We start from the raw sequence: 70,278 nt of genomic DNA, 5'->3' as shown, positions 1-70,278 counted from the left end.
CTTCTTTAAATACTCAACTTGACTTTTTTATTTTAACCAGGCTTAGGGATTAAGAGGTAGTGCTCAGGGCCCTGGGAGTCCCGAAGGACTGCAGAGCTCATCTCTGCTGTTTCCCTCTTGTTTTATTGGTTTTAATTAGGTCAGCTGATGGCTCTGTGATTTCACTTCAGCTAAAGCCTCTGACCCTTTCTGAGGGTGAACGTTGGAGTGCTAAACTATTTCCCTGCCACGTGAGCTCTCATTGGTCTGAGTTAACCTACATGTCCCCTTTTACTTGCAAACCAAGGCAAACAGGAGAGTCTGGAAGAACCTGTTTGGAAGGTGGCCTCTCATTTTGTCACAGCTATGTGGTATTGGTCTCGTAACCTACCCAACCCTTCACACTTTGAACTCTGAGTTTCCCTGACGTTGGGATAATAGATAGTTGTTTCTTAGCCAGACTCAGGAGGGGTGGAGACGCAGAGACCAAGGATGGGTGTAGATGCTCGGTGTAGATGGTAGGTGTAGATGGTGAAGACGAGCCGCTGGATCAGCTTGCTGTGTGGTCACGGGGAAGTCATGGGGTGGGGGAAGGGGGAGGATGACCCCAGGGCCCCTGCTGGGCAAACACGGCTCTCTTTCTGCCTCCCTCCGGTCTCCAGGGAGACCTGGCCTCTGAAACTTGGTTGGACTTCAAAATTACTTTGATGCTGGACAAATAAGCCTTTTCTCTGCTTCCGCTCACTTCAGAACAGACGATCCATGTGAGAAGACTCACTTCAAAACAAGAAAGCAGTCCCTCTAACCTTGGTAGCACAGTTTTCCAAATAATTCAACTTTACTTAAACAGTTTTCTCCGCGGGTTCATTCTCTCAGCCTCTTTTCCTGACGAGCAGAGATGCTCAGGATGACCGGCACCAGCTGACCGGACCAGACCCTCAGAGTTCGGAGTAGACTGAGATTTCTCCCTCCCAAGTTCTCACTTTGAAAACAAACCCATCCGTTAAACAGTCTTTTGTATCTGTAGCCTTCCTTTCTTTAACCTACCCTCCCTACTGCGTGGTTCAGGCACACCCAGCTTAACCCAGGGGCCCCCGAACAATAAGCCTCTCCCCCTCCTCTCCTGCACTTTCCCACCTGGTCCTTCTACACTTGATCGGAAGCCAAAGGAGTCACCATAACTCAGAAGCTCACAATCACGGGACCTGTTAATCAGGCAGAGATGTGCAGACGGATGACCACAGAGGAGCTTGTGTGTTACCCGGAGCTGGGCGGTGAGCTTCTCGGTGGCAGGGATCACAGCCCACACTCACTGAGCGCATCACGAAATAGGGGGTCTAGATGGCTACAGATCTCCCCAAGGCTGCCTAGCTTGGGCAGGTTCCACATTACGGAGCCCATCTGGGTGAAGGGCTGTAGGGCTACCTCTTGGCCCACTGACCTCCTGTACTAACGAGGCATCCCAGTTGGGGCCTTTGATGTCCAGCTCCTCTTCCAAAGCCCTACTTCCCTTCCCACGCACAGCTCAGGCCTCAGCCTGCAGGAAGCGCTCCACTTGATTCACAGATTAAACCCAGGCTCCGAGTGACCCCCGGACAGCATCCCAATACAGGGGTTTCTGGTGCTTGCAGACACACTCTGCCGGGGCTCGGACAGCACGCACGGCACATCGCCGGCCTCTGGAAGTCGGGCGCGTTCCCAACAAGCAGACAGGTGAGTGATGCTAGTGCACCTCTGGGGAGAGGTGCTGGCTGTGGGCAGGAGATGCCCAGGGCGCTGTCTGGGGAAAGGTTAATTCTACCAGCTGTGGGCACTTTTAGAGCAAATTCTCCATGCAGATGTCGGCCAGATGACTTGGCAATTAACTCACTTAATAAAAGCCCTTTTCATACTGTTCCTGGGGTTCTCAAGGCAAGAATGCTGAAGTGGTTTGCCATCCCCTTCTCCAGTGGGTCACGTTTTGTCAGAATTCTCCTCCATGACCTGTCCATCTTGGGTGGCCCTACACGGCATGGCTCACAGTTTCATTGATTTAGGCAAGGCTGTGGTCCATGTGGTCAGTTTGGTTAGTTTTCTGTGATTGTGGTTTTCATTCTGTTTTCCCTCTGATGGATAAGCATCAGAGCTTGCGGAAGCTTCCTGATGGGAGGGACTGGCTGTGGGGTGAACTGGGTCTTACTCTGGTGAGTAAGACCAGGCTCAGTAAACCTTTATTCAATTTTCTGCTTTTGGGTGGGGCTGTGTTCCTTCCCTGTAGTTTGGCCTGAGGTCAAACTATGGTGGGGTAGTGGCATCACAGACTCAGTGGACATGAGTTTGAGGAAGCTCTGGGAGGGAGACGATGATGGACAGAGAAGCCTGGCATGCTGCATTCCATGGGGTCACAAAGAGTCAGACACGACTGAGCGACTGAACAACAATAATAACAATGAAAACTGCCCCTTTCCTTATTCTTATCAGATGACTGTGAGCCCGCCTCTCCAGCCTGGCCCCTGGAGAGACGCCTCTGGACCTCAGTCAGTGGGCTTGCAGTCAGCTTTTCCGCCTGGTCCTGTCAAGCATCAGGGGCAAAGTCATCAGCCACAGGGCCTGACGCTTAGCTTTGCACCTTCATTCTCTTAAAAGGTCAAATTCTTTTCCCAAGTTTACATGGATTCTGGAATGCAAAGCTCGGGTTAAAACCTGAGAAATCTGGGCTGTGAATTTGTTTCATCTATGATCAAATTTTATCGGTCATTATTTTGAATCCCTATATTTTGTGTATTAAAGATTTGAATATCCTCAGAGGACCTGGCTCTCTAAATGGTACGAGCTAGTGGACAAACCTCCCATTTAGCATCATCTCCACCATCCGCAAGCTCCGGGAGATGGTAAAGGACAGGGAAGTCTGGCATGCTGCAGTCCACGAGGTCACAGAACGGGACGTGACTGAGTGATTAAGCAAATGCCATCAGCATTACAGCCAGAACTTTGATAATTTTGCCTCTGGAGTGGATTTTTAAGAGAGTACAGATTTCATCCCCAAGGTCTTTCTTGCCGCCTATAGCTACTGAGGCTCTGTGTGAGATGGGCATTTCCATCTTTTTGAGTTGCTGCTCTTGCTGTTGAAACTAACAAAGTCCTGATCCTGCACTGAGCTTTGTAGATTTCCAAAAGATTGTGCCTGGGATGGCTTTACTGCAGCCGGTTAGCCTCCACCCCATTATGGGGCTGACTGTCTCCAGAGCCGTCATAGAAGGAGGGTCAGACTTGTGGTCACCATCTTGGCTTCTTTGCACAGAGTCACTTCCTGATCTGGGACCGATTTGAAAATAGATCCCCTTCTGGGTTGGACACTTCCCTTGTGCCATCATTTGATATCCTTCCTGACCACTGTACATGGTTTCACAGCTGTCCTGAGAGGGTGGAATTATAACATGCTCTCTGTGGTCACCAGGACCGTAGGTCCAATTTGTGAACACACACCAACGTCTGCATTGAAGGACCAGGGTCCCTGATGAATGAACCAGTGGCGGCTTACCTGTTCAATTCAAGAGGTTCATTGCTTTGTCTTTATATTTTCCAACCAAAAAGTTATTTCCTATTTGTCAAGTGTTTCAAATCCTGTTGTTCCTTGCACATAATTGGAGGTGGGTTAGTACTGCCCTCTGCTTTTCAAAACAAAGATGCTGAAATGATACCAAACCAAGGCGTCCTTCCCTCACTAAGACAGGAAACTCATCTCTCTGAGTTTGTAACCTACAAAACCAAAACCACCCTCAATCTAGGCTCGCTGACCATCATTCAAACCACCCTAGTGCATTCCCTTGTCTAGTTCTCTCTCACATTTAGGTGGTCACTCTTTTTCTCTCTATGAAATGTGACTAATCACCCCAGAAGGGTGTGTCAAGGACAGCTGGTTATAGGTATGACTGGGGTCAGAGAACCTCGTGTTTCATTGAGGGTAGTAAGATAGGACAAAATATTTCTATCGGGTGTGTGTGATCCTGGACATGAATCTCAGTCTGAGACTTTTCCCTCTATTCTAACTTTGCTGATTTAATTTTCTTTATAGGGGTATGACTTGTATGTATGACTCCTTTCTTCCATACGACTCCAATTTAAATGTCCTGATTCTGTGTGAGCTTGAGAGGAATGTGAACTATGTTGGGCACTGCATTCTGTATTTATCCGTTAGAGCAAACTCTTTAACTGTTACCCAGCTCCTTTATTTTTTGTTTGCCCTAAATTAAAATATATATATTTATTTTAATGTAAGTTTCCTATATGCTCTTTACCCAGATTCACCAAGTTTTAACCTGTTGCCACATCTGCTGTATCATTCTCTGTGTGCGTGTATGTATACATGCAAACATACACATCCATTGTTTATAGTTTCCGTTCCCCTTGGGGATAAGCTGCATATGTGAAGATCAGTGCCCCTCTGACCATGAAGACTTCCATTCCTATGAGCAGTCCTGTTGGGTCAGGGCTCACCCTGCTCTGGCATGACGTCGTCTTGACTAATTTTATGTCCTAGTAAGGCCACGCTCTGAGGCGCTGGGGCCAGGACATCAATACAGGAACTCTGGGGTGGGGGACAGGTCAAGCCATAGCATGCCCCTCCGATTTCTTTTGTTCTGCTTGGAATAAGCTGGGCCTCTTAGATCTGTGAAGCCACATTTTTGCATCCAGTCTGGGAAATTCAGTCATTATCTTTGATCATATCTGCATTCCTCCACATTCTTTCATTCTTCTTCTGGAATTCCAGTCCAAAGCTTTTCCACATCTTCTCTCTCCTCTCGAACATTCACCATCTGGCCTGACCCCTCAAGAGAACAGGAAACAGTGACAGTGAATTCTACCCTACTGAGGGTCCAAGGCCTTCAAAGGCCCACCTGCTGTGGGGTGAGTGATGACCTTGGGTCTTGAAAGGCAGGATTTAGGGAGCCAAAGGGCATATGGGAGGAAAGAAAAATTTTAATTAGGGAGATAATTTGAGTGAAGTTGGGAGAATATAAATTATGTATTTTAATGAGGCCAGGGGGATGGGCCTGCCTGGAGCAAGATATGCAAATATAAATAAAATATGAGAGAGTAGGATACAAGAATGTCTTGAATACTAGTCTGCTTGGAGCGGATCACTGTAAAATATGTTTGTACAGCTAAATAATGCAACAAGTATTCTAGTTATGAAGATCTGTTGACTTAACCTGTATTCTTCAGAAAAAGTCTGCCCTGACGGCTCAAAGGAAATCGTGTTTCCAGATGGGACGGTGTGGTGTCTGAATGATGGACGCGAGGAGACTGTATTCCCAGACGGGACCATTGTGAGTGTGGAGAGGTTGGTACCGGGAGAGGCGGTGTCAATCTGAAGTCTCCGCAATTTGTGGTTTGTGCAGTTGTCAAGTCTCTGGATTAATTTAATTTTTGTAAAAGTTTCCATATTTGTATAAATATAATAGAAAACGTCATTGACCCTAGAGGTTTGGTCTTATGACCTTGATCTGATTGATTTCATAGCGAACATGGATCTAAAAACTCATTTTTTAAAAATATTACTTTTCAATTGGAGGATAGTTGCTTTACAACACTGTGTATGTTTCTGCCAGACATCAACGTGAATCAGGCATATATATACCCTGTCCCCTGCCTCTTGAAGCTCCTCCCACCCCCCACTCCATAAACACTCGTTTTTAAGTGTTTCCTTCACTGACATTGGTCATGACTGAATTGCAGCCATAAAAATAGTCTCCGGTGTCTGGTGTGTGCCCGCTGAGACCGTGTTGTGTGGCAGCCCGAGCCTGCAGCAGCTCCCACGTCAACAACTAAGATGCACGGGGAAGCGCCGTCCTGACCCTGCGCCCCCTCCCCTGTGCCGACTCAGACCCTCGAGCTCCCCCCTCCCCACAGGGCAGGGGCCCTGGCTTTGGTGGGCTGCTGCCTCCGTGGGTCCCCTCTCCTGTCACGGAACCCACAAGTGTCGCCATCGCTGCCAGAGTCACTGTGCTCCAGTGACTACACCAGGCTCCTGCGACTCCCGAGTGATTCCACGTCAGGTCCCCGCTCCCCGGGTGATTCCACCTCAGGTCCCCGCTCCCCGGGTGATTCCACCTCAGGTCCCTGCCGCTCCCCGGGTGACTCCACCTCGGGTCCCCGCTCCCCGGGTGGAGCCCTGCAGCCTCTCCTTCCTCCCTCAGAACTACCTTCGGGCGCCCCACGAGCGACTCTGTCCAAACAGGCCCACGAGCCCGGCCTCTCTCCTGAGCTCTCCCCAGGGCCGCCCTGAGCCCTGCTCAGCTCCTGTCTATACCCTGACTCAGCAGGTGCCTTCGCTGCTCCTGCCCTGACGGGATCTGTACCCTCATCTACCAAGATCTGGGGTTCAGGTGTGCAGACCTGGATGGTCACATCCCTCGGCCCCCACGGGTTCCCCATGGGGTGTGCTGGCCACTGACAAGGTTGCTCTCTCCACCAGGAATGGTGACAAGACCATCATGCTCAGCAACGGTCAGCGGGAGATCCACACGGCCCAGTTCAAGAGGAGGGAGTACCCCGACGGCACCACCAAGACCGTGTACCGTGACGGCCACCAGGAGACCAAGGACGCGTCTGGGAGGGTCAAGGTCAGGGATGAGGCTGGAAACATCATCCTGGACAGGAAGTAGCCTCTCCCTCAAAACTAGCCTTACCTGTGACCTTCCAGTATCACCTTGACTTTCCAACCTTATCTGTGCCCTTCCAATAATACCTGTGAACTTCCAACATTACCTGTGACCTTCCAACAATACCTGTGAACTTCCAACATTACCCGTGACCTTCCAACATTACCTGCGAACTTCCAACATTACTTGTGACCTTCCAACTTATGTGTAACCTTCCAACTACATTATTTGCTAAAACAAGAAATGACTAATATTTGTGGCCCTATATGATGAAAAATCATGTAAAACTTGAGGACTACCCAAGTCATCCAGACTTTATAAAAGAAGAGACAGCCTGGTCCCCAGGGCTGCTGGTTAGGAAAGGTGGCTGCATCAACACTAGACCAGCCAGAGAACAGGAAGCTCCCAGACAATGACACCAGGGCCCCCGGCCAGACCCCTTCCTCTCTGCCCATCACAAGAACCAGCTCTACACGTGACAGGCAGCCTTCCCTGGGCCCTGGGCGCCTCTACCTCTGCCTGCAGCTGGCCCCTGGCCCTCTCCTCCTGAATTACACCAGCTTAGCTGACCGTCCTGTCCATTATCCTCAGGGCACCAGTGCCCATGACCTTGCCGGGCCAGATAAGAAGACAGTTCACCCCACTACAGGAGCACCCACAGGGAGCCTGTCCCAGGGTCCAAGTGACCTGGCCTCATGCCCATCACTGTGCGGGTGGTAAGCCACTGCCTGAAACTCTGCATTGTTAAATCTCGCAGTCAAGGCGATGACAGTTGCCTCTTTTATTGTTTTGTAGGCAGCCTAGAAAATAAGACACAAACTGGCATTTAATTGATTTTTATACTAAAATAGCCCCAAAATACAAGAAAGGAATAATTTCCTGAAAAATCTTATGGCAAGATGTTTGTATGTGCTCATGTCTTCATGCGACAGAAGTGAAGTATCATCTGTTAGTGAGTGTGATCATTTCAGTCCTAAAGTCTATGGTACACACAGCCCGGTTGACTCCGTGGTTGGGTCAGGCTTTTTGAAGTAACTCAAGAGTAATGTGTGGTCTTGGCTTTGACTTGAAAATCGAAGCATTCTATTGCAATCACACTGGATGGGGCCTTTTCTGCCCAGGAGGCAGCTACCACAGGGTGAGGTCATTTGTCAGATGTAACAGACAAAACCAACCCACTGCTGAAAAGCCAAAAATAGAAAGAAGTGAAAGGTGAAAGTGTAAGTTGTTCAGTCGTGTCCTACTCTTTGTGACCCCATGGACAGGCCCCCCAGGCTCCTCTGTCCATGGGATTCTCCAGGCAAGAATACTGAAGTGAGCTGCCATTCCCAGGGGATCGTCCCAACCCAGGGACTGAACCCAGGTCTCCTGCACTCAGGCAGATTCTTTACCTTCTGACCACCACCAGGGGAAAGCCAGAAATGGACTCGCTCATTGCTTTGACTATTTTGAGTTGGCTTATCCTGGAAATTTTCATTAAAGCAAACAAAGCAAAATACCTCTCTACCAAGTTAAAGGACTTCTAGCTGTTTGGGGAGATCAGGGGAAGAAAGTAACACATGATTTTGTGGGTAAACTGTGTTCAAACAGCAGATAATCTGCCTGACGGGCAGTCTGCATGAACTCTAGCCTACAGAACGCTCCTCAACAGCCACACACGTGAGGTCATGGGTCAGAATAAGACAGGTCACCCGAAAGGCCCGTGTGTGCTGTATGTTCCGGTAGGCTGCATATCAGAACAAGCTTATAAAAACATTTCATTCTGATTCCCAAAATCTAGAACGTACTTTTAAATCTGGGCTTCCCTAATGGCTCAATGTCTGCCTGTTGAGGCAGGAGACTCGGGTTCCATTCCTGGGTCAGGAAGATCCCCTGGAGAAGGAAATGACTACCCACTCCAGTATTCTTGCCTAGAGAATTCCATGCACAGAGGAGTCCGGTGGGTCATAGCGTCACAAAGAGTCGAACGTGACTGAAGCGACTTAGCATGCATGCATGCGTAGCTCCATGTACCTGCGGCAGTCTGCAGCGCGCTGAGTTCGTTGGAAGGGCCTCGACAGCCTCAGAGGACAGGGAAGACGGGCATATGGGGAAAACAGGAGGAGCCAGCCACGGGCTCCAGAGGTGGGGCTTGAAGGAGGAGCCGGGCTTCCCCGCCCAGGCGGTCCTCTGTGGTCCTGGGAAAGGCAGCCCACTAGTCTCCTGCTCATCCTGCCTGAACGTGTGGCCTGCACGTCTAGGAGTGTGGTGAGGGTGGGGACAAGGGTCAGCAGCAGGCCCGCCCCCTCCGCGGGTAACCAGGGAGGGGGCTGCCTCAGGAATGCAGGCTTCCCCAAGTCCCGCCTGCCATGTGGAGCCCCCAGAGGCTCCACGTGTCCCTCAAGGAAAAGATGCTTGTTCAGAGCAAGGCCCTGGGCTTCCCGAGACCCTGGACCAGCTGCTCCTCCTGGCTCCTCCCTCCTCGCTCACCGCAGCCCACTCTGAGCACCCCGCACGCCACCCAGGGACAGTCCGCTCCCTCGGGACCTGCCGCATCTTCACCCGGGTCACCTCTGCTGTCCTTCCAGGCGGCCGCCCTGGGCCTGGAAGGACTCCTGGGGCCGCCCTCCACGTCCGCGGAGGGCGGAGTCGTGCCGGGAACACAGAGCCCGGCCCCTCTGCCCGAGGCCTCTCCCCGCACTGATGAGAACCCACAGGTGTCCCTGCCCTGAGCCCAGCTGAGTCTGCGTCACTTACACGGCCCAATACACTGTCCTGCTGCGGTCCCCCGATGGATTCCAGGGAAGGGTGGAGGGCTGATGACAGGCACTTCAACTGTTTCCTGTTCGGGCGTGACATCAGCTTCTCCTATCTCAGGAGGGGGGCGCGGGGCGGGGTGGCCCAACTAACACCTCCTGGACTGGTCCTCCCCTCGGGGAGCTGAGAAGCCCAGTCCAGCATCCTTCCCCGCCTCCATGGCCGCTGTGTCAGCAGCCAACCTGCAGGTGGACCGTGGGCTAGGAACAAGGAAGAGGTGAGGCGTGAGGAGACGGGCTGGCAAAGGGCGCCGCGTGGTCTTGGGGACAGCAGTGGTTAACTGTCCACGCCCCTGACCCCTGGGCCCCCACGGCCTCCCCACCTGTGGTCCAGAGGCGGCAAGAGCGTGCCTGCAGAGGTAATTCGGGATCTGTCCACTCTGCTCGGGGAAGTCCGGCAGGTGGGCCTCCCACGCAGCCCAGAGTGACCTCTGTCACGGGAACAAACCCCTTCGTTCCTCATTCCTTCTAGAAGATTCTGATCCTGATTTCCTGTTCCCTCTCTGCTGGTTCCCTCTAAGCCCAAGTCAATCCAGTTTTGAAATGAAAGAAGAACCTTCCCTTTCAGCTCTAAGACTCTTCCAGGCCCTGGAGGGCTCTCAGACCGAAAGATCCCAGGCCGTTTCCCGGACTCTGTAACTGACAGTTTTTGCAATTGCTCGGTCACCAGTCCCCGGGTTGCAGAGCAGGCCTGGGCCTCCTTGGTCCGCGTCCACTTCCCTCTCTGGGCTGCCTGCTCCTTTGGAGTGTCGTTTTGAGGGGATGAGGCCTAAAAGAACCCCCGACATCCGCCCCCCGGGTTTCCTGGGTGGGCTGCCTCCTTCCCACCTTTCAGGGGCTCCCCTGCCCAATGTACACGCTCTGCTCAAGGTTTGCAGATGTCCCTTGTGGAGGAACAGGGAAATGCACGCCTCCTCCCCTCCTTGGGGAGTGGAGGCCCAAGTATTTCTAGAGAACTCCTCGGTTTCCCAACTTGGGCCTTTGCTGTCCCACTTTAGCAAGATGCCGTCTGGGCTCTTTCCTCCACATACCCCACCCCCACCCCACCCCACATTGGTGCTCCTGATGCTAATTCTAGGAAATTAGCAAAAACGCTTCCTATCTCTTTTGAAATTCTTAGTCTGTTATTATTTCAGTTTAATTGGCCTACCCTTTACTATAAGACAGCCACAGCCCAGGTTTGGGATTTTTGGATGGCCCAAGGCTATTCTAGCCCGAAAAACTCCAAATGCACAAACAAGAGCATCTTTCCTTAATAACACATGCTCTGGTCATCTGTGTAAGATCCGCGTTCACGCCTAAAGAATCGCTGAAACCTGGCTTGTGATAAAGGAGCCAGCATCTCAAACACTGAGGGAGACTGAGATCCCATCTCTGGTCCTGGCGTGATGGGTGCTGCATGCTTTGGTCTCATCAGATGACCTGGACGTTTGTGGAAAAGGCTCCTGTCTTTATTTGCCAGATGTAGTGTAGGAGCCTGGCTGAGGAATGCTAAGTCACTTCAGTCGTGTCTGTGACCCTATGGACTGCAGCCCTCCAGGCTGCTCTGTCCAGGGGATTCTCTAGGCAAGAATACTGGAGTGGGTAGCCATTCCCTTGTCCAGGGGATCTTCTTGACTCAGGGACTGAACCCTTGTCTCTCATATCTCCTGCATTGGCGGGGGTTTGTGTGTGTGTGTGGGGGGGGGCGGGGGGGGGCGTTCTTTACCACTAGCGCCACCTGGGAAGCCTGACTGACAGGTAAGCTCAAAACCACCTTGATGCACTTATCTTCTTGACTCCTTCCAATCTTTTCTGGAACAAGGAGGGGAGCAATAAAGGTACAGATGCCTGAAAACAGACAACGAATAAGAGATGCATTGCAGTGTCGGGACTAAACCTGCTGTGAATTTTCCCCTTCCTTTTTTTTCCTCTGAACCATCCAGGTCAAGTAATAAAATGTTATTGGTCGTTTCAGAAGCCCCTCCATGTGCACCCAAGACAGGAAGTAATCATTATCTTGAAATGGATGCTACTCACTTCCTTTTTATTTAAGCCCAGCTGCGAGGCATGTGGAATCTTAGTTTCCTGACCAGATATCGAATCTGTGTCCCCTGCACTGGAAGTGTGGAGTCTTAATTGCTGGCCTGCCAGGATAGTCCCAAGTCCTTACTTCCTTGCATTTGGCTATTTTTACTTGCATCACGTGCTATGCATTCTACCTCTCAATAATTTAATCTTGTCTTTTTTTTTTCCCTCCTGTTTTAACTGTTTTTATTGTGGTAAAGCAACCACAAGATGAAATTTACAATTAGTGACATTTAGCACATTTGTCTGGTCCTAAACATTTATACATGTTGTGCAACCATCACCACTCTATTTCCAGAAATTTTTGTCCCAAAAGGAAATCCTATCATTTAGCTGTCATTCCCCACCCACACCAACTCCTGGAAACCACCAACCTACTTTCTATTTCTGTGGATTTACCAACTCTGGGCATTTCATGTAAATGGAATCATACAGCACAAGATCTTTGTGTCTGACTTCTCAGCAAGGCGTTTACAATAAATACTGGAACTTTATGTCTCTCCTATCTGGCAGGAATGGTAACTTGCCTAATTTGGAAGTTTTGGACTTTGCAGGGCTGGAGGGTAATCTAATAGTGATAAAGCCAGCAGAGAGGGGACACTTTCCAAATATGGCTGATGGATGTCCCTGGTGGGAAGCTATTTGGTACAGTGTCTGATTTAGGGCTGAAGATCCATAAAGAATATAGTCATTTGACTGTGGGGAAGCTTTCAGTAACTCATTCTAGACGAATGTTTTGATCATTAACAAGGTTAATTGTGAACAAAAGATTAATTGTGAACAAAATATGGTCTATTAAAAAAGAAAAAGCTAACCGTTGGCCTTTCTTGTACTGTTTTCACCTAAGAATCTTTTTAAATATAATCTTTTTTCATGTTAACAACACACAGTATAACTGTAATAAGGCATTTCCAAAGACAGGTAAGGGTCCTGTGGTTCTTCTGAGAGATGTGAGCAAAGAGGCGGGTGATGTGAGGGAACAGAGCCACACCCGAGCATGCTCTACTGTTAGCTTTTATATTTATGTACAAATCGACAGCTCTCGTCCCAGGGAAGTAACTGAGGTGGGACAGAACCACCTGCTTTCCCTGGCAGAGGAATTCCTGGTTTTCAAGAAGTCATGCTATTTTCTTTTTATTTTCTTTTCTGCCACTTGAGAACATTGCTTATGCGTTAGTTTCTGGAGCTCTTGAATTATCCTCCTGACATTGAGTCCATTCCTAGATGCTCCAAAGGTAGCTTCGTTGAAAGGAAAAATGAGAACAAAGTTGCCTGCCTGGGGGCCAGGCACCCAGCTACTGTCTGGCTGGACGTGCGGGGAGAGGCCCTTCTCCCGGCCGCGGGGCTGGATGAGCGACACGCAGGGGATGAGCGTCTTGAGGGCCGGGTGCCTGGCCCTGGCCTTTGGCTTGGCTTTGGGAGGCTCCCGCGTCGATGGGTGTACTTCCTTCTGCCTGCTCAGCGCTTCTTGGGGCTGGCAGGTGTGCCGGTTTTCAGGGCACGTCGTGACCGCTTTCTGCACTGGAGTTTCGTCCTTACTGAACGCTCTTCTGCACCTGAGTTGTGAGAAGGACTCATAAGGAAGGTCGCTGCCCCGACCTCTGTCTTTCCCAGCAAGCGAGACGCCGGGACTTCCATTTGCAGCCCCACAGCTCTCCTTCCTCTCGTTTCTGAGACTGTGCAAGTGAATCAGCTCGATGGTGTCGTGGATGAGCCTCCTCTTCACGGACACGTCTGCCGAACAGTCGAGGGACAGGCCCGGGCTGTAGTTGACCTCCAACAGCCACGGCTTCAAGTTGTCATCGATGAGGATGTCGAATCCGAAGAGCTCGAAGCAGTTGGCCGCGAAGGGCACGGAAGGCGCGATGGCCAGCACAGTGAGGATCACCACGCGGTTGATTTTCTGCCAGAGGAGCAGGTCGTCCACATCCCAACTCCGCAGGTATGAGAAGAAGCGGCTGAGGGTCCACTTGCAGCCGCTGCCCACCACCTCTTTGATCTTCTCATACGAGGCCCCGGACCTGTTGATGCTGCTGTTGGTCAAGTGGGCGTAGCTGTTCTCCAGATCGCCAAGGTCAAACTTCTCTGTGGCAAAGCGCACCAGCCCTTCCTGATAGATGTAGATGGTCAACGGCTTGAAGCCAGTGACACACACGTAGACGCGGAGGTCACACTTATATCTCCCGACAAGTAGAGGGTTGCAGATGTATTTCTGTATGATGCATGTGTCAGCAAAGATCAGGTTTTTAATGTCACTGAAAATGATGATTCCTCGCCCTCGAGAGAGCTCTGCAGGCTTGCAAATCCAGTAGCTGAGCTTGGCGTCCAGCGCCTGCTTCTCCTTGAAGTACTCGGCCACGAACTTGCTGTAGTCGCTGGGCATGACGAACGTGGGGGGGAGGAACGCGTACAGCGGGGTGCCGTACAGACGCCCCATGTGCTGCAGGTGTCTGGCCAGGAGGTCCTTCCTGGTGAGCCTGGTGGTGCCCGGGTGGTGGTTCAGGCACTGCCAGGGCTTGACGTTGGCGTGCTCGGCCATCCGGAAGGAGGAGGTCCTCCAGTAGAGGTTCCAGTCCTCCACGTTCCGCTCGTGCTGGTCAAACTTGCTCCAGCCGCGCTCCAGGAGGACACTCTGCACCACCTCGGGGGTGGTCTCGTCCACCCGGAACACCAGGGGCTTCAGACTGGCCCCTGGAGGCTCATCTTCGGCCATCAGATACGGTTTTCTTTTCTAGAAATGGATGATCAGAAAAGTGTTAGAGGAAGAGAATAACGGAAGGGATGGAGAGGGAGTTCGCGATTAACAAACATACATAAATGGCAACCCCCTCCAGTACTCTTGCCTGGAGAATCTCATGGACAGAGGAGCCTGGCGGGCTACAGTCCATGGACTTGCAAAGAGTTGGACACGACTGAAGTGACTCACATACACACACATAACTGAGTCACTTTGCCGTGTGGCAGAAACTAACTCAACATTGTAAAGCGAGTATGAAGTGAAGTGAAAGTCACTCAGTCGTCTGACTGTACAGTCCATGGAATTCTCCAGGCCAGAACACTGAAGTGGGTGGCCTTTCCCTTCTCCAGGGAATCTTCCCAACCCAGGGATCAAACCGGGGTCTCCTGCATGGCAGGCGGATTCTTTACCAACTGAGCTATGAGGGAAGCCCCAACTTCAGGGAAGGAAGTAAAGCAACTATACTGCAACTAAAAAAAAAAATATGTTGTTAGAAAAGAGGTTGGGTGGACAGATGGCGACCTGGTGGGGATTTCACCTAGGAGTCCAAGTCCTGAGCTCACCTGTGGTCTGTACCCTCCCGGACGTTATCCGGTCTCGCCGACGCTTGCCTCTGCACAAACACGCCCATCGCTGCTGCCTAGAGACCCAGCCCCACGTGTCCCCACGCTCTTCTCCTCGGAGCTCACCGGCGCACCTCCTTCTATAAGAATGAGCTAAACGTGCCGGCAGGGACCCCGCCACACTTCCACAGAGCCGCAGTGGACCCTGTTGGCTACAACGTGAGCACTGTTCAGAGCAAAAATGGCCACGTTTCTACAGTTAAGTGAATCTGAGCATGTGTAAAAAGCTGGGAACCGCGGTGTTACGAGATTAGCCAGGGTCTGGTTGGCCTGAGAAGTTTTAAGAACTCGGGCCGGGCACCTGTGACTGTCTCCTAGGGCCACCTCACGGTCCCAGGGCCTGGAGGTGTTTCAGAGGCCCCGGGTTGTTCAAATATCAGCTCATTTGCAAGAAAGAGTTGAGGAAGAACATCGGAGTTTTTAAAAACTCATTCTGTGATCGCAATGGTTGTCTGAGGATTGCACCTCACATTTTACAAGAGAAACAGAAAGTGCAGATTCAACATTTTTCTGAGCTTTCAAAGAAAGAAAACAGGAACATTTGTGAGAAAAACCAAAACTGACGATGAAGCTTGAGGCTTTGGTATGACCTAGAAAAAAGGTGAAAACAGTCATAGCCTCTGGGAGAAAACGTCAGTATTCCAAAGTCATCTGTGCTCATCAAAAATTCCAAGTTCAGGCCACTTTGACTGTTTCTTTGACCATATTTGTACCATTCATGCGTAATTAACCACGTAAAGTGACATAAATAATTTATTTGATGGAAATTCTGTGGTGTTCGGGAGATTCCCATTGATGGAGCAGGAGTAAATGTGACACACGCTGTATTTTCAGGGTGTCCCGTCTGGACAAGAAAGGAAGGAAGGGAAGAAGGAAAGAAGGAAGAAAGTGATCAAATAAAATTTATTGTTTTAAGGCAGGACAAGAAAAAAATTAAACATAAAACTCTGTATGTGTGTGTGTGTTAGGGCCGTGTGCATCTCAATACATGTTAACTAGAGCTCCTCAAAGACAGGAGGACCTGGGCAACCATAAAGGTCAAGTTTTTTCTTTCTTCTGACATTAGCAATGAAACTTCATAAAAGTAGAGTGTTTTCCCAGCTCGGTCGAGGGTCATGGAGACTTGCTGTTTACTCTGTATGTGTTTACTTGGACTGTGGATCCCTGGTGAACTTTATATAAAGTAGCAATGTGTTATCTTGATGTACAGTTTCTTGTCTCAAATATACATGACTGTGCCTTTGACTTCTAGCAGATGGGACGGTTCTCCGAGCTTTCTGAGCCTCTACTTCCTGGGTTACAATCCTCAATTTGGCTCCAATAAAATTCCCTTTTTTCTTCTTCCTAACTTGATGGTTAATTGAATTTTCATCAACAAAAGAAGGGAAAAAAGAAGGATGGAAGAAAGGGAGGGAGGGAAGGAAGGAAGGATGAAAGGGAGGGGGCGGGGAGACTCGACTTGCTCACCCATCTTCTCCTCTGTATTTGAAGCTGCGAAAAGTTGTCGAGGAGGAAGGGAGATGCTTGTTGCCAAGCGACCTTGTTTCTGAACTGAAGCCACCTGTAGGGTGTGGGTCGCCTCTGCTATCAAGGCTGCCAACGGGCTAGGAAGGGGCTTCCAAACAAGGGTCCGAAAGAGTTATGAACAGAGCAGAACCAACAAAATGAGTGCGCCTTCAGCGTCTTTACTGCTTTGACCTGGGACGTATAGAATTTATAGATCTGTCGTGGCTGGTACAGAATTCAGTCTTTGCAATTAACCGTGATGTTTTCAAACTGTGTTCAGTGGTATTAACATATATTTCAAGCCATGTGTGTGTGTGTGTGAGTGTGTGTACATTTGTGGGTGTGTACATTTGTGTGTGTGCATGGCAGGTGTGAGGGTGGGAATAATGGCTGGGTGAGGCTGGCTCAAATAATGATGGAAGCTGGATTAAACAAAGTTAAAAATGCTTATCTCTGTCTCCAAGAAAGTTGCCATGATTGAACAGGATACCCTCTTCAGGTGTGTGTGACGTGCTAATGGCAGCATTTCACAAAAGCAGTGTAAGAAATGCCGAGTCGGACAAACCAGCTGTACTGGTGTCCAGGTTCTGGCCGCCTCCGCCTTCTCCCACCTCGGGAGTAAACCTCTCGGAGGCTCGAGAGAAGAAGGTGTGCTCTGACCAGAGCCCGCTTCACCTGGAATCAGGGCTCAGAGGCCGGAGCCGGCCTTCCCCCGCCTGCACAGGCGGCGGCCAGAGAAGCCGGAGGAGAACAGAAATGTGAAACGCTGCTCCCAGGCAGCTCCGCTGGCCTGGGTCTGCTCCCACGTGGAGCCCAGGAGGCCTCAGCTCCATCCTGGGGTGGGTGGTTGGGGGGAACATCGTCTAAGGAGGCCGAATCCTGGCAGGCTGCCAGGCGGCACACACACTGCCTTGGACCTCGTTTCAATCTAGTATCCACTTTCCTATTAAAATTTCACTGAGAGACCAAACGCATATTTGAGCTTTTTCTCCCGAATAAAAGTTCTTCTGGAGCTACTTGAAATGTGTTTATCCTGCCTTGTTCTCACAGGTACTGATGACAGCAAATAGTTCAACTAAGAAAAATATGTGTAGAGGATATGTGTAGGGATTAAAAATAGGTCGGACCATCATCAGAGAATCTAAAAACAATAAATGCTGGAGAGGGTGTGTTTGGAGAAAACGACAGTGTTGGTGGGAATGCAGATTGGTGTAACCATTGTGGAGAACAGTACTGAGGTTCCTTAAAACACTAAATACAGAGTGACCATATGATCTCGCAATGCCACTCCTGGGCAGAGCTCCAGAGAAAACCACAATTTGAAAAGGCACATGCACCCCCAGTATTCCTTGCAGTACTATAATAGCCAAGGCATGAAAGCAACCTAGACGTCCATCAAAGGACAAAGATGTGGGACGTATACACAGGAGAGCGTATCCATGCAAAGGGACTGAATCATGCTATTCGCAGTAACACAGGTAGACCTAGAGGCTGCCACACTCAGTGAAATAAGCCAGAAAAAGGAAGACAAATACCATATAATGTCATTTATATGTGGAATCTAAATAAGGTGGTGCAAAGGGACTTATTTACAAAACAGAAGTAGCCACAGATGTAGAAAACAGAGACATATATATAAAGAAACAACTGATCAGGACTTTCTGTTCAGCTCAGGGGACTCTACTCAATATTCCGCAATGACCTGTATGGGAAAAGAATCTTAAAAAGGATGGAGATATATATATATGTGTGCGTGTATAACTGAATCACTTTGCTGTACACCTGAAATGAATGCAACACTGTACGTCAGCTAGACTCTAATTTAAAAAAGAAAAACAGGCTGGAGACAAACTCTGAAGCCCTTCTGTGGGAGGAGGGACGTGGGTCGTAGAGAGTCCTTTGGAAACTGGTACATCCTGGAATGCTCCCAAGCCAGCACCCCCAAGGAGAGGGGTCCCTCGCCCTGAGGATGGAGGCCAGGGGCGGGTCTCTGTCCCTGGAGGAGGAGGTGGGCAGGAGCCCCCTCGGTTCTGGGGAGCTGTGAGCTCTGCAGACCCTGCAGCAGCCAAGGCCAGCATCCTGTGTGTGTGCCCGGCACCGCTGCGGTGAACGAACACTCTGCATGGTTCCTGAGATGAAAGCCCTCATCCAGACGGATGATCCAGCGCACAGGGCCAGAACCAGCCTCGAACTCAGCTCTGTGAAGTGGAGCGCGTCAAAGCCTAGGGAACCTTGGAACAGGCTACCCAAGACCGATGTTTCAGACATGCCGAGTTCCACGTCTTCCGTGGGAGGTAACACGCTGACTTCATCAGAGCAGGAGCTGGTGCAGGAGCAAGACAATTCCAGACACAGAGGAGGTCATGAGTGTAATTAGTCTCATGACGTCATAGCTCAGCTGGTAAAGAATCTGCCCGCAATGCAGGAGACCCCGGCCTGGTTCCTGGGTCAGGAAGATCCCCTGGAGAAGGGACAGGCTGCCCACTCCAGGATTCTTGGGCTTCCCTGGTGGCTCAGCTGGTAAAGAATCCACCTCCAATGCGGGAGACCTGGGTTCGATCCCTGGGTTTGTAAGAGCCCCTGGAGAAGGGAAAGGCTGCCCACCCCAGTATTCTGTCCTGGAGAATTGCATGGACTGTAGAGTCCATGGGGTCGCAAAGAGTCAGACACGACTGAGCGACCTTCACTTTCAGCCCAGTCACACACAGTCCTGGCCATGAAGGAAGTTTCTCTTTCCCAGACCTTGATGATATCCCAGAGCACACGGGTTCTGCAGAAGGGAATCAGTCAGACAGCACTTTTGTCATCACTGGAATCCCGGCTCCTGGGATGCCCCAGTGGGCCCACTGCTTCTCCCGGAAGACCCATCTCTGCACACGCATTCCTGGGCGGGGCTGGCCCCCAGGGCCTGTCAGACTGCCAGTTCTCACATTTCCTTCCAAACTAGACCCTCAGAGAAGAACTGGGAGTTAGTTCCTTTATTTTTTTAATTCACACTTTATTTTTTGGCACTTTCACTGCTTAAAAAACCAATTGCCCTGGGGCATCTTCCGCGGGAAGAGGATCCCACTAAAGTATTAAACCTCTAATTAACACCTCGCCCTTCATTCGCAGATGAACCAAGAGAGGGAAGGTGCGGGGGCCGGGAGAAGGGCCTTCTCAGGTAACCCTGATTCAGACGCAGCACAGAGTCCACCCAAGTGGGGGCTGGTTCCATAAGAAACACCGGTCAGCGGATGTGGCCGACGAGCCTGTTTATAGCGTGTATGTGCACAAGATACAGGTCATGAAACTGTATGTTTCTACCGAAAGGCCTTGATATTTCCATTTGAAAAGTTAAATCCAAAACTATTTTCCCCGCCGTTTTTGGGAAGTACTGGAGATTTCCTTTACAAAGCCTTTATTTTTATGTGTCTCCTGTGAAAATGTGATTTCCTTTTTTTTCTTCTTATTAATAGCATTGCCTTCAGTCACACTGTAAGTATATTTTAAAATGCCGTCTTGTTGTGAATGTACCCACAGATGATATTTCACACAGCTTAGCACAGCGATTTGCAAATTGAGAAGTTAGTTGTTTAAACTTTAAAAAAATTTTCCATTTTTATCGAATGGAAGCCAGCAGAAGCGGGAGGTTCCAGCATAATTTTTCTAGATGGTGAAGCCAGCTTATGGGGACGAATCAACCTCAACCGTTTGTCTTAGAGACGTCACCATCCTGTTTATCCCCTTTTCCTGATGCATAGTCTATAGATTTCAGTCGTGGTTTATAGTTTATAGAAACACAGAGTGCCTCTCACATGAAAAATATTACCTATATATTACTTGCTCTATTTTTTAAAGTCTTTATCGAATTTGTTACAATACTGCTTCTCTTTTACGTTTTGGTTTTCTGGCATTGTTCTGGCCATGAGGAATGTAGGATTTTAACTCCCCAACCAGGGACTGAACCCCCACCTCTGTGTTGGAAGGTGAAGGCTTAACCACTGCACCACCAGGCAAGTCCCCGATTTGTCCTATATTTTGAGTCAGCCAACTTAAGAGTTCCTTGTTACGCTTGAAACTAATATTGTAAATCAACTAAACTTCAATAATAACTTTGTAAAAAGAGTTCCTATGTACTACATACATGCATACATGTTCTTTTTAGGAAAAAGTTGGCAGTTTGAACCCAGAAGAATTTCATTATTCTCAAACAGAACCCATGTGCCACTTTTGGTGTTAATTGTAAGGAAGTCTATTTTATCATTAAATCCTTCAGTTTCCTGAAGGCAAAGGCCACTTCCAGACACCTCTTGCACCCAGCCTCCCGAGCACGTGTTCATGGTTCATAAATGCTAGTGGAAGGGGACAGGCTGGAAATGAAAACTCTGCCATGGTCCCAGGCTTCCCTCGTGGCTCAGACAGTATCGACCCCGCCTGCTATGCCCGCAGGAGATGATGTCCACTCACCGATCCTAGTGGCCCTGGACCCAGCGCCTCAGGGGCCTCCCTCCAGGCGTGGGTGCGATGTCCAGGCAGGGGTGCGATGTCCTCCAGGTGGGGGTGCGATGTCCTCCAGGTGAGGGTGCGATGTCCTCCAGGCGGGGGTGCGATGGTCCCTGAGCCGGCTGGGTGTAAACACAGGGCACCAAGCGGGAACGGAACGCTGCGTCGTCAGGCCCTGATCCGGGGGTGGGTTTGGGGTCTTCCAAGCAGCTGCAGCGCCCAGCTGAGAGGGGCAGGACCAGATGCAGGTGTGCGGGTCACCGGTGATGCGGCTGCTCTCCTCACAAACCCTGGGCGCCCGGTCAGGGTGTGGGCCCCGGGCTTCCCTCCCTTCAGGAGGCCACGCAGGCCGAGGCCGAGTGGTCCCATCGACGACACTCCTGAGGCCTCAGAGAAGAGGTGGTGGGCTCCTCTGGTGGGCCCCTGGGGATCTCCTGGGCTTTCCTTTAGTGGGACCACAATAAATATTATTTCTACATAAAGCATCTGCATTTCCAAAGTGAACATTTTTTATCCACTGAAGCCACAGCAGACGCCGGGTGGACGCACCCTCCAGGGAGGCTGCCCCAGAGTCTCACCCCGTCATCTGGGGCCTGTGGGCCAGGCCTGTGGACTCTAGGCCTCAACCCAACCCAAGAGAGCCGTCTCGAAGCCGGGGCCTTGCACAGAAACTTTGTACTCAGCCCCTTCAGCTTCCAGTGCGCTATTGCTCACTGATTATTGTGTAATGTTTCCCCATCACCTACCTCATTACAGGCATGGTTACAACCACTCGGGACCAATAAACTGCTTCGCATAACTATATAAAAGCTGCCCAGCCCAGCAGCCAAAGATGCCGGCTGAGTGGTGTCAAACAAAAGGGAATCACTGCAGATTTTCTAGTTAGCAAATCAAGAATAAAATCATTCCTTGTATGGAGCCTAGAAGGCATCTTTCTTTTTCGGTTTGTTGTATTATCCTGTTAATTATTCATTGCTGTCCTCCGGCCACCCACCTAGTAAATTTTCTAAAAACCAAGAGTAATTAAGTCCTTCCATCACTGACTGTCTTCAGGCACAGCAGACAAACGGCAGGTCTGGGAGCATGTCAGGGACACGCATGCCGGGCGAGGCCTCCAGGCTGGAGTGAAGGCGTCTGAACCTGAATTGTCTGAGTCTGATCAACAGCTGTAGATGTTCCATTCAGCTTGAGATGGTCGCTTGAGCTTCCAGAGTTCCAAGCTGGGTGCCCCGCTGGGTGCCGGGGCTGGGAAAGGAGGTGATGGTCCCCATGAGAGGTGATTGCTAAGAGCCCATGAACAGCAAGGAAAATGCAGGGGGCACTTATCTGATGACAATGATTGTCCTTTTCCAAAATCAGAAAATACGTTTCTCCCAACCGTCTTTTCGACGTTCAGCCTCCTTTTGATCGTTTCTCAATGGGCTCGGTTTTCTCCACGGCTTGAGTTCACCAGGGGAACCTGGGCCTCCTCACACATGGATAGGCTTCCAGTGAGTGCCTGCTGATCACTGCCCACACACAAAACCGGCTTCAAGGGGCATCCACACTCCAGGGCAGGGCTGATCTGCCTGGATCACGGAGTCGTCTGCCCGGCTCCACGCCAAAGCCTTTGAGGCTTTCTCTCATCAGTTACGTGGACCTCACAGGCGTCCACTGTTTACAGCATCTGCTAACCTCACCCTCAAGCTCACAGGTCTGTTCTCTGAGACCGGACAGTCTTATTATACACGCTCCCCTCTGAGAGCATGCTTCCTCCTTTCCCAGCCCCAATTCATTATGATGTTTAAAATCTAGAATTTTCACGAAGTCCAAGGAAACTCTGAATCCATAATAGAATGTTCACTATTTTGTTACACCCAGTTCCATCACCAAGACCCTTGCCCCAAATGGTCAATAGAAAAACAACCCCATCTACCAAGCCTGAGGGAGGCAGCCAGGGAAAGCAGCATGATTATGGGAATGTGGAAGTCTTTCCTGGATGCCAAAGGTCCCAACCAGTAACCACACCACTGACACTTTGCCAGTTAAAATGCATGGAAAATCGAAACTTGCATAGTGCCTGGTTCATTGGAAAGATGGTAAGTATTTATTGAGAATGGACTGTTATTAATTACCATCATCACTTAAGTACTGTTGAAGAACTTACATGAACAAGATACTTTTGTAAGAAAAACTTGAGAGAGACACGTGTAAGTAAGTAAGTAAGTAAAATCAGCCTATGGTTTTGGGAGCTGTCGCCTTGAAAGAAGTAACGGCAGTGAGTCCCCTGGGGGTCCACGCTGGTGGTGGTATGTTTTTTGGTCTGGGTGCTGGTTACATTGGTGTGTTCAGTTTGTGAAAATTCACCAAACTGTACACATATAATTGTACCTTTTCTGTTGCAATTCAATAAAAAGTTCTAAAAACTTAGCATCTATCTCAGTTGAGGAGCATTGGGAATTATTTATCACTCTCTTGCCTTTTAGTAGAAAAACATCCTCAACCATAAGGTATGAAACCAGGTTCTAGTACCATTGCTTCAATCAGCCAGCTGTGTGATCCAGGACAAGTCACTAACCTTGCTGTCGAGTCTTGCTTTTCTCAATTTCTCAGGAGGAATTTGATCTAGAATCATTTCAACCTTATGGTCCTCCCCACCCCCAAGCCCTCCAAGGCCTTTTGTCTATGGAAAAACTTTAGCCAAGAATAAGATTAATCAGAGAAGTGAGAAAATGCAGAAGCAAAGAAAAGCAGTCTAACAAGACTAAATAATGTAGTTTAGTCGTTGTTTAGTCGATAACTTGTGTCCGACTCTGCCTGCCAGGCTCTTCTGTCCATGAATTTCCCCAGGCAAGAATACTGGAGTGATCCTTCTCCAGGGGATCTTCCCAACCCAGGGACCGAACCCACGTCTTATGCTTGGCAGGGAGGTTCTTTACCACTGAGCCGTTAGGGAAGCCCTGAACTGAAGATTAATTGTTCTTAAAATAGTCAAGATGATGCTGGTCAGACCACCAGTGACGCCAGAGCTGCATGTAGCCCCTTCCCTCCATCTATACACCCCTGAAACTCCGCCTTAGAAGCTCCTGCCCACTGACCCTCAGCGGCAAGACGGTCGGGGGGGTTAGCGGTGGGAGCTGGCCTTTGGAGAGGAGTCACACGCCCCCCTGGGTTCCAGCATCCAGAATAAAGCAAACTTTCCTTTTCACCAACCTTGCCTGCTTTCTGACTTATGACCCGTGAGCAGCTGTCACCAATTTTGGTGACATAATGACCCTTGTACCCGAGGCCACGCTGGAGCTGTGGCCTCTTCTCTGGAGAAAACTTCTGGGTGGGGCTGGACACCCCACCGTCTACACTCCTCTTTGAACCACTGGGCTCCCATCTTCATCTCCAAAGGCCCCCCAGTCTCTGCGATCACGGACAGCAGCAGCCTCATCACCTCCAAGTCAGCGACCGGCCTGCCCTCATCCCACCTCACCCGGCCTCTGTCTGGACCCTGCAGCCCCGCTCAGCCAGCCTCCCTGGTCACGTCCCCTAGCTCCTCGTCCTCACCCTGACGTTTAAAGCTTGGAAAATGGCAGTGTTGAGACCTCAGATCTTAGCTATCCTCCAGCCGCTCACTCGAGTGTCAGATAGGACCTGGCCTCCACTGCAGGCAGATTCTTTACTGTCTGAGCCACGAGGGAAGCCTGCTTGTGGCATTTTAGTTTTATTTTTCGTAAGGAAATGAGGGAGGAGCGGTGAAGGAGCGCTGCACGATGTCAGATGTTCTGACAGAAATAACAAGCGGATCCTGCCTGGAGCCAGAGGGAGGTGGACCCGGCGTCACCTGCGGCGGGAGCATCCCTCGGGGAGCTCGGGTGCGGGTCGGTGCCCTCCGTGCCCGCCAGGGGGCGCCGTGCAGCCGCCCGGCCTCCGCGGTCCAGGTGATGCCGGCGCGCTGCTCCCCGACTGGCCTGGACGGACAGAGGGGACAGACAGGCGCCTCCCTCCTGCCCGCCTGCCCGGGCCCGGGGCGCTGAGCCCCCGCAGCAGAGAGGGGAGCAGGCGGGCTGCCCACCGGTGCCGCAGACCCAGGCTCCTCCCGCTGCAGGATCTGTCCCTATCCCCACCGTCCCCGCCAGAGAAGGGACAGATAGACAGACTAGTGAAACCGGAGGCGTGGGAGGAAGCGCTGAACCCTCAGGGGATGGGTCTCTGCCTGGGAGGAGCAAGGCAGTTTTGAAAGTGTGCGCCTGAGAAAAGGCATCTAAGGTGAATTTTGAGCACAGGGGGAGGAAAGGAATTTTGATAAAGCCAGCGATCACTGCTGAGGTGTGGAGATTATGATATTTACATGCAATATAAGTTTATGTCATACTGGGGGAACTTGTATTGTAATTTGGGGAGAGAAGGGGTGGGGGCAAGGACGAGTCGGGACTGACTCACGGAGGGTCCAGCAGGCCCGACTAAGGTGTTGGAAAAAAAAAGGTCAGCGCTGGCCGGTCGTGAGTAGAGGAGGCAGCGTGTGAGTCTGACTCTTGAAGGATGGTCATTGGGTCAGGAGCCACCAGAGGCCACAGACAGCGCGGGGCTGGAAGACTTCCCCGAAGCGAGGCCAACGGGGCCGGTGCCTGACGGAGGCGGCGGTGAGTGTGGGCTAGGCCGGGGCAGCCGGCGGGTGCGTGGCGGGTGGGGGGTGCTCCCCATGGGAGATGATGCTGGAGACAGAGGCCTGTCCAGGGGCGGGTGAGTGACTGCCGGGAGCTGGGCCCAGAGTCCTGGGCGGTCACAGGCGCTGTCTGCAGGCGTTGGGGGGCAGAGGCCTGCAGGGGAGGCCAGGCCCCTGGAGGGGGTGCTGGGGGCTGAGGGGTGCGGCGGGTCCAGGGCAGGGAAAGGGCCAGTGGACCGTGGAGGGCCTGGCTGAGCCGCCACCAGGAAACGCGAGGACAGCGAAGGCCGAGGTGTCTCCCCCGGGAGCTCTGGGCAGAGCGGTGCCGACGGTGATGGGCCCCTCACTCGGCTGTTTGGCTAAACGTCAGTGGAGCTGCTACTATTGCCGTGTTCTTTCATGGCGTCCAGGGGGCACTGGGATTCCACGATGTCACTTGTCATGAGCTGCAATGACAACGACAAGCGGTGATGCTTACTCCCAGCAATTCTTTTCAGAAATTGTACTTTTTATGCTGTTAGCCAGCTAAGTGAGCGAGCTGCTGCAAGAGCAGAGATATGACATGACTTTAAAACCCAGCCACACGGTCCAACACTGGGGAGCTTTCCAAAATGCGGATGCCCAGGCTCCACTCCAGGCTGGGCCCCTGGGTCAGAGATCAGGAGAGATAAACCCATTGTTCCCCCCCAGCCGTAAGGACGGGATGAGGAAGCCTCGTAACTGGTCACGGACTCAGCGCGGCAGTGGTGACAGCCCTGTGGAGGGCCCACCGTGTCCCCGGGATGAGGGACTGCCCTGCGGCCAACAAGGCTCTCCCCCAACAGCTGGGTCCCCCAGATGCTTGGCCAGGCGTCTGGAGGCAGTAGACGCAGCACCTCCTGTGAACGTGTCCTGTCTGTTCCGTCCGCAAACGTTGCCTCCCTGCAGATGGATGGGCAGAGACCTGCCCGTGAGCTGAGATGAAGCCATGGAGACAGATTTTGCAGGTAGATGAATGTGTCAGACTTTTAGTCCGGTATTTGAAAAAGAAAACCAGGAAGCCTGGGCCCAGGAACTGGAAGGGAGGCGATTAAAGGAGCAGGGAGATGGGAGATGAAGTCAGATTATGGGGCGGGGGGAGGCCTGGAAAGGATTGTGTGACTTGGGAGGGGGGTTCTGAGAGCCTGTTTGGAGGAGGCTGGTGGCGGGGAGCTCAGAGACGTGGAGAAGCGTGACGGCCTGGAAGGGGGCTCAGGAGGGAAAAAAAAAATCTCCGTTTCTGATTTGGATGTGAAACTAGAAGAGACTGCCAAATCCCTGAGTCCTTTTTAACCCTCTCATTCCAGGTGATTTATTTTGTCATCCTCTCTGACTAGTAAACTGGGTAGCGCGCCTCACTCACTGACTACGTAAACCTGGCTGGGGTCAGGGTGAGGGTGAGGGTCTCCCGAGGCCCAGCGCTTCGACTCGAGTAGGAGTTTCCAGGCTCCTGGAGGGTGGGGTGTGACGTGACGGGCCACTCTCACTGAAGGCCGCCCTCCTGGCTTCCTGGGGCCCCCGGCCCGTCCGCAGAAAGCCCGTCCGGCGGGATGCCAGAGCGGTCACTGTCTCCACGACCAGCAGAGGACATCTGGCCGTCGGTCAGGGGCGGTGTCCGCTGGCTCGCCTGTGTGCCTCACCCGTGACCCACTCGGGTGCTCGTTTACACGTCACCTAGAGGACTATTCTCTTCTAGACTGGCAGCCCCCTTCCATCAGACAGTGACCGTGAGGTTGTCTGTGCTCTCTCTTCTTACCGGGCTGCCAGTAAACTCAGGGCTTGTTTTAGACGATGATGGGGACTCCTGCACCCACGAGCCTGGATTATTGCCACACACACTTTCTCTTATTATGTGCTTGTGACTTCACTTCTACACTTACCATTTTATTTCAGATACACATTTAATTTTTAGGAAATGTTTAACCATACATTGTGACATTACATTCGTACATTTTACTTTTGAAAATCTTTTCCTAGTGAGTAACTCTGAGCAAGTAGTAAAATTGTGCCTTTGTTCCTGAGCCCTGGGAGGTGGATAACAGACTTACAGTTGTTGGATCCAGTCTAATCGAGGCTCATAACAGCCCCACTGAGGTTTAGAGCTGGACGAAACCACTGCCTTTAACCTTAGTCTGAGGTTCATTCCTATCTCACTGCGTACAGTACTTGGTGTGTGTGCTCAGTCACTCAAATTGTGTCCACTCTTTGTGACCCATGGACTGTAGCCCGCCAGGCTCCTCTGTCCATGGGGTTCTCCAGGCTAGAATACTGGAGTGGGTTGCCCTGCCCTCCTCCAGGGGATCTTTCCGACCCAGGGACTGAACCAGCATCTCCTGCATCTTCTGCGTTGGCAGGCGGGTTCTTTACGGCTGAGCCACCTGGGAAGTCCATATAGTGCTTTATAGTGTTTTATAACCCACAGTGTTTTTTCAAAAAAATTCTAAGCATTATATATATATTTTTATTCTTTTTCAGATTCTTTCCTTTATAGGTTATTTTCAAATATTGAGTATATTTCCCTGTGCTTTACAGTAGGTCCTTGTTGTTCTTCTACTTTATATGTAATAGTTTGTATATGTTGTTTTACTTTATCTGTAACAGGGTGTATGTGTTATTCTCAAACTCCTAATTTATCTCTCCTCTGCTTTTTCCCTTTGAATAACATCTTGTCTCAATGATTCCTTATGAAGGAGGAACATTTCCATTTTGCAAATAGAGTACTATGCTCAATATTAAGTCCCTTACTTTCTGCTACCATTCAACCTTCCCAGAGCAACAATGGCATGACCCAGGGACCCCCACTCACCCCCCGCCCCAGCCCGGGGCCCAGGAGGAAGCAAGAGCCCTGTTCTGTCTCTGTGCATCAAGGTACCCGAACATACACCCAGGTTGAAGGGTGCAGGCCAAGTTCAGAGGATGAGCAGGAAAGAAAAGGCCTGAGTGCCACAGGCCACCTTCCAGGAGCAGCTGGCCAGCAGGCGGGAGCGTGCCGTTCGGTGGGATTCTTCGGCGGCCCCGGCGGCCACTCCTCAGATGGCTGCCCAGCCTGGGCCCTCACCCCCATCGCCCTGGACCCGAAGCCCCCCCATCGCCCGAGGGGCTGGGGCTCCTGCACATTTTCCCTCCAGCAGCAACAGCCGCAAACAGAGCAAGGAGCTCAGCCTTCCGCCAGAGCCTGGGGTGCCTTGGCCTCTGACTCCAGACCTCACGGGGATGCAGGGCCCTCCCGTGGCTGCTCAGCCTGGAGTCAGGAGAAGAGGCAGCTGTGGTCTGATGTTTCCAGCCAGGCCCCTCTGCCCACGTTCGCGCGTTTCTGCGAGTCCACTGGGTCTCTGCGGACAGAGTGTCCGCAGCTCCAGCACCCAAGCCCAGGAGGACCAAGCACTGCCAGCCACAGTACTGAGAAGGGGGCGCACACAAAAGCCAGCGTCAGGAAGTGTGCGACCCGCGGCCACGGCCACAGCCCAGACAAGCCCGCGGGATCTGTGTTGAGGGTAGGGAGGTGCTCAAGGTCGAGGAGGCCCATGAGCAAAGCTCTAGAGGCCACAGTGCCTTGGAGAGGGGCCGGGCAGCCCCCTGGAAGGTGGAAGGACACACCTCGGAAACTCAGCCTTGGGAGGGTCACAGGGCCTGCCAGACAGGTTTGCTTCAGGGCTGGAGGAGGGCAGGCAGGCACACGGCCACAGGATGTGTGGAGAGAAACCTGGAGAAGAGCAGGGACCGAGGCGGGGGAGGAGGCAAGCTGGGCTGAAAGGAGAAAAAAGGAGACACGGGGAGCCCTGTCTGAGAGGTTCCGGGGTGGGGTGTCTCCAAAAGACAGCTGGGCTCAGAGAATGCCCGTGCCTGCATTACCAGGCGTCAGACGAGGAGGAAGGAGCAGGACGGACGTACCTGCCAGAGAGGCAGGCAGAGGCCAGGAGACAGGCGGGCCCGCGTCCGGGTTCATGTGTTATCAGCCCCACGTGTCAAGTCCCGTTGGAAGTAACTTGCGTCTGTTGTCATCAATGGCCTCTGACAAGCCAATGTGATGACGTTTGTGTGTGTGATCCAGGTGGGAGGAGTAAAGTATTTGGACAAGAGTTAGGTCCATAAAATAACTGCATTTATTTAGAAACTCATACCCTATAAGCTTTAAGACACAGAGAGCCTTGTCCGGCTTTGTCCCTCACTGACTCTGGGAGGCAGTCACTGACTTGCCAGGGCGTCAGTTCGCCCATCTGGAAAGTGCTGGCGTTGGGCTGCGTCTTTTCAGCGACTTTCGAGTTCTTAACGACAGCCCCCAAACAAGCCTAGGCTATTGACCCGTGACCCTAGGCAAGTCCCTGGCGGCTGGTGGTATCCTGAGTTTCTCTCTTTTGTGTCTGAAATGAACTGATTCCTCCACCTACACTCTGCATCTCCACTGATGAGACGGTGGACTGAAGAATCTGATAAGATAGAAAAAACGTCACGTAAAAGGGAAACCGCGTTGAAGCGGCCGTAAAGAATCAACTGCAGGCCCCGAGGCGTCTCCGGGTAACGCTCACCGGCTCTGGGGCCGCCCCGGGTCCTCCCACCGCGGGCTTGTCGGGTCACAGCTTCGTCTGTGCCGCCCCCTCCTCGGCGGGTTTTGTCCGCGCTGCGGCCAGCGGCCGGCCCGCCTTCCTGGACTCCAGGTACTCGACGGCCCCGTAGGCGGCCGTGGCGGCGCCCAGGACGCCCAGGAGGACATACAGCTTGGTGCTGACGCATAGGAACGTGCTGTATCCGAAGGCGATGACGAAGCCCAGGGCTTCCCAGAGGCGGTAGTTGGCAAAGGCGGCCTCCTTGTTCTTCTCAAACAGAACCCCGAAGAGAGCTGCGGGCAGAGGCGGAAACGCGGCTGTGATTCCGGCGGAGAAGGCTGCCGCTTCCCCGAGGCCCAGGTATCCACCCCAGAACCTCCCTGTCTGGAAATCAGAAGGGTTTCACAGTGTGGACGGTAGCCAGTCCGGTGAGCGGGCCGCTCGCAGAGAAGCACCATCACGTGGACTAGAAACAGAATGGATGAGAGCGACCTCCGGAGGGGCCGTGACCCGCCCTGTGCCTCGCAGGTCAGGAAAGCAAGGCTGGGAGCCGGGACCTGAGTAGATGAGGCCGAGGGGCCCCCTCTGCAGGGTCCACGGGTGGGCCAGCCGCGTGCTGTCCCCCCGCTCAACGCGACGATAAAGGCCCTGCACGCTGGGTCTTCCTCCCTGAAACCAGCCCAGTGATGAGGAGACATCAGACGAGCCTGAATTAAGGGGCAGTCTACACAACCCCTGACCTGTATTCTCCAAAAGGGCCACGGGCATCAAAGCAGAGCAGAGAGGCTGGCACAGACCAAAAAGCAGACGCGGCGGCTGCATGTAACGTGGCTGCCTGCTTGGGGTCTTGGAGCACATAGAGAAGGGGGGAAAGCTGGGAAAATGGAATAAAATCTGAAGCTCCATTATTTCCCAGTGTTAATCCCTCGGTTTTGACAAATGTACCACAGGTTTGTAAGATGTTCGCATTAAGGAAACAGAGTGGACAGTATGTGGGAATTCTGCACTCTACCGGTAACTTTTCTGACGATCTAGGATTATTATAAAACAAAAAGAAGAAAAGCCTGCTCGCCGTCCGACCTGGGCAAGGCACCAGGTGAAAGTGACCGGATGCGGACTCCCCTGCTCAGAGGCCGGGACGAGGACAAGTCTTGTTTGGTTGGAAACGACAAGATTCGTGAACCGGGCATGTAAGAGAGGACAGATTTTCTGAATTTATCAGCCTGAAGACAGCCCCTTCGGTGGCTGATGAGGCAAAGGGTATTTCAAGGCCAGACTTTCCGAGTCGTCTCAGATTCAGGCACTGGCGTGCAAGTGTTGCCGTGGCAACAGTACTGCCAGGGTGGACAAGCAGAGAGCAGCCAAGATGAATGGCTCCAGAGGGGGGAGGGCTCCCCGGAGCCCAGAGGGAACCCGGAGCAGGGAGAGGCAGGATTCTGCCCCAGGAAGGAGGGGCTGGGATGGTCCCACCCTGTGGTAGCAATCAGCTTTTCCTTTGAGAAGTGGTGACTGCAAAGCAGGGTTACGCTGTACGCAATTGTATTCCGTCTCATTAACTAGGAATGTACCTGACTCCTGTATTTTCTTAACAGACACATTCAGGGAGAATAGCATTAGAAATCCAACTTGCTACTGAAACGGCAGAAGTGAGAGAGCTGGTCTTGGTTGGCGGCAAGAGCTACACAAAATGTGCGGTTTTTGAAAACACAGAGACAGTGTGGATGGGCCACACCGCAGGGAGGTGGCGCCAGCCCGCAGGGAGCTCTGTTGTCAGCACAGCCCTCCTGGTCAAGATGGCTAAGAAGGTCACAAATCACAGACGGGAAGAACAGTTTCCCTCCAAGAACTGATTTTTACTCAAAAAAACCCTTACTTTTAATTTGAACAAAAAGACAGAAATAGTTCACTTTAAATTGGTATTCTTATTCAAGAAGGACTTCACCCAAGTCTTTCACCGGACTTCGTGTAGCTGCTCAACCTGAGAAAGCTTGGCCTGACGGTCTCTCCTGTCCGTGGAAAGGAAGGGAGACTTGGAGCAATTACTCCCATGCCTCAGGGAGAGAGAAAACCAAGCAGGTTTACCGCGAGCCTTCCGAACACCTGGGGATTGTTGTACGCTGTGCACGGCTGTGCGTCCCAGGCCCTGACCTGACTTTTAAGTGTTAACACTTCAAAAAACTCGCTGAACTCAGGGAAGTCAGTTAATCAGAGAGCAAATTGGCAGAAGCACTGGGGTGTAAACAGTGGGGGTCCCTCGCCCCTCCACGGGGACGTGGAGACGCTATCTCCGGATGATCGCTGGCTGAAGCGCCTAAGAGTCCTGCCGGGGCTGTCGGGACCTCTCACTGGCTTACAGTCCAGACGAGAAAAGCGAGCGTGGTTGCTGTTTGTCTCTTCTACTGACTCAGGCATTTCCTCTGTTGAACAACAGCCCCACCTGCAGCTAATCTGTCACCGCTTCCACCAGCTGCCCTTTGTTCCAAACACAGCAGTCTGTGGCGCTAAGCCAAGCACAGCTCTGTCCCCTGGCTCAGAAGTCCAGGAGCGCCTCCTGCGTCGTGGAGGCAGCAGAAAGACTGTGAAACCCAAACCCCTTGATTCCAACGGCATCGGGTTTGCTCGGGGATGTTCCTCCGCTGTTTCACAGGCCAGCCACGACTCAGGTGCTAAGGAGGGCTGTCCTGGGACGCCGAGGCCCCGTGTGTGACGTCCCTGGGTGCAGGGACCGCAGCCAGGCCCCCGTCCCTGGAAATGGCGACTGCTGGCTTGTTTGTGGCTGGGCATGACCCACTTTCCAGTCCCAGGTGCTTCCCTGACGAGGGCTGGATGGTGGGTGGCGTTTCCAAGGGAAGAAGCTCCCTTCTGAGCTGGATCCACCCCTGGGACCCCGGCCCACCCATGGGTGGCTTGTCGGCCACAGAGACGGCTCACCTCCTGGGGCCTCGACACTCCCGCCCCCAGCCAGGGCCGTCGGTGGGTCCTGGGAGACGCTGCCCTCCTGAGTCCCTCGCTGCTCCAGCCCAGACCTCTGCAGGCGCCTCACTGCTGCTGGGTGAGGTGCCGTGGGGGTGATGCCACCCTCTGGGCTACGTCATGAGCGAGTCCTCACGGGATTAACCTGCCGGCCACAGCCAATGCCCTCTGTCACGTTAGGGCGTCCCTGGCTGTGGCTCCTCCAGGAAGCCAGGACTCTCAGGCCTGAACTTAACTCCTTTCCCCAGAGTGATAGTCTTCGTGTCCTTCATGCCGACTGCCTTCCCACATTTTCCAAAGAAAGGGGACCCCTCCCCTCCCAGCCTGGGTGCCCCTCAGTCCCCCTGACCCCACACGCCCTCCTTGGGCACCCTCCCTGCCTCTCAGCTGTCCTCTGCTTCCCATGCCCCTTCTCCTCTCCTCACAGCCCTTCACTCTGCATCGAAAATTAATAATCAGATTTTCTCTTCTTGGACTCCAAAATCACTGCAGATGGTGACTGTAGCCATGAAATTAGAAGATGCTTGCTTCTTGGAAGAAAAGCTATGACAAAACTAGACAGCATGTTAAAAAGAAGAGACATCACTTTGCCAACAAAGGTCCATCTAGTCAAAGCTATGGTTTTTCCAGTAGTCATGTATGGATGTGAGAGCTGAACCATAAAGAAACCTGAGCGCTGAAGAATTGATGCTTTTGAACTGCGGTTTTGGAGAAGACTCTTGAGAGTCCCTTGGACTGCAAGGAGATCCAACCAGTCCATCCTAAAGGAAATCAACCCTGAATGTTGATTGGAAGGACTGAAGCTGAAGCTCCAATACTTTGTGCATCTGATGTGAAGAGCTGGCTCACTGGAAAAGACCCTGATGCTGGGAAAGATTGAAGGCAGGAGGAGAAGAGGGCAGAAGAGGATGACATGATTGGATGGCATCACTGATTCAATGAACATAAACTTGGGCAAACTCTGGGAGATGGTGAGGGACAGGGAGGCCTGGTGTGCTGCAGTCCATGGGGTCGCAAAGAGTTGAACATGATTGAACGACTGAACAATAACATTACTGCTACACACGCCCAAGACAACCCCTTTCAGGGCTGGGTCCCCCTGATCGGGGTCCTCTGTCCTGTTCAAGCCCAAGCCAAACCCTTCAGCGGACGCCTCCAGCCCTGCTGTCTGCGGGCTTGCCGGCCGCCTCCAGCCCTGGGGGTCCTGATGTCCGGCCCGGCCCGGGACCGCCAGGTCCTGGCCTGTCGTGGCCTCCTTTCCTCCCTGCGTCCAGCAGCTCCACCGCTCAGCCCCTTCTCACCACGTCCCTCTGCGCGGCAAAGCCCTGCACAGCCCCACGTCCCCTGCGCGGCCAACCCCTGCACAGCCCCATGTCCCCTGCGTTGCGGCAGCAGCTCACCCTACCCCGTCCCCAGCTGTAAACCCCTGCTGCTGCTTCTGCGGGTGCTGAGTGAACCCGGCCCCTTCTCCAGGCAGGTCGGCCCCAGGTCGGGCCAGCCGCCGCCCTTCACGTCAGCACTGCAGCCAGCCTGCCCTCACGGTTCCCCCTAAACACAGAGGCTGAAACCCCCAGGGGACGATGTTGGGAGGTGGTCTCCGGGAGCGGTGAGGTTGTGGGGGAGCCCTCGGCGTGAGAGTGCCCTTGTGAAGGGGACGCCCGATGCCCCCCTCGCCCCTACGTCCATCCCGAAGACTCAGTGAGATGTTTATGAGCCAGGAGGCGGGCCCTCCAGGCCCTGGATCCGCGTGCCTTCATCCTGGACACCCAGCCCCAGAGCGATGAGCAGGATAGTCTCCTGTTTACAAGCCCCACCCCCGGCTGCGGGGTGCTCCCTCCCGGCCTCCCCCAGGCTCCCCGCTGCCCAGAGGACAATCAGACTGGACGCCACTCGCCACTCAGGCATGGCCCCAGGATGAGGCCGCGACTGACCCCTCCCAACCCCTAGCTCAGTTCTCCCCACCCACCGAGGGATGTTGCCAAGGTAACCTGTAAGCTTTGGCTCCCCACCCCCCACCCCCGCCTCAACCGAGCGCAGGCAGAAGCCCTTCTGCCCAGACACCACGGGCAGGACATCGCTCTGCCCAGAGGAGCTCTTCCGGGGGGACCCACGACGGGATGGTCGCGTAAGCAAGGACAGATGCGCGCTCTGTTGCCTTTTATCCCAGGCATCGCGGATCCAAGTCCGCAGGAGGAAGTGGGGCCCGCCCTCCGGCCCCTGCTCCTTGACGCGCGTCTCCCCATCTCCCTCAGGGGCCCTGCGCCCTCCGCGGCTGGCCAAGCTGGGGCCCCCTGAGCGGGCCGGCCGTGCGCCAGGCACTCACCGTTGTTCTGTGTCTGCCAGACCGCGTCGGCCATGCCCCAGAGGCCGGGGAACACGAAGAACACGGGCAGCTGGCTGGGGTGTGGCTTCCACAGCAGGAGGGCGATGATGCAGGCCAGCTGGGTCACGGCCCCTGGGGGCAGAGGGGCGAGGGGCTCCTCTCAGACCCTCGGAGCTGCCGGCCGAGCCTCCGAATCCTGCTCCCTAGACTACTGCCGCATGCTTTCTCCCGCGCCTTTGACACCCTTACAGGCTGGCGCTGCCGGGGGTCACCCCCGCAGGTGCGGGAGTCTGCCTGGCTGTGGCCTCCACAGGGGCAAGGGCGGGGGGCCTTGGGGCGACACTCCTCTGCGTCTTAGGCCAAAGTGTCCTCTTGCTGGGCAGAGGAGGCCCCAGATTGAGGGGGTTCAGGGGGGAGAGACTGGGCTTCTTTCAGGGAGAATGGTGGGACCCCTGCTTCTCACTGAGTGGGGGGCATGGGGAGGGAGGGGAAAAGGGCCACCCAGCCTGGAGCTGGGCCTTCCAAACAGGACGGGGAGGCAGGGGCTGGGGGCAGGGCCTCCTCGCTCCTCCCGGCTTTGTGCTCACGGCCGAGGTCTCGGCTTCGTGAGTCTGCAGACCCTGTGATGCCCCCGAAGGAGGGGACAGAGCAGCCTGGGACCCTCCAGGGTTTCCCAGAGCTCTGTGACCTTGGGCAACTTACTAGGCATCTCTGTTCCTCAATATAAAACGAATGACTCCAGCTGTCTCCGTGAACACCCTCACTTCTCACTGTCACCTTGTGTCTGCTGTTCCCTGGTCCCCCAGGGGAAGCAGAAGGGACTGCGTGTTTAGACAGCCAGCTGCATCCGGCGTGTGAACCGAGATCTCCTCCTTCTGGGAGGCTCCCTGCCTCCCGCCTGACCCCCGCCCGCTCTGTGCCTCCAGCGACCCCCCCGTCCTCACCCCAACCCCCAGCCCGATGGGCCGCACCCAGCACCCGCCTACCCAGCGCGAAGAGCGCGATCCTGCCGGTGTGCCGGGCCAGCCTCCCGAAGAGCATGGAGCACAGGGAGTCGACGGCCCCGAAGCAGATCATCACGTAGCCCACGAACTGGATCCCCAGGGCGCAGGTGGCGTAGGACTGCGGGAGAGAGCGGAGGTCACCCACGCCGGCCTCGCCCCGCCCGGGGGCCCCGCGTGGGAGCCTCCGCGCTCCGGGGGCTCTTCCGAGTCAGAGAATCCAGGCTGTGCTAAGACGCCGTCTGCTGTGTGACCGCTGGCCTGCTGAGCTGGCCTGAAAGCTTGTCCGGGCCTTCCGTTCTCAGGCGGAGGCAGTGTTGGCGGCCCTTCTGAGGGAGAGCTGAGAGGGGGCCGTCTGCACGGACCTTCTCCCCGTGTCCCTGCAGCGCAGCTGTGCTGCACTGCTGTTCAGAGTCTGAAGTCTTCCTGCTGCAGCGGGCCGTGCCCCTCGGGCCTGTGGGAAGCTGGCTGAGGACAGAGCTGGGGGTGAGCGGGGGGGCTCGGGCGGCTTTAGGGCCCGGAAGCTGCCCTGAATGATACCGTCATGATGCATTCGTGTCATCACGCCTGCGTCCAAACCTGAGAACACACACACCAAGAGCGAGCCCCCGGGGAGACGCAGGACGCAGGGTGATGAGAATGTGTCCGTGTGGGTGTGCCAGGGGTGACAGGCGGACAAACGGACTGTAGACAGTGGGGGAGGCCGTGGCCCGGTGGGGTCGGGGTGGGGTGGTACGGGAAATCTCTAATTTCTGATCAGTTTTGCTGTGAACCTAAAACTGCTCTAAAAAATAAGGTCTTAATAAAAAAAGAAGATGGAAGGAACAGGGAGGGAATCTCCATAGAGATGAGAAGAACAGAAAGACCTCCTGCCCCAGAGCCGGGAGGTGGGGGGCGGAGGGGCCCCCGGGGAACCAGGGCTCAAGGGCTGCAGCTCTCACGCCCACAGAATCAGGACAGACACCTCAGGAGGCCCCTGGCTCCCGGATGGTGCAGGCCCTGCCTGAGCTCACGGGCGGCGGTCCCTGCCAAGTCCAAGCGGAGTGGCCACATCCAGACCCAGGGACTGTGCGTCATCCCCACTGTTCTTGGAAACTCCAGGACTCCAACGGGGCAGTCCTCAGAGCACGGGCCACGGGCAGCCCCGGGTGCCCAAGTATGCAGGGCCGTACACCCGGGGAGTTTGCGGTTTGTCTGCAACTCACATCCGTGCCCTGCCTTTTTTCCTGCCAGTCTGGCAGCCCCTCCTGGGAAGGAGCTGTGGGGGGGGCTGGAGTGGAAGTTCCCTGGAGGAAGAGTGCTGGTCCCCGGGGGCGTGCCTCTCGACACAGCCCTGAGGGTCCAGCCTTGGCCCTGGCTGTCTGCAGCCCCTCCAACACCCAGCTCCTCTCCCACACCTTCTAGGCAGAAACCTTCTCTCTACCGTCCCTGTCTGTGACATCCCTCCCACAGCATCCCACAGGGCTCTGCAGGACAGAACCCCACCTGGGCAGAGGCTCCGGAGACGGGCTCGGGGAGAGACCCTCGATAAAGATGGCCAGCCAGACACGGGCTCCTCTCCAGCCACGCCGAAAGAAGGACCCCTGAAGAAGGCACAGAGTGGGCAGACAGTGCAGGGGGCCCGTGGACAGCCAGGGAAAGAGCATCTGAGTAGCAGATCAGGGCCTCAACTGCGCTGAGCCACGTCCGTTTCTAGACTGTAACTCATTATTCAAGCACTAGGTAAGGGCCCAAATGGACTTTTCTCCAGGGAGAACATACAGAGGAGCAAGAGGCACGTGAAAAGATGCTCAACATCTCTAATTACTAGAAAATGCAAATCAAAACTACCTTGAGGTACCCCCTCACACCAGTCAGAATGGCCGTCATCAAAAAGTCTACAAACAATAAATGCTGGAGAGCGTGTGGAGAGAAGGGAATCCTTCTGACACTGTAAGAGGGAGTATAAATTAGTACAGCTCCTGTGCAGAACAGTATGGAGACTTCTTAAGAAACTAAAAATAGAGCTAGCTTATGATCTTGCAATCCCACTCCTGGGCAGATATTCAGAGAAGAACATGGCCTCAGAGGATACACGCACCCTAACGTTCATTGCAGCACTGTCTACAGTAGCCAAGACATGGAGGCAGCCTAGATGTCCATCCACAGATGGATGGATAAAGATGTGGTACATAGGTACAATGGAATACTACTCAACCATAAAAAGGATGAAATGATGTCATTTGCAGCAACATGGAGGTGACCAGAGATTATCATACTATGTAAAGTTGGCCAGAGAAAGACAAATATCATATGATAAATGATGCAAATGAAGTCATTTACAAAACAGAAACAAACTCAGAGGCTTAGAGAACTAACTTATGGTAACGAGCAGGGGTAGAATGGAGGGAAGGGACAGTTAGGGAGTTTGGGGTGAACATGTACACTCTGCTATATTTAAAGCGGGTAAACAACAAGGACCTACTATATAGCACAGGGCACTCTGCTCAATATTCTGTAATAACCTAAATGGGAAAAGAATTTGAGAGAGAATGTATACATATATATGTATAACTGAACCACCCCGCTGTACACCTAAGGGTAATACAACACTGAAAATCAACTAGACTTTAATGTAGAATAAAAAATCTTTAAAAGCTAGGTGATAAGCAATTTCAGTGCTATTTGTAGATTTCAGTGTTTTCTCTGTTCTCTAAGACAAGGACACCGGGTGAGATGCAGGCAAAGAGTCCCTGCGATGACTCCCGAGCACCTTTGGTCCTTTACCTGGAGACACGTCTCAAGCGAGAGGTGTCCCCGGGAAGGTCCCAGGCCAGGTGAGCTCAAGTCCAGACCCACGGGCAGCTCCCCTGAGGCTGGAACGGTGGAGTGCAGCCCCGGGGAGCCCCGAGCCGCCCGTCAGCCAGCCCCTCTCTTACCCGCGTGTAGTCGCCCGACAGGAAGGCTTGCTCGAACCCGCTGAGCATCGGCAGCAGGATCAGGAGACGCAGGCGCTTGTCTCGGAGCAGCTTAAACGTCGACAGCAAAGTGGACCAGAAAGGGGTCACCCGCTTCTCGCTGTCACCTTCCGGCCCAGCATCTTTTATAGGTTCCAGAAACACGGCTATGAGCAGGACCGCCAGAAAGCCGCACCCTGGAAGGATAGGGAGGGGACAGGCTGCCGTGCGGGGCTGCAGGGGCCCCGCACACACACACGGGCTCCCCACCTCGCCCTCTGGCCTCCAGCCCCACTGGCTCCCTCTGGGCCTTCTCTGCCTTCAGGGCCCACTCATCTCTCCTTCTCTGCTGGTAAACTCCTACTCATCCTTCAATACCCGACTGGGGTACCACCTCCCCATCAGAGCTGCCCTAGAACCCAATTTCCCAAAGAGATGTAGCTACTTCTCAACTGACAACTTTGTTCAAAACACTCATCCTCTCAAATTTTGGTTAGCTGAATGCACATCTGGCCTCTAAGATCACCGACAGCCAGGACCTCATCTGCCTGGTTTCTGGGCCCCACATCTAGTGCTCACTCTGGTTTGCCAGCGTAAACGGCCCCCTGAGCACCTCTGATGTGGAAGTGACTTTGAAACAGACCAGAGTGTTGGTGGTAGCTGATCTCTCCATGGAAACAAGCCGACTGTGCCCACAGCCTCCCGACCTTTGATTCCCAGTAGCGTCTGCACTCAGCCCCATAAAATCTGACTCTTATCAGACTCCTGGTCATTAAGGATACAATCCAAGGCCTTCACAGATTCCAGAATTCCAGAATGATAAAGAATATCCTTAAATTTTTTTCAAATGGACACCAAAAAAACAAAAACCTAATCTAAAGGTATGCCCAAAGTAGTGGAGTCATTTAGAAATTTTTCATTCAAATAAGCATCTTAAAGATAACAGATCAAACCAGTCCATCGTAAAGGAAATCAACCCTGAATACTCATTGGAAGGACTGATGCTGAAGCTGAAGCTCCAACACTCTGGCCACCTGATGCAAAGAAGTGGCTCATTGGAAAAGACCCTGATGCTGGGAAAGACTGAAGGCAGGAGGAGAAGGGGACGACAGAGGATGAGATGGTTGGATGGCATCACTGACTCAATGGACATGAGTGTGAGTAAACTCCAGGAGATGAAGAAGGACAGGGAAGCCTGGTGTGCTGCAGCCTGTGGGGTTGCAAGGAGTCGGACACGACTGAGCGGCCGAACAAGGATAAGAGCCACCACAGGGACTCACTCCCCTTGGGCAGCCGTCTTTTCACAAACTTCCAGTGTTCGGCACCATCTGCTGTCCTGTGACCAGCAGTGGGAGCCATGAGGCTGCACAGACACCCAAGTGTGGGCAGTGGGAGACGCCCGCCCAGCCCCAGACTCTCAGAAGTCATTCAAGTGTATGCTTCAGAAAAAGGTGATCAGCGCGAGATTTGGGACTTCCAGATCCAACCAGGTGTAGTTGAAACGTGAAGTGTGGCATTCACTCAGTCGTGTCTGACTCTGTGCGACCCGATGGACTGTAGCCCACCAGGCTCCTCTGTCCATGGCATTCTCCAGGCAAGAATACTGGAGTGGGTTGCCATGCCCTCCTCCAGCGGATCTTCCTGGCCCAGGGATTGAGCCTGGGTCTCCCACATTGCAGGCAGATTCACTGCCGTCTGAGCCACGAGGGAAGCCCTACAAATATCCGATGCACCAAGGCCTTGGGCCACCTCGATGCCACCAACAGGGTGGCCACAGTCCCGAGTGGCCACTGAGCACTTGGACCGTGCCGGCTGTGACCTCGGAAGAGTCATCTTACTTACGTCAACTAGAATTTCAGTAAGCACGTGTGATGCCCGTGGGCTGGAGGTGCAGACGCAGGGCTGGTTCCATCACCACGCGAGACCTCCGACCGCAGAGGCTGCTGCCCCGGGTCTCATGTGGGAAGAGCCCCGGGCACCCGCAGCTGAACGCATTCTGAGGGGCGTGTGCAGATAAGCTAGGGTCATCCGTACCCTGGGAAGGCGGGCCTTTTGGCCCGGGAAGGCATTCGTCTTGCTTTGCCCGGGTTCCTGGGGCCGGCACGTACCCGTGTAGATGCCCATGAGCGTGTAGATGAGGTCCTGGGAGGGCCGCCGCGTGCTGTTGGTGGACGCCGCGGCCATCAGGCAGTCGCTGGCCCCGCAGGTCTGCAGCTGCTCCTCCGGGACGGTCCCTGGGGAAGCAGAGAGGCGGGCTGAGGACGCGGGGTACTCGTGATAGGAGACGGGACACGTGGAAGGAGGCACCAGGGAGAGGAGTGTGGCCATGCAGAGCGTGAGACTCCCCCCACGGGTCAGAGCCAACCACGGGGGCCGTTCCGCCCAGTGTCTCAGCCACACCTCTCCTCGGAAACGTCTATGTGCTTGATTTTAAGACACTCCGGACTCGTGTGGAATAAATGCTGCCTTATGGTTATGTTGCGTTGCTAACTTCATTGAAAGTTTTCCACTTTTCAGAATGATAAATAGGGTACGTTAGACCGGGTGTCAGGCCCACTGGGTTCTCAGGCTCATCTGTAAAGAGACCCGTCACCGTGGGCAGGTTCATTCATATTGTCTCTGAATGTTGCTTTCTTGGCTGTAAAAAGAGAGACATGTGAGCAATCAGTGATTCTCAGTAGACCCACCTCGAACCTCTGAAGAAAGGGGACACATGTCACAGACAAGCATCCTCGGTGTTCCATCGTTCCCATAATAGTGAGCTCAGTGCACGAGATGCCGCAGCACCCCTGTGGCTGGGGAGGTGTCCAGCCCACAGACAAGGCGGCGGCCTGGAGGCTGGTGGCACAGGAAGGTGGGGACGCCTTGCAAGGCTCCCAGTGTGCCTTCTAGGCCTCAAACTCTGTGTCCGGTGACCAGGGAGAGATTAAGCTTACTTGTCTGTATGCCTTTAAAAGTGAACCTGTTCTCAAAAGAACAGCATGTATATTATCTATGGTGAATCAGATCACTAGCCCAGGTGGGATGCATGAGACGAGTGCTCGGGCCTGGTGCACTGGGAGGACCCAGAGGAGTTGGGTGGAGAGGGAGGTGGGAGGGGGGATCGGGATGGGGAATACGTGTAACTCAATGGCTGATTCGTGTCAATGTATGACAAAACCCACTGAAATGTTGTGAAGTAATTGGCCTCCAACTAATAAAATAAAATTAAAAAAAATAAATAAATAAAAAAAAAAAAAAAAAAAAAAGTGAACCTGTTCACGCCTCCACACCAGTGATGTCACAGCCTGAACTTTCACCCCAGCTTCGGTTGGTTGATTGCTGATGGTTTGAACAATACCAAGTAATGATTGGTGTCTATCAACCCTGCGATTTCCCTCTGCAGACGTACTCAGCAAGGATGACACCATGTGAGCAAAAAGGGAGGAAAGATTCTTATTTCTGAAAGCTAGGACTTGAGTGGATGAGCAATACAGAGGACCAAGGCAGAGAGAAATATTCCTGATAACAGGAGAGTTAGCACTTCTTCCCCATTAATAAAGCTTCCTGTGAGAACTGAAGACATGCATTTCCTCTGCCCTTGGTTGAAGTCTTCAGACAGCGAAGTGTGCAGGCATAAAACAGACACACTCTGTAACCCTGTCTGAGTGAGGCTGGGCAGAGAAAAAAGTTAAGACCCTGGTCATCAAATGTTCAGATCTGTTGGGGATAGTGGCCTTTGGTGTAATATTGAAAATACTGGTGAATGGGTTGACTCAGTGGGAAAATAAATTCCTGGAAACCATTCTTAGTCTAGAAGGATAGTAAGAACTCCATGGATGTGTATGGATGTGAGACTTGGACTGTAAAGAAAGCTGAGCACCGAAGAATTGATGCTTCTGAACTGTGGTGTTGGAGAAGACTCTTGAGAGTTCCTTGGACTGCAAGGAGATCCAACTAGTCCATCCTAGAGGAAATCAGTCCTGAATATTCATTGGAAGGACTATTGCTGAAGCTGAAACTCCAATATGTTGGCCACCTGTTTTGAAGAACTGACTCATTTGAAAAGACCCTGATGCTGGGAAAGACTGAAGGCAGGAGAAGGGGATGACAGAGGATGAGATGGTTGGATGGCATCACCGACTCAATGGACATGAGTTTGAGTAAGCTCTGGGAGTTGGCAATGGACAGGGAGGCCTGGCATGCTGCAGTCCATGGGGTCGCAAAGAGTTGGACATGACTGAGCCACTGAACTGAACTGAACTGAACTGAACTGAACTGAACTGAAGGACTCCATGAACTCGCGTTCCACAGGTAGTGGCCCTCAGTTTCCCCAGGACACCTCTCCCTAAGGACTGGCGGCCAAGGCACCCAGGGACCAGGTGGGCCCTCAGACCCACCCAGACTGTCCAGGGAGGAGCTGGGGTCCATGCAGCCTGAGAACCAGGTCTGGGGGCCCCACGTGACCACCTGCTCATGTCCTGAATGAGGACATGAGGGGAGGGACCCGGGACCCTGGGTGGCCCCCACTTCCTGTTACCTTGCGTGGGCGTCTGGCCAAACACGAGAGACGAGATCAGGTTGCCCCACACGCCGGATGACTGGAATATGAGAAAGAAGATGCCGAAGTACTGGCTGACCACGTCTTTGCCGACTTGTCCTGTCTTCCGCGCCTGCATGTTCCCCACGATGGTGAGGTAGGTGCCCTGTGCAGACCACAGAGCGGCGGCCCCGAGTCCCACCAGGATGGAGGTGGGGATCAAAGTGTACCTGAGAGACGAAAGTGGACGTGGGCTGCCTTGGCCCCTTCCTCCCTCCCTAGCTCCCGGCCTGGTCCACGGAAGGTCACTGTGATGTTGGGTTGGCCAGCTTGACTGAGTCACCCTCAGACTCAGATGAATGGGAAAATCAGACGCTTTTCTGGTTCAGGGTCATGTGCAAGAGTGAAATTTGGTGTCAGTGCTGTTTTTGTGCTTGGATGCAGCTACAGTGAGCTGGGACAACAGATAAGACTGGGAGGGCTCTAGATGTTTCTAATGGCAGAAGATTAAACCTGATTTATTATCTATGTATCCACCCATCTCCCTATCTATCGCTGTCTGTCAGGAGGATCCTGTCTGGTAACAGGAGAAAGAATAATGTGAAGCCACCATAGTAGCATGCTTCCCTGATGGCTCAGTGCTAAAGACTCTACCTGCAGAGCAGAAGAGGCGGGTTCCATCCCTGGGTCAGGAAGACCCCCTGGAGTAGGCAATGACAACCCATGGCCGTGTTCTTGCCTGGAGAACCCCATGGACAGAGGAGCCTGGTGGGCTACAGCCCACGGGGTATCAACGAGTCAGACACGACTCAGTAGCACATCAGTACATCCTGGATGACAGAGGGTGTCCCTCCAGGAGACGCTTGAGCAGTATGCCCCTGGGAACAAGGGTCCCTTGAGGGTCCCTGTCCATCCCGGAGCAGGCGGAGCTCAGGTGCAGCCCGGGACACCGGCTCCAGCCCTGCCGCATGCACCCTTGGTGATGGGCTGAGCGTGTGAGGTTTGGCCCAGGTCACACTCTGCTCGGTCTCCCTGAAATTCCCCCTCCACAGCTTAGGCAGCTTCTCCCCTCGCTGCTGGGGCCATGAACGTGCCCTCCCTGGGCCAGGAGGGAAGCTGGGGGCTCGTGGAGAGGTCAGGCTGGGAGTCGGGGCATCTTGGCGGGAAAGCAGGGGACGCGGTCACAGCCTGCCCCGGGTGCGGGGCGGGATGCGGCAGCCGCTGGGAGCGGGCGTACCAGCTGGCGTAGAAGTTGCCGAGGGAGAAGGCCACGTAGCAGCACATGGCGAGCACGAGGGTCCACTTGCAGCCGAGCTTCCCGATGAGGACGGGTGGCAGGAACATGGAGGACAGCAGCATGCCGCCGTAGAGCGTGCTGAGCGCCGCCACGCCCAGGCCCTCCTCGCTGTACAGGCTGCTCTGCGGGGACACGACCGGCCGTCAGAGGCCGGGGCCAGGCGCTCCGGGCCGCCTCCCGCCCCCGAGGCCCAGCGGCAGGCCTCCTCTGCTCCAGCCGAGGGAGGGATGGGGCAGACGAGATGGCAGTGGACTCGGATCAAGCTGAGTCAGCAGCTCTGGAGACCAGGGACGGGAGCCCAGGGCCCCTGGCAGCTCAGAGACCGCGGGCAGCCAGGGGTGGGGGGCGCAGGCTTTTGCAGCCCCTGCCCCGTCGGGAGAGGGGAGAGGGGAGAGGGCATCCATGCAGCCGGGAGCCCTGGGGTCCCCAGGCTCCTCGGGAGATGAGCATTCTGGCTGAGCAAGGAGCCCCGGTCTGAAGCTGTGCAAACACAGGCGCATGCTTCTCCTAGTGCTGCCGTTTTTAACTTGAGTGCTTAGCGTAGCTTAGGGTGAAGGGGCCAAAAGGTCGGACAGGTACCAGACCCACTTGGCAAAGGCCATGCCAGGGGTGACGTTTGGTTTTGGCTGTGAAAGAAGAACCTGCCTGATTGCTTCTTCCAATTGTTTCACATATAAAAGGAAAGGGGGGGAGGAGGGAGTGGGGAGAAGGGAGAGGATGGGGAATGGGAGGAGGGGAGAGAGGAGGGGGAGGATGGGGAGAGGGAGGAGGGGGAGGGAGGGAGGGGAGGAGAGGGAAAGAAAACAAGTGCTCCCCCCGGCAGCCAGATCGTCCGTCTGGAGGGTCCTCCCGACCCTGTTTCCTTCGCCTCCACGTCCTGATCAGCCCGAACATGGTCATTTGTGGGGGGATGCCGGCTGGCCTCCAGGCCACTGACCAGACACCAGGGGAGAAACATGACCCCAACAGGGCCTCTCCCCTGCAGAAGCCAGAGCCCCAGACTCAGGAAACCACCATGGCCTGAGTGTCGGCAGCAGGCAGACACTGAACTGAGAGCTCCCACCTTCCTTCTCCTTCCGACTGGGATGGTGGCCCTGCCCCCTCGGGAAAACCGGGCACTGTGTTGAGTCGCACACCTGGCTAACTAGTCTAGACGACGCCAAACCCTGATGTAAACACCAGCACCATTCACCTTCCATCCTACAAGGTCCCCCCACCCCCCTCGAGAGAGACCCCAGGGGAACCCCACCCACCCGCCGGGCGCTCTGACGCCCCCTGCAGACGGCAGGCCCACAGGCCGAGCTCTCACGCCAGGACTGGCTCTTTCCTCCGCGCAGACGCCCCGCCCTCTGACCATCCTGCTCTGTCCAGAAGGTGCCCTTTCTTTAAGCACAGGTCAAGGGTCTCCAAGGGTCTTGAGCTCAGGGAGGTGTGCTTTTTCTGAATCTCCCCGAGTGCCTTGCCCCAAATACGTACTTAATCGTGTCAGCTGATTAACTGGCACTGAAAACAAGAACTGGACCCATGAAAATTCCAAAATCTGGTTGGAAGTCAGAAGTTGAATAGTCTGCTCTGAAGTGGGGGTTACCTGGAAATTTCTGCTCGTAACTAGTCTCCTGGAGCATGGAGCAAGAGGACGGGCTTGTCCAGGGCCCCTTACTCGTTAATACTCGAGCCTGACGCCTCCCGACTCGTGAGCTTTCCCCTTCACGTGCTAATGAGAGGCTGGCATCGGGGCTCTGCGCCAGAATGTCCTCCCCCCACAGCCCCACAGCCAACCAGCAGGTACGTCTGTTACTGATCATAGAGCCTCACTGCCCACCGCTGGGAAAGAAGGTGGATCTCAACCTCCAACACAGGAAATGACTTTCAAAAGCAAAGGCCTCTTTCTTACACGAGTGACCATGTTCAAAGGCGTGTCTTTGCAAATGTGAGGAGAACCAATTTGCAAAATACCTGCCCAAGAAAAAGCCCGTGGGAGTGACCTGTACTCAACAGCGGGCTGGTCACTCAACTCGATCTGCAAGTCAATCGGTCACAAGCGTGAACCAGCAGCGGCTGATGTGAGGCCCCAGGGATGCTCAAGGAAAAGACAACACCTGCATGGATATCAGGTGTCAGTGATGCCGCCAACAGGCTACCGCAGGGGACAGTGAGCCCTGCTGGGGAGACTGGGGGGCCAACCTCCTAGGAGGACGTGAAGGTCAGGCCTTCTCGCGTCAGAAGACTCTCTGGAAGGCGTGAGACCTGCAGGACGTGGAGGTGACCAGGGAAATGTCAGGAGGTGTAGGTGAGGGGGGGATGTTTAGGGCGTGGGTTACAGAGGCCCCATCCTGAGAGGGGAGACCCCAGAACAGTCAGATGCTTCAGCCAGAGCCACTAAGCTCTCTTCCAGGGAGACGCGGCTGGACGACTAGACCTGCGGGAGACCCGGACCCTGTCCTGGGGACCTGGAGCGGATCTGTAAGCCCGTGGAGCGCCCCAGAGGGGCTTAAGCAGGAGATGAGCACATATCAGTGGCTTCACTCACCAAATGGCCATCAAGCGTGCCAAGTGCTGTCTGAGGCAGGGACACAACGGTGCTGTTGGTGGGGGGTCCCGGCCTCGTGGAATTCACACACAGTGCGGTGTGAACCACAGGACCCCGGGTGCACACTCACAGACGTGAGACCCGGGGCACAGGGAAGGAGCAGGAGAAATGCGACAGGCACACTGCGATCTGAACGATAAACGGGAGGCTGACGGCTCATGTGGGAAGCAGCGTAGACGTGTGTCTGGGTCCCCAGCAAGTGCACGACCACATCCAGACCGGGGCTGGGACACTGGGCATGCTCATGGCCACCTTTGCTACCTCTCTGGGGCCTGAGAATGACGCCAAGCAGATGAAAGCAGAAGGAAGTGATGGAGGCAGGCAGATCCCTCCAACGTGGGATTCAGCCACCCCGAAGGCCACATCTGTGCTGTCCTTACATGCTGTTTCTGAAGCCAGTTCTGGCTGCCAGCATTCATACACAACATGCTCTGGATCAGCGGGCGAGGAGATACAGCCCGATTAGCAGGGACAGAGTGGGGTGAGGGGTAGGTGGGTTCCTCCCATGACAGGTTGGAGGTCTGATTCCCCAGCATCGCTGGTTTTCTGAGGAGGAGGAGGCCACACCAGTGACAGCGGGCCCCCAGCGGGCACCCTGGGGAAGATGTGGTGACTGGCGTGGCCTCCCCTCAACTGCACGCTCTCCCCACACAGAGGCGCTCCGACAGGCTCCTGGGGAGGCCCTCAGATCGTGTGTATCCTGGAGGCCCACAGTTCCAAGAGCTGGGAGTCTGGGCAGATCTTAAGGCGGGCCCCCCTCCCTGCCCGGCTTCTTGGTCCAAGGGCCAATCTGCTGTCAGATCACAACTGCTCCCTGAGAATTCTGACCCCACCAGCCCACGCCAGGGCCCAAGGAGAGTGGCCTGGCCAACTTCCTCCTGTGTGGACGGTGGCACCGATGGGTCCACGCTCTCGCTCAGCTCTCCTTCCGGACACCACTCACCACATTCAACAGGAGCTCAGTGCAGCCCCAAAATGCAGGTGCTTCACACATGCTAGGACTTTACGTCCCAGAGCGCTGAGCAGTGTCTACAAAGTCACGGATGATCCTGGCAAGAAAGGGACTGTGCTTCCCTTTCAACTTGACTCTGGGCATCCCCCTGGGCTGAAATTTCATTCTCTGCGAGCTTAATCAGAAAAGAGACCAGATAGGGGTTCATTGAGGGAAACATGAACTTGGGGTTCAGGGCTGAATTTGAGCTTCCTCATCAACCACAAGTCCAGAGTTTGCACTGTAACAATGAGAACAGAAGGTTTGAATCTCTACTCCTGTCTTGACCCTCCGATTCTGAGCCCCTTCCGTGTGCTATTCTGGTTCAATACCGTGCGCTCAGTAGGAGCCTGACCGACAGACCTTGCGGGACCACACTACATGTCGTCAGAAACCTTACAAATGCTTCACGGAGGGGCAGCTCCCAAGGCACAGAGCTGGTGAAGGCGGCACCAGGGGCCTGAAGACCGGCTCCTTCCTGCCCAGCCCTGGGGGTTCCTCGAGGCTTCATCCATAGTGAAAGGTCAGACATGAAGTGGAACTACCCAGGGCAGACCAAGCAGGAGTCCACGCGGACCTCTGACGCATTCGCATTACCGCCCCGACCACAGATTCACCGTGATTAGTCGTGTGTCTCCTCTCGCCCACAAAAGGCAAGGTGGACCTTATCAAACCACTGACCCGAGTCCAGCTCTCCTCGTCCAAGGGTCAGGCACCAGCAGTTGTGCAATCCCGCTGAACTGGGAGCGGGGGCTGCGTGTGGAGCCGCGTCTGTGTAGAGGACTGGACAGACCCCACGTTCCTCGCCATCTGCGGCTCGGGTAACCTTGGTGTCCCGGAGGCGTCCCGGAGGTGAGGTCACACGGCCGTCGCACACCTACCTGCAGACTCTGCAGCCCTCCGTAGGCAGTGAAGAGCAGCAGAAACCCCAAGGAGAGCACGAGGACGTTCTTCAGGTTCCTTTCCATGGCGCTGGCCGAAAGCTTCTCGCCCGAGAGGCTCCGCAGTTCCCTGAAAGACACCAGCCAGGCTCAGGGAGGGCAGCGGTACCCAGAAGTCACATTCTGTCCCGGAGTCCGAGTGAGACGTGCGTTAGTCACCGGGGCTGCTGAGAGTTAATGAGCTTGATAACCACCGACGCCATGAGGCACCCTGACACTGTTATTCATTCACCTCTTCTGCAACCCGCAGTCGTCACTTTCTCACCAGGCAACACTTAGGACTCATCAGCTTTCGTGGACCGGAACTTTTTTCTGTTAATTTCCATTAGATATGGTCCATGTGGGAAAGTGGTGATTTTCGTATTATATGGTATAATTGCCTACATTACATAATTAGATATATGTGTATATCTTAAAGAACAAAGTATACATGTCAACTTCAAGATCCATAATTCAACTTCCGAAAAAGAGCTGACATGATTGTAAGACCAAGGGCCAAAGTATTAGTATGTCAAAGACTAGATGATTTTATGATACTGCAATAAGGTAACAATTTATATAACACTTTATAGTTTGCAAAGCCTTTTACACGCTGTCTTACTTACGGTGCGGTGATAATTATCATTAGATCTTAGACCCATTACCAGACAGGAAACAGCATCAGAAGACTTTGAGGGGTTTGAATTTCAGATTTAGAGCAGTGCTGTCCAAGAGAACTTTCTGCACCATCCAATATAGTAGCCATTTAAATTTCTATTTTAATCAATTAAGATTAAAAATTTCCCTCTCCATATGGAATATACATATATGAAATATATATATATATACATACCTATATAGGTATATATACCACAACTTCATTCATTTATCTGTTGATAAAAACTTATGTTGTTTCCACATCTTGGCTATTGTAAATAATGCTGCTATGAACCTGAGGGTGCAGATTCTAAGTTAGTGTTTTCATTTCCTTCCTCCACCCTCAGCCTCTGGAATGCACTTCCTCAGTGGCACTAGCCATGTTTTACATGCTCAGAAGCCACATGATTATTGCAACTGAGGAAGTGAACCCATAGTTGCATTTCATTTTAATTGATTAAAATAGAAATTTAAATGGCTACATGTGACCAGTGTGATCGTACGGGACAGGGTCAGTCTAGAGTTTAAACAGCTTATCTCATATCTCACAGCCAATAAGCAAGCAAAATCACTTGTCTTTCCAATTGTGAGTCACTCTATCCAATTATTAGTAAATCTTGGAGTTTGAAGACTGTTTCGAAAGCTCTGTGAAACCAGTTATTTTTATCTAGTTCAGATTAATAAGGCAAACCTTACAGTGTAGGTAATTGTTACCCAGGGTGGTGACCCAGTTCAGGGAAGCAAGCCCTGCCACATGAATAGTGTGATAAAGTTCTCCTTGCCGCTTAACTTATTCCTATGGAAATAACATTTTGCAGAAAATGACAGTTCTGGAGATTGACTGAACATAAATTATCACATTTACAAAGACATGAGGGCAGCGTGGTCTAGGAAAAGGGATGGTAACCACAGAAATGAACGCAATCTGAGGATCTAACCCTAATCCTGTAACTTCCTAGCTGGACCATCTCAGATGGATCACTGACTCTTCAAACCTCAGCTTCCTCTTGAAAAAGGAGCTGCAGAAGCTAATCACTGGGAAAGCCCTTGGCGCAGCCTTGACACAGATCACCAGTGAATGTTAACCGGCTAAGATGACATGCTGACTTTCAGTGAGGATACAGAGGGGACAATATGCCAAGAAATGCCGCACGTATATGCGAGAGACGCTGTGTATGAGATAGATAACTAATGAGAACCTACCGTACAGCTCAGGGACCTCTACGCAATGCTCTACACCGACCTAAATCAGAAGGAAATTCCCCAAAGAGGGGCTATATGTAATGGCTGATTTTCCAGTAGTCATGTACGGATGTGAGATTTGAACCATAAAAAAGTCTGAGCGCCAAAGAATTGATGCTTTTGAACTGTGGTGCTGGCAAGGACTCGAAAGTCTAAGGGACTGCAAGGAGATCAAACCAGTCTATCCTAAAGGAAATCAGTTCTGAATATTCAATGGAAGGACTGATGCTGAAGCTCTAATACTTGGGCCACCTGATGGGAAGAGCTGGCTCATTGGGAAAGACTCTGAGGCTGGAAAAGATTGAATGCAGGAGGAGAAGAGGTTGACAGAGGATGAGATGGTTGGATGGCATCACCGAGTCAGTGAATGTGAGTTTACCAAACTTTGGAACATAGCGAAGGACAGGGAAGCCTGGCGCGCAGCAGTCCATGAGGCTGCAAAGAGTCGGACACGACTTGGCAACTAAACGACAACATAGCCGAATCACTTCACTGTACGGTAGAAACTAGCATAACCCTGTAAGTGACTATACTCCAATAACAATCCTTTAAAATGTCACACCTCGCATGACATGGGCTTTTCACACCAGTCTTACCATCAGTTATCTGACATCCTTTTTATTCTTCAGCAACACTCTGGCTTACTTCAATTCTGATCTGGCTTTACCCATGGAAGACTTACATTTTGGTATCAGAAGCCCCTCCGAGGGTTTCCTTCTGCTACTCGCTGTTCAAAGTCACCAGAATGACTTTCCTGACTTTCTAACTGGCTCCACATGCACCTCCCAGTAGCTGCCGACCCAGCCATTTCACCGTCAGCCCGGGTCTCCCGAGGAGCTGTGAGTCTGTGCGGAGGTGCGTCGGGGCTCTGCCTCTGGTCTGTTCCACCCTGCCCCTCTAACTGTCCTGTTCTAATCAGGAATCAATCGCTGACATCATGCTCTGCCAGGCTTGCTTTTTCAGTCTCCCTCTTGGTGTTTCCCCTTTGTCTTAAGAGGGATGTTTAAAATGAAACAGACGGTTTGCAATCAACCTTGCTCTCTAGCAAGACAAAAATATTTCTTTGTTCCCCTCCAGTTTTATCAGGAAATAATCGACATACATCACTGTATAAACTTATGGTGTACAGTTTGAGTTACATCTGTTGTGAAATTGTGGTCACAATAGGTTCATCTGACACCCATCTTCTCATATGGGTACAATAAGAAGAAAAGAGAAAGAAAAAAAAAGATTTCCTCATGATGAGAACTCCTAGGATTCACTCTCTTAATAACACTGCTTTGTATCAAATAGCAGTGCAAACTAGAGTCCTCACGTAGTACGTTACGTCACTAATACTTATCTTGCAAATGGAAGTTTGCACTTTTGGACCACCTTTCTCCAATCTTTCCCCCCTCCACCCGCTGCCTCTGGTAACCACAAGTCTGATTTCTTTTTCATGAGTTTGTTTTTAAATTTTTTAAAAAAGATTCCCAATATAAGTGAGTTCATACAGTATTTCCTCTCTCTGTCTGACTTCACTTAGTATAATTGAGGGCAAGGCCCATCCATGTCGTCACAAATCATAGGATCTCCTGTCTTTCTTGTTGTGTATGATATTATACCAATTGTATATATATTATATAAGTGTATGTATATATGTACACTGTGTCTGCGTAGTCACTCAGCATGCCCGACTCTTTGTGACCCCTTGGACTGTAGCCCACCAGGCTCCTGTCCACGGAATTATCCAGGCAAGATACTGGAGTGGGTTGCCATACCCTTCTCCCTATATGTATATATATATATATGGAATATACATATATGAAAAAAATATATATGTGCATATACCACAACTTCATTCATTTATCTGTTGATAAAAACTTATGTTGTTTCCACATCTTGGCTATTGCAAATAATGCTGCTATGAGCCTGAGGGTGCAGATGTCTTTCTAAGTCATGTTTTCACTTTCTTTGCAGAAACACCCAGCAGTGGAATCGCAGGGCCGGACGGCAGCTCCGTTCACGACTTTCTGAGAAACCTCCGTTTTCCGTGGTGGCTGCGCCACTTTCCAACCAGCAGCACATGGAGGTTCCCGCTTCCTCATGTTCTTGCCGGTATTTGCCGAGTCTTCTCTTTATGGTGATGGTGGTTCTAACCGGTGTGAGCTGATATCGCTTTGTGGTGAGAGAGTCAATTACTAGGCAGGTTGATAAGAAGTCCAGGGGTCCCCAAGGAGAGAGGGGTCTGGCATTCTCAAGGAGGAAGAAAGGACAAACATTTTTTTCCCTCTACATTCCTTAGGATTATACAGCAATAATGTATCTTGCTTGCAGACATTTTCTGGAAAAACCCTCTGGCGAATCCTGTTATCTTAAAATGTAAATCGTGGGAGTGGGTCTGGTGAGGTCTTTACAACCTCCAGACATGCTTTTGATTCACTGTAGCAACTAATTAAAAGGCATATAACTCCATTGCTAACACTAGCAAGGGGGCACTCTTTCTGCCCCCCTCTGATGTCTATGTCAGAAGCTTTCTCTATCTCTTTTATATTCTAATAAAACTCTATTATGCAAAAGCTCTGAGCAATCAAGCCTCGTCTCTGGCCCCGGATTGCATTCTTCTCCTCCGGAGGGCAAGAATCCCTGAGTCCTTCAAGCTTCAGCAACAACCTTTCAGTGGCTTTAATGTGAATTTCCTTAACAACTAGTGATGGTGAACACTTTTCGTGTACCTGCTGGCCGTTCATGTATCTTCTCTGGAGGAATGCTCAGGTCCTTTGACCATTTTTTAATTAAGTTATTTTATTTTTCACTGTTGAGTTTATATGAGTTCTTTATATAGTTTGAATATTAGCCTTTTGTCAGACATATGGCTTGCAAGTATGCTTTGCCAATCATGTAGGTTGTTGTTTCACTTGGTTGATAATTTCTTTTGCTGTGCAGAAGCTTATTTGATTAATGTCCTCCCACTTGCTTAATTTTTATTTTGGTGCTTTTGCCTTGCTTGGCATATCCAAAAAAATCATTGCCAAGATCCACATCTGGGAGAATTTTCCCATGTTTTCTTCTAGGAGTTCTATAGTTTCAGAACTTCTGTTAGTTTTCAATCTATCTTGAGTTAATTTCGGGGAACGGTGTAAAACACAGATCCTGTTTCATTCTTTTACCTGTGAATATCTAACAATTCCGGCATCACCTATTGAGTATTCTTGGTTCCCTTGTCAAATATTGACCGTATATGATTCGGTTTATTTCTGGGCTGTCTGTTCTATTGGTCTAATTGTCTGTTATTATGTTGGCTCCACACTATTTTGATGACAATAGCTTTATAGTATAGCTTGAAATCAGGGCATGTGATTTCCCTTGCTTTGTTCTTCTTAGGATTTCTTAGGCTACTCAGGGCCTTCTGTGGTTCTACATAAATTTTAGAAGTGTTTTTTCTACTTCTGTAAAAAAAAGTCATTGGAATCTTGATAGGGATTGCATTGAATCTATAAGTAAATTTTGATAATTTTTCTAATTCATGAACACAGAATACCTTTCCATTTACTGGTGTCTTTAATTTCTTTCGTTTATGTCTTACAGTCTTAGAGATCCTTTGCCTTCTTAGTAAAATTTTTTTCCAATTATTTTGTTTTTGATGCTATTCTGAGATCAATTTCTTTATTTCTCTTTCAGAAAATTTGTTGTCGGTGTATAGAAACACTACTGATTTTTATGTTATTTGTCTATATCCTGCAATTTTACTGAAATCAGATTTTTTTGGTTGAGTCTTTAGAATTTTCTTTATATAAAATCAAATATAAATAAGGACAGCTTTACTTTCCCCTTTACAATTCTGAAGCTCTTTGCTTCTTTTTCTTGCCTGACTGATCTGTTAGGACTTCCAACACTATGTTGAATAGGAATGGGAAGAGTAGGCTTGCCTTGTTCCCAATCTTAGAGAAGTTCTCAACCTTTCACCGTTGAGTATGACGCTCGCTGTGAGCCTGGGGACCCAAGTCAGGTCTGAGCGTGCGCTGACCTCTCTGGTCTGCCGACAGGGGAAGCCACAGGCTGTGCTCTGGGTCCCAGCCCCCTGCCCGTGGGGCTGCTGACTGGGCTTTGTGGCTCCCGGGTGCTCTGGGTGGGTCTCTGGTTGCTCAGGCTGAAGCCTGTGTTCAGCGATGAGCAGGCCTCTGAGTCCCTGCCCTGGCTCAGCTGGAAAAGCAGCTCTAAGGCCAGGAGAGCTCGGGGCTTTCTTAACTGAAGCTGACGTGCACCCCAAGCTCTCTGATCAGACAGAGTCACTGGCAAACCATCGGCCCCACCCACCTCTCAGCTCAAGCCCTGCCGGGCCACACAACTTCCAGGAGGCCTTGCCAGTCCCCCGGTCAGACGGGGCTGGGGGTGTGCCCCGGCTCCCTTGCCCGGGCGGGAGGGGAGGGGCTGCTCCCGGCCACCCTCACCCTCCCAGTCGGCTCTCCAGCCTGGAGATGCGAGGAGTTGCCGTCAGCCTTGGCTCTGAGCTTGTCCCCTGGCTGTGGGCAGCAGAGAGCGGGCACACTGGCCCCCAGCTCTGCTCTGGGGGCGACCCGCTCTGCCTGCCCGCCTCCAGCGTGAGCGCAGCTGGGCACACAGCTTGCAGGAGTCCTTGCCAGCCTCCTGGTCGGACGGGGCTGGCCGGTTGCCTGCCAGCGGGCGGGGCCGTGACTCAGCTCCTGCCTGGACCTGGGCAAACAGCTCTTAGGTCAGCAAAACTCCAGTCTGAGGATCTAAATCAGGCGGATCCACATCCAGCAAAGCGGCGCACAGTGCTCGGGGCGGGTGGGCGGAGGGTGGAGGGTGTCCCACCCCAGGTCTTGTCCCACTCGGGGCTCTGGAGGCTCGAGGGGGCCCCTCCACGTGGTGCAGTGCGGGGGCGGGGGGGGGGGGGAGGGCAGCGCGCTGAGCCTGTGGCCACTTTCTCACCCGGCAGGCGGTCTCCCGGTCCCTGGGGTCAGGGCTCTGTGGCCTCCGCCCAGACTTCCAGGGTTTGCTCACTGCTGTCGCGCTCTCCAAGGCGGTCAGTTGCCCTTCTTGTGAGGGGAGTGAAGTCAGGAAGGGCCCGTGTCACCATCTTGGTGACCTCACTCTCCCAAAATACTTCTCAGAAGAAACGTCCTCCACGTTCCGAACTGTTACTGTGAGGAGGGCGGTAATGTGACACTTTCCTCACAATCAGAGGGACCCGGGCTCAGAGGTGTGTCCCCCCTGACTCACGCCTACCTGCAGGCATGTGGTGGGGATGGGCAGGGCAGGGGAATTTCCAGGAACCGAAAGGAAAGTTGTCTCGACCTTTCAGCAGCAACAGCGATGTGTTGGCGGAACCGTGAACCTGAACCTCGAGCCAGGGCAAACCTCAAGTGGCTAAAGAGATGCGGTGTAAGTGACTCAGAAGATATCAGCTATCGTTTCACTCCTCAATGTTAGCATCAATACCAGACCACTTGATTAGCTTCCCCAGTGGCTCAGGCGTGAAGCATCTGCCGGCAATGCGGAGATGCAGGTTCGATCCCTGGGTCAGGAAGATCTCCTGGAGGAAGGCATGGCAACCCACTCCAGAATTCTGGCCTGGAGAATCCCATGGGCAGAGGAGCCTGGTGGGCTACAGTCCATGGGGTTGCAGAGAGCAACGGAGCATTGCTACTTTGCAGAAAGAGGATGATTTTGCAGACTTGCTTAAATGTTCATGATCACTTGCTGGATATAAAAATGACGGAATGTTCCAGAGAACTGGGTAACGGCTGACACTGGTGTGATTCTACCAGTCACCAGGTGTCACGGTCTGGCTGCCAGTGTGGGCGTGCCCTGTCACGTCCGGCTCTGTGTGACCCCAGGGACTGCAGCCCCCTAGGGTCCTCTGCCCATGGGATTCTCCAGGCAAGAATTCTGGAGTGGGTGCCATTGTCTACTCCAGGGGATCGAACCCCGCTCTCCCATGTCTCTTGCTTGGCAGGCAGGTTCTTTACCACTGAGCCACCCGGGAAACCTTCTGCTGCCCAAGTTCACCAAAAGCAACATGGGGTTGAGAGCTAAAGAGCCACATTTTAAATTGTGTGTATTTATTTCTGGCTGTGCTGGATCTTCGCTGCTGCATTCTCTAGTTGTGGAGAGCAGGGGCTACTCTCTAGCTGTGTCTGGGCGTCTCACTGCAGAGGCTTCTCTTGTCGGGAACACGGGCTCTGGGGCACTCATGCCTCCTAGCTGCAGCATCCAGCCTCAGCAGCTGCAGCTCTTGGGCTTAGTTGCTCCGAGGCATGAGGGGTACTCCCGGATCAGGGATGGAACCCGTGTCCCCTGCATTGGCAGGCAGATTCTTATCCATTGACTCACCCAGGAAGTCTAAGAATCACATTTTAAATCAGCAGACTTCCTGCTAAGAAGCTAAAAATTGCTCTGAATTCAAGGGAAGTCCAATCAATGATTTGCTCTTTTAAAGAAATTGCTTATGTAAGAAAATTTATATCAACTTTCTTGACATTTAAATCTGACATCTTTGTTAATAAAAACAGCACCAAATAAATTTGCGTTTGTCCTATTCATTAATTATACTTTAATCTACATAAAGAATTAAAAATGTATATGAGGGCCTGAAACAAATTATTGCCTGAGTTAAATTCTTACACTTTGGAAATAAGTGTACTTAGTGCTTTGTTTTTAAGAAAAAAGAAAAGCAATTTATGTTAGCATAACTCTAACTTGAGAAAGTGTTTTTGAAACAGGAGGGAAGGGGGTGGGGCACAACCTTTGAAATAATAAGGGCCGAGGACACAACATGAACTGATTAGACTCAAATGGGTCCAAGGTGGCAAAGTCAACCTAGACTAGACCTTGATCATCAATATCACGCTCACTGTACTCCAAGGCCACACTCACCTGTTACTCCAGGAAGCTCTTGACTTTCTTCTTTTGCATTCCAGTCCCTGATGATGAAAAGGACTTTTTTTTTTTTTTTTGGTGTTAGTTCTAGAAGGTCTTGTAGGTAGGTCACCATAGAACCGTTCTACTTCAGCTTCTTCGGCATTACTGGTCGGGGCATAGACTTGGATTACCGTGATATTGAATGGTTTGCCTTGGAAACAAGCGATCATTCTTTCATTTTGAGTTGCACCCTAGAACTGCATTTTGGACTCTTTTGTTGACTATGATGATTACTCCATTTCTTCCAAGGGATTCTTGCCCACAGTAGTAGATATAATGGTCATCTGAATTAAATTCATCCATTCCCGTCCATTTCAGTTCCCTGATTCCTAAGATGTCGATGTTCAATCTTGCCATCTCCTGCTTGACCACATCTGGTTTACCTCAATTCATGGACCTAATGTTCCAGGTTCCCATTGTTGTTGTTCTTTACACCATTGGACTTTACTTTAACCACCAGACACATCCGTGACAGAGTGTTTTTTCCCCATTGGCCCAGCCACTTCGTTCTTTCTGGAGTTATCAGTAATTGCCCTCAGCTCTTCCCCAGCAGCATACTGGACGCCTGCTGATCTTCGGGAGCTCATCTTCCAGTGTCATATCTTTTTGACTTTTCTTACTGTTCATGGGGTTCTCTCAGCACCTCAGCAAGGGAAATGACCCTCAGAAGTGCCATGACAGTTGCAAGGCAGAACATCAAAACCAAAAAATGAGCAGTGGCCCAATGCCCAGAAATTTCCACCCCTTCCCCCAAATAATTGGAATGATCCTCCCACCCATCAGCCTAGGAAATTACTCAGCCATGAAAGCCAACCACACCTCATTTCGAGGCTGCTCTCTGCTCTGTGCCAGCCCACACTGGTCTGAATAAATCGGAATAAATCCACTTCTTACCTCCCACTCTGTCTCCCACAGAATTCTTTCTGAGATGAGACACCAGGAACCTGAGCTTCATCAAGTCCTGAAGCCAGGTGTGTGCTCTCAGTTGGAATACCGTCGGTTTTGGCCAGGTTCAAGCCCCAGTCTGAGGGGATGGTTTCATCTTCTCAGAGCGCGTCTTCCAAAGCAGCCAAACCCTTCCAGCAGCTGGCTCACCCGCCGACCCCGAGTTGAAATGGTCTGGGCTGCGGGGACGATGACGCTGAAGCTGGCGGGGGCTCTCCTGGGTCCAGCCCCCACCCTGCCAAGCCATCACTTAGAGAGCAGAGACCCTCCTCAGGGTCTCTGCTGACACAGGGCCAGAAAAAGACGAGAAACAGTCCACACACTTTCACCCTCACAGCACTCGCGATGGTACCAGCGCCCAGCTCTCGCGAGATTCCGGGTCTTCTCTGCCCTCTGGGTTCTCAGCACCCATTTCCACCGGGTCCATCTGGGCCGCCTGACTACACAGCCAGAACCTTCCAGGGGAACTGCAAAGGCCCTGGCCTGCAGCGCTGGAGAGACCACACACCCTCAGGCTGAACGGAGGCAGGAGGAAGAGGGGCAGGGCATGGCCTCAGAGGACCCACGGCCATCGAGGACACCACGCGAACGGGTGGGAACTGATTAGGCCCGAGATGGTGGAAGATTCAACTTCCCGTGGTCTTTGAGCCTCACTATGCGTTCTAACACATCAGCTAAATGACACAGCCACGGGCGGCATCCCAGTTCCCAGGCTGATCATGAAAGATCAGAAAGTGGGCGGTGGGGGCCCCTTCCCCTATGAAATTGCCCAGCTCGTAGACTCAAACCACCCCACTCCTCGGGCGCTCCTGCCTTGTCAGAGGGACCACACTCTGTCTATGGACTGAGCACCTCCCTCGGTGGCCTGGTTGCCCATGATTGTGGCCAGCTCTTGAATACTTCCCGGTTGGCAGCCAAGGACCCTCACAGCAGCCCATCCCGGGGCTCAGCCAAGACCTGGGGTGTGAGCATCCTTTCACGCCCCATTGTCCTGCAACGTCTTTACGGAGGAAGAGGAAGAAGGCGGTCTTTCCCTTCCCTCCTGTGTTCCCTTGGATTATAAAAGTGTAGCCCACTTATTTCCCCAGAACCCCCTTACCTGCCTGCTTGTACCCCTCACAGTGTCCTAGATTAACACATCTACTTCTCACGTATCACTTTGCCTTTCGCTGAATTCCTTCTGTGCTCAGACATAAAGAACCTGAGCTTCAAGTCCTGAAACAAGGTGTGTGACTTTAGTTAGAAGACTGTGGGTTCGAGTCCCAGCTGAAGAGTTCAAGTCTCCCCTGAAACCAGACACTGTGACTTGGGGTTCATCCAGAGTGGAGGAGGCTGGCAGGGCACGGCCACCACTTCTGACGTGCCCCACACTCACCCCAACAGCCGTGCAACAAGATGGGTCAGAGGGGGCTCTGTGATGGGGGCTGCTGGAGTGGGACACACTCATGTTCACACAGACATGCACGCACGTGCACACACACACGCACATGCACGCATGCACATGTGCACGCACATGCACACACGTGCACACACACACACGTATGCACACACATATGCACACCTTTCCTTTCCCAAAGGCATAACCTCTCTCCCTGCCCAAGGTGCCCTCTGCTGCCTTAGGCAGAGAACTGCTTTCACAATCTTCCATGCGCCTTCTGGGTGCCCACCCCACGCCAGGAACCCCCCAGGGGCAGGGGCCTCACACTGACGGGGAGGTGCAAGCCCCCGTCCTAGAGGAGGAACGGGAAATAGACAATTAGGCAAAGAGAGAAATCAGACAAAGGCAGGGGAGACGCGCGTGTCATCCCCCAAACAGAGCAGGGAACCTGGCCGGCAGCCTGGGGACGTGTCCTACCGGGATCCCACCCCCACGTCTCCATGAAGCTGGCTGAGTAACCTCAGGCCCCTGATACAGCCGCTCAGCTCCCCAGATGCAAACCGAGACAGGTTTCTCTGGGTGGAAACCCACAGCCCCGGGTCTGCCGTTCACAGACCGGCTCGGTGAGCCCCGCGGAGGAGAGCAGGCTGCCCTGGCAAGGCAGGCGGAGCGCCGAGGAGTCAAGGAGCCGGACGCCACAGCTGGACAGCGAGGGCCCAGCGCCCACGAGCTCCCAAAGCCCAGATGTGGGCAAGGGTGACAATGCTGACGCTACGTTTTCTATACAGGTCAGGCCACGGCGGGGTAACAGTACGCGGGTAAATATCCAAAGATAACTTTGTCCCTCTGCTCCCACAACACGCAAACATCCATACAGTTTGAATTTTGTCCCCAAACTAAATAACGCCACCCTCCATCGATTTTACCTAGTTCTGTGGCCTCCTTAGTTCCAGGCACCATCGTAGCACATGGCTTCTTAACCTTGGAGTGTGTCAGAACCCTGAGATGCTTCCCTGGTTGGCTTTTGGTTGCAAAGGAAGTGGCTCTTTGCAATGGTACCGTGGGCAAGCGTGTCGTAATACTTGTTTTCGCTCCAGCAAGTGGCAGGACCTGTTTGTAAATTGCAGAGCCCCTGGCAGCTGCTGACCTGGGAACTTCTGAACTCTTTGGAAGAAATAAATGGCTGGCAAGATGTAGAGAGACTACAGAGAGACTGGGGGTGATTAAATGAGAACATTGTGTAAAGATCGCTACTGGAAATGATTGTGTGGGTTCTAAATAAAAATGGTAGGAAATCACTGTAATGAAAAAAGTCATCCACATATGTGTGGATGTATGTAGAAATAGAAGAACTGACTCATTGGAAAAGACTGATGCTGGGAAAGATTGAAGGCGGGAGGAGAAGGGGACGACAGAGGATGAGATGGTTGGATGGCATCACTGACTCAGTGGACATGAATGTGAGCAAACTCCAGGAGATGGTGAGGGACAGGACAGCCTGGCACTCTGCAGTCCGTGGGGTTGCAAAGAGTCAGACACGGCTTAGCGACTGAACAACAACATGTAGGAATATATACACACTCACACACACACACACACACACACACACACACGCAATGAGTCTGTAAGGAGACACACGAAACCCTCTCCGGACAATAGAACCTGTTGGGGGAAGGAGTATGTGTGCTCTATGGATGCCCTTTGACATTGTTTCCATATTTTTAAAAAGAGGATTTCATTTTTAAAAGAATAAAGATTTTTAAAGAAATTGTTCATTGCAGCACTATTTACAATAGCTAGAATATGGAAGCAACCTAGATGTCCATCGACAGATGAATGGGTAAAGAAGTTGTGGTACATATATACAATGGAATATTAGTCAGTCATAAAAATCCAAAAACAAAAAGCCATAAAAATCATTTGAGTCAGTTCTGATGAGGTGGATGAACCCAGAACATATTACACAGAGTGAAGTGAGTTAGAAAGAGAACGATAAACATCCTGTTCTAACGCACATATACGGAATGTAGAAAAACGGCACTGAAGAATTTATTTACAGGGCAACAACGGAGAAACAGATTAGAGAACAGACTTATGGGCATGGGGAGAGGGGAGGAGAGGGTGAGATGTAGGGAAAGAGTATCATGGAAACTTATGTTACTTAATTACTTATTTTACATATGTAAAATAGACAGCTAACGGGAATTTGCCGCACGGCTCAGGGCACTCAAACAGGGGCTCTGTATCAGCCTGGAGGGGTGGGATGGGGCGGGAGATGGGAGGGAGGTGCAAAAGGGAGGGGATATATGTGTACCCATGGCTCATTCATGTTGAGGTTTGACAGAAAACAGCGAAATTCTGTAAAGCAATTATCCTTCAATAAAAAAAATAAAGAAAACAATAAAGATTTGTAAAGGAAAATATACTTTTCATGAAGACATTTTGTTATGAAGAACTCCAGAAAGTAAAATGGAAGCTCCGGCATTTTTTAGGTCTCTCCCTTTCGTTGTTGAACCGTTTCCCCTTGGTTTCTCTCAAGCCCCTCTTCCCAGCTGGTGGTGTACAAGGCGCGTGCACAGATGATCAGCCCTCAGCCTGGCCGCTCGCCCCCTCCTGCACTCCCCGATGAGCCCCGCCTTCCCTGCGCCCCACCGACGCACGGGCCAGCCTTCGGGGGTGAAGTGGCCCCACTGCCCCACCCTGATCATCCGCCCTCCCGCTGCCTGCCCACCGGACTGACAGCTCCCTGAGGCCTGGCCTGTCTAAAGAAGCAAGTGATGTGGCGGGGCCCCTGGAGAGGCTGGCAGACAGTGGTGCAGACAGCCTCCCCGCATCCAGCAAACTTCCCCGGGGCTGCACTCTGCATGGGCCGTGGGGCCTGGACACAGAGGAGAAGCAGGGCTGCCTCCTGTGGCTGAGGGCCTGGCCAGCAGGACCAATATCCTTCTCTCTGCCCCAGAGAGAGCAGGACCGGATGTCCCTCCCTGGGCCCCAGAGAGCTGGACTGGACATCCCTCTCTCTGCTCCAGAGAGAGCTGGACCAACATCCCTCCCACTGCCCCAGACAGAGCTGCCTGTCTCTAGGGCGTCACCGCATACCTGCTCATCTCGAGCAGTCTGGTCACTTCCCGTCCTCTGTGCCAGGGACCCGGGGATGGCAGCGGGCCGGGGAAGGGCACTCCTGCTCGGGCCAGGTGGGGCAGGCTGATGATGATCTCTGAGAACAGGACAGGATTGTGAGTCACAAGAGGGGAGAGTTCTGTGCGGATAGCGAGCCGCCCGCAGACCTGGCCTCTGCGGTCCGGGTGAGCCGAGTGTCCAGCGCCACCGAAGAGGGACCCCCAACTGGCGGCACGCAGAGCCTCCGTGGCTGGGATCTCTCCTGAGATCTCCTGGGATCTTGGTCTTCCGCGGCCGAGAGGCAGCGACAAACCCACTGTGTCAGTGGCCGTCCGAGCCAGGATGTGGCTCTGCACCCAGGACCTGGGCTCTTCCTGGGAAAGGGGTCTGGACGTGGGCGCCACAGGCCAAGTCAGGGTTCTCCAAGGAATCTCGAATGTCCTGGTTCTTAAACTCTGGGGTGCGGCTGAGTAATGGTGTGACGCTTCACTGTGTCTGACCCGTGGCTTGGGAAGCGCCCCTCACCTGGAAGGCTCTAGTGAGGATGGGGTGGAGGCAACAGGCACCTCTCATCTCCACCTCCCCTCTCCTCGCTCCCCAGCATGGATGCATCAGACCTGTTCTCAACAGCTTTCCTTCATGGTGCTCACACTGCAGATCCTTTATTTCCTAGGAGCTGAGAACCCTGTGTCCTAAGAGCTGGTTATGAACTCTGTCGAGTATCTCCCCGTGCCTGGGAGGCTAGGGAGTGGGGCGTGGTCCAGGGGCCACAGCAGAAATCTACACAGACGGGGGATCCCTGGGCTGAAGTAGAAGGGGTACATGGGTTAGCAGAGGTCAGGCACGCCCCCCAAGTCTCCCCCCCACCTTGGGGTTAGGAGAGGGTATGCTGCTGGGGGCCTCCCCAGGCCGGGGACCACAGCCGTCCATCTGTCCATCTGTAGCTCTGTCCCTCAGTCTGACCAGCATTTCTCTCCACGCTTTGCACTTGACCTTCTATATATACATTTTTGGATTTAGTAAAACATACAGACTCTACCAAACAAGACAATGCCTAACTTGTGCCAGGACACTCTGGGAGATTCTGACTCTACAGAATCATTTCTTGAAATGCCCTGGGGTCCAGAAGAGATCGCGATGGTTGAAAGGTTTGCAAATGACTGTATCTTTGGCCTCCTAAGTGATGTTGACATCACTGTAGCCCGAGAGGGATTTCCCAGACAAGAATACAGGAGTGGGTTGTCATTTCCTCCTCCAGGGGATGTTCCTGACTCTGGAATCGAACCCTGCTTTGCAGGCAGATTCTTTACTGCTGCGGCACCTGGGAAGCCAGCACAGTGCCTCAAAATAGAAAACCATGGAGTCTGCAAAACATTTGGTGAATTCACTCAAATAATCACAAAGGGAGTTTGTCTGAACTGCTCATATCACCTACTTACAAATCACACGTGGACAAGTATCTTCAACAACTTGCCACTATTTCCTGACTTTTATACCTACAAGATATCACCAGATGTTTTGGAAACCAAACAAACCAAACCAGACTATAAATTAATGGAATGGAAGAAGGCCGAGGCAGAGCCAGGGAGGGTTTAAGCCACCAAAATGATTTTTTAAATTTAATTTAAGCCAGGACTCAACTTGGAGCAACCCAGGGAGCAGGGTCTGAGTTGAGTTTTCTAATTCTCCATCTTCACATACTATGTGCACTGCGTTTAATTTAGAATTCCAGAGCAAAGAATGGCAAATTTCAAGAGGGCTAATTCCCCTTTACTCTTGTTAGTCACTCACTGGTGTCTGACTTTGTGACCCCATGGACTGTAACCGCCAGGCTCCTCTGACCACGGGATTCCCCAGGCAAGAATACTGGAGTGGGTCGCCATGCCTTCTCTTGCGGATCTTCCCGACCCAGGGATCGAACCCAGGTCCCCCGCATTGCAGGCAGATTCTTTACTGTCTGAGCACCAGGGAAGCCCAAGAACACTGGAGTGGGTAGCCTAACCCTTCTCTTCCCAACCCAGGAATCGGACCCGGGTCTCTTGCATTACAGGTGTATTCTTTACCATCTGAGCCACAAGGGAAGCTCCCCTTTGCTCTGTCGGGCTCTCAAACTACTCTTTTAGTTCACAACCCAGGACTTGTGGTGAACGTTCCAGAGAGCCTCGTTGGGCAGAGCGTCTGTGAAGGACCCACATGGAAACAGGCCGGACCAGCTTCTAGGGCCGGAGAAACTCTAAAAGGGCCGGGGGAGAAGGCCGGGAAGCACCGCCTTTCCCTCGCCCCGCCCCTGCCAAGGCTCCGCCCCCAGCCCGGCCCTGGCCCCGCCCCAGCCCAGCCCCTGACTCCGCCCCGACCCGGCCCCGCCCTGCCCCGCCCAGGCCCCCCCCAAGGCCCCGCCCCCGCAAGACCCTGACTCCGCTCCGACCCGGCTCAGCCCCGCCCCCGCCCGCCAAGGCCCCGCCCCCAAGGCCACGCCTCCAGCCCAGCCCCTGACTCCGCCCCGCCCAGGCCCCGCCCAGGCCCCGCCCCGCCCCGTTCTCACTCGGATCCAGCCAGACGCTTGGTTCTGCCAGGGGAAGGGCACAGTCGGAGATACTGCCAGGCATGGGCAACAGACGCCAGCCCGCCTCCTGGGAGTTCACGAGTCCTGGCGCAGGTCTGGGGTCACAAGTGGTTTTCAGAGAATGGATAGGCACCAGCTCATACTTTCATTTTCAACTTGTTCATATTCTTATAACTTAGGCACGTCTCAAGATATAGATGAATTAAAAAAAATCTTATCTGAGAAATTCACATATTTACTTGAAATTTAGCTCAAAAATACTGTAACTACTGAAATAAACTTATTTTGTCAATATTACTTGTGCTTTTTCTTTGTCCTAATTTTGTTGCTCTTTGCAGCTTCTTTTTATTTGGTTGAACTTATGCTTGTTTTCATACTCCATTTTCTCTCTATTTTAGATGTTATGTATTCTTTTTCTACTCCTTTAATGGTGATCCTCGACTTTTAAGTTACCTTAAGTTAACGAATGTCTTAAACTTTCCATTTGAATAATAAGAATTTAAGAACATCCTTCCTAATTTATATGTTGCTGTTTTGTATTAACTGTTTTCAATTTAATCTCCCAAATTAAACTTCTTGTTTTTAGTGGATATTAGTTTGCGTTTCCCTGTATGTTCAACAGTGTCTTTGCTCATCATTCCTTCTTACGTGTCAGCTCTTTCTACAGGATAACTTTCCTTCTCTGAAAGTTTGTTCTATAGAATTTGCTTTAATGAGTTCTTTGATGGTAAAATCTCCCAGTTTTTTTCGTTAGTTTTAATCTTAAGCTGTACTTATGGCACTGGGCATATAATTCTAGATGAATAGCTATTTTCCGCCAGAACTTAGATTCTAAATGAAATCCAGGTAGAGAGAGGGGGGCAGGAGCAGGGACCTGTTCCTCCTCTCACAGCGTCTCCAGGCCTTGCGGCCCGAGCAGGCGCTGTGTGTTCCGTTCTCCCAGCACGTTTGTGTAACGGTGAGTCTGCTGTGCCCATCACCAAACTAACGGTGTTTGTCACCGGGCGTGGCGCTGTCTCCCCTCACTGCGCGTTTAGTACATGCCAGCCTCTGTGATCAAAGCTCTGCATCCCTGAGCTCAGTTCACTCACAGTCTGCTCCTCAATCTTGTTTCTGTGGCATTTGGTGTTTTGCCAAACACTTCATAGTGTCCACTTTGCAAGAATGAGATCGAAGGACACAAGTGGTGTTGTGCCCTCGAACTTAAGGTGGGGGCCGAACTCTGCCCCTGACACCAAAGCCCTGCCCTTCTCCCACATCATATCCTCGGACGGTCTCTGAGCTGCTTTTATCGTCCTTCGGATGCCCTTGGCATTCCAACTTTCAAGTCACAGAGCAGCTTCTATTAACAGTACAAGTGCAATCTGGTGCAAAATCAGAATTTAGTTTTCTCTTTGTTAAAAAGAACAAGATTTTCTTCAACTATTGTTCTGCTCTTGATAAGAGATTGTGAAAAGTTCGTCTTTACCTTTTCGGTTACCTGTCTGGAAAGCAAAGATTCTGCATCCTATCAGAATCGCCTATGCTTTGTGTCTTTCTTAGGTCTTTGGTTATTTGGGAGAACTGAATCTTCTCAATATTAAAAGAGCTAAATTTTATTCATAATTATATACACTTTTGGGGGTGCTAAGTCATTTTAGTCCTGTCCGACTCTTTGTGACCCTATGGACTGCAGCCCACCAGGCTCCTCTCTCCATGGAATTCTTGAGGCAAGAGTATTGGAGCGGGTTGCCATTTCCTTCTCCAGGGGATCTTCCTGACCCAGGGATCGAACCCTTGTCTCCTGCATTGCAGGTGGATTCTTTTCCTTCTGAGTAACCAGGGAAACCCCTGAAACTTCTGCATTTGCCTTTAAAATCTCCCATTGTCACTTTGTTCCAACAGATAATTAAACATTATTTACCAATGATCCATGATCCTATTTGATCAAATGTTCAAAACTGTTGACATTTTGGACAACTTCCCCAAATCAAATTCTAAATGGAGTCTTTTGACCTCAAACTGACTTTGAAATTTCCCGGAGAGAAATACCTCAATTTGATGAATTCTTTTTTTCTTTTCAAAGTTTTATTAAAATATAGTTGATGCATAATGCCATGTTAATTTCTGCTGTATAGCAAAGTGATTCAGATACATACATATATACATATATACATTATTCTTTTAAAAATATTCTTTCCCATTATGGTTTATCACAGAATATTGAATATATTCCCTGTGTTAAGCAGTTGTTGTTTAGTTGCTAAACCGTGTACAACTCTAAGCAATGGCCAGCTACAAATTGGCACTTACCAAGAGCATCGTCAATGACTGAACCCCAAAGGCATTTGCCATCTGCCTCTACGGAGACTGAGCCCCGTGCTGCTATAGCTGTTGACCTTCACCGCCCCCTGAGGGAGTTCAGGGTGGAGTGAGGCCCTCTGTGCCCCAGGGGATCTGGTGGAACAGGTCTTTAGATAGTTGGATGTTTTTAGGAATAGATTTTATGGTCTTGATTCTTAAATCTCCTCATATCTAGAGGCACTAAATCCCTTCATGGTGACATCTGATCCTCATGACTGAGGAACAAAAAAAAATTTGTAAAATGAATGCTTCATTGTAGTGAACTCCACCTTCACCAAAACCTTTTATATTGGCCTTCCCCCACTGCCACTTTGGAGCAGACTCTCAGACCCCACTCCGTAGACTGAAGCCCACTCGGTTCCTCTGTCCACAAGTCATCCTGACAAGAATACTGGAGTGGGTTGCTATTTCCTTCTCTTTCCTTTTTCTTTTAATATTTATTTTTATTTATTTGTTTGGCTGTGCTGGGTCTTAGTTGCAGCATGCAGGGTCTTTGGTTGAGGCACGCAAGATTTTTTTTTTTTTCAGTTGCGGCATACAGGATTTAGTTTCTAAGGGAAGCTGAGCACATCAGCCAACAAGGCTTCAAGCTGAAGCCAAGCGTGGCAGTCCTTCCCCGGCCCCTGTCTTTTCTCCATCCCATCTCTCCCAGTTCTGGTCAGGGAGCACTCTCTCCACTTCTGCCCTGTGATCCCCTAAGCTCTCAAGACTCAGAACAAGCAGGAAGACCAACCAGACCTGTCACGCGAGTGTTATGTTCCTCGGTTCTTTGTCCCGTCACAACAAAAATTTGGAGTGACAGACATTAAAGCCCCCTGGCGAGTCACAGCTCTCGGAGGACAGACCGTGTTACAGCTCTCAGGTCTCGAATGGACCGTGTTATAGCTCTTAAATAAATCAGTGTTACAGCTCAGTGTTACAGCTCAGTGTTACAGCTCTATTTATCTAGATATTAGCAGGAAAATCCATCTTCGAAGTGTGAGGGCACGTCGATCCAAAGACGCGAAGAGATCGCTCCCATCTCTCGGGAGAGAGAGGGAGCAAAAAAAGGAGAGAAGAGGGCTTTGGCTCCTCTTTTTATGTGTTTCTCTGTCCCTGGGCCTGCCTTATGTAAATTGGGCTTAGGCAGGAGCATTGTTTGTTTTACCTGAGGTTCTCACTCCGGTCCTCGGACCTTCCTTTGTTCTATTTTCGCGGACTTTCCCTTCCAGATCTTTTAGCCACCACCATTTTGGACTCTTTTTGCTAACTCTTGTTAGTAACTACCTAACAAGACCGAAGTTCTTCCTTATGAAAAACGTATAAAAGACAAACAACCACCACTTCTGGGAGGAAAGAATCTGGAAACCAAGAGTAATTTACCAAATTTCCCCCAAGTCATTGAACCAAGAAATTAGCACCATTCTTAATCCTGCTAATATAATTTTAGAAAAGAGATAAAGGACTCTTACCACTCAGTTGCCACCAGACCCTGCAGGCAGAGCTCCAAGAGGCTAACTGACTACAAAAATGCTTACTTCTTTTA

The 70,278-nt window shown here is 52.1% G+C and overlaps 2 protein-coding genes across 5 annotated transcripts; both read right to left on the bottom strand.

Annotated features, from left to right (window-relative positions):
• Positions 1-12,608: 12,608 nt before the first annotated feature.
• TTLL2 (tubulin tyrosine ligase like 2) lies at positions 12,609-14,210 on the bottom strand. Its single transcript, XM_065927722.1, has one exon. The coding sequence runs from the start codon at positions 14,196-14,198 to the stop codon at positions 12,609-12,611; it is 1,590 nt and encodes a 529-aa protein (XP_065783794.1). The 5' UTR covers positions 14,199-14,210.
• An 11,427-nt stretch (positions 14,211-25,637) lies between these two features.
• Positions 25,638-56,553, bottom strand: UNC93A (unc-93 homolog A). Of its 4 annotated transcripts, XM_065927718.1 has the most exons (10): positions 56,413-56,553; positions 49,543-49,672; positions 45,021-45,202; positions 43,784-44,013; positions 41,373-41,498; positions 39,247-39,461; positions 36,314-36,449; positions 35,328-35,459; positions 30,014-30,324; positions 29,612-29,914 (listed from the first exon to the last, which is right to left on the bottom strand). In XM_065927718.1, the coding sequence occupies exons 2-9, from the start codon at positions 49,627-49,629 to the stop codon at positions 30,059-30,061; spliced, it is 1,374 nt and encodes a 457-aa protein (XP_065783790.1). In that variant the 5' UTR covers positions 49,630-49,672; positions 56,413-56,553; the 3' UTR covers positions 29,612-29,914; positions 30,014-30,058. The 4 variants fall into 4 exon arrangements, with proteins under 4 accessions (XP_065783793.1, XP_065783790.1, XP_065783789.1 ...); XM_065927721.1 differs by lacking the exons at positions 29,612-29,914; positions 30,014-30,324 and adding an exon at positions 25,638-25,915; XM_065927717.1 differs by having other exon boundaries at positions 29,612-30,324.
• Between the last annotated feature and the right edge of the window lie 13,725 nt (positions 56,554-70,278).

Source organism: Muntiacus reevesi, chromosome 3 (assembly GCF_963930625.1).
Source record: "Muntiacus reevesi chromosome 3, mMunRee1.1, whole genome shotgun sequence".
NCBI classification, from domain to species: Eukaryota; Metazoa; Chordata; class Mammalia; order Artiodactyla; family Cervidae; genus Muntiacus; species Muntiacus reevesi.
Note: the sequence above shows the minus strand (reverse complement) of the source record. Positions and strands in the feature narration are given on the sequence as shown.

Bases quoted from the DNA above. Each gene is read 5' to 3' on its own strand.
- TTLL2 (XM_065927722.1), bottom strand. From the start codon at position 14,198: ATGGCCGAAGATGAGCCTCCAGGGGCCAGTCTGAAGCCCCTGGTGTTC.
- UNC93A (XM_065927717.1), bottom strand. From the start codon at position 49,629: ATGGAAAGGAACCTGAAGAACGTCCTCGTGCTCTCCTTGGGGTTTCTG. The intron at 41,499-43,783 runs GTAACAGGAAGT...CTGCTTCCCCAG, and splicing joins TGGCCAGACGCCCACGCAAG to GGACCGTCCCGGAGGAGCAG. The intron at 36,450-39,246 runs GTAAGAGAGGGG...TCTCTCCCGCAG, and splicing joins TGTCGGGCGACTACACGCGG to TCCTACGCCACCTGCGCCCT.